Source organism: Salmo salar, chromosome 01 (genome assembly GCF_965601325.2).
Source record: "Salmo salar chromosome 01, fSalSal1, whole genome shotgun sequence".
Classification (NCBI taxonomy): Eukaryota; Metazoa; Chordata; class Actinopteri; order Salmoniformes; family Salmonidae; genus Salmo; species Salmo salar.
Genome location: NC_138291.1, coordinates 133996593 through 134068681, shown reverse-complemented (window position 1 = coordinate 134068681; position 72089 = coordinate 133996593). Strand labels below are relative to the sequence as shown.

The following is a 72089-nucleotide window of genomic DNA, read 5'->3' as shown; positions in this document are numbered from 1 at the left end:
TCGGATTTCCATGCGTTCATGTTGAGAGTGAGATGAAACTAAGGGCCTGTGCTGGGTGGAGCTAGTAGCTGGGGCAGAACGACACACTTTCGCAAAGTGATTGTATTTTGAACAGTTCTTGCATATTTTCCCACTGGCTGGGCAGTTTGAAGCCCTTGAATTGTGAGAGCTAGCCCCACAGTTGCCACAGCTGCTTCTGTTTGTTTGTCTGTGTGCCTGCTGCACAGGCATGCCGGTGTCTGTGTCCATGCAGCTATCAACATGGGAGGCCATGCGCAGCGCGTGATCGTTATAGTGCGCCTGCTCGGGCTGAAGCTGCTGTGTGAGAATGGCTGGGGGCCGAGTGTATGCTGCAGATCTGTCTGTTAGCATAGTAGAGCATTCCAACGCCGCTTCAACCTGGAGTGCTATTTTAATAGCTCCATCTAGTTGTAAATTATCCGATTCCAAAAGCAATTTCTCCCTTGTCTTTTCACATAACGTCCCCTCTATCAACTGATCCCTGATGATCTCGTCCTGAAGTGTCCCATAGTTACAAAAGCTAGCCAAATCCCTCAGATTAGCCACGTTGCTTTGAATGGACTCACCCGGCCGTTGGTGTCTCTTCCGTAGCCGGTAGCGTCGGAGGAGCACTCGCTCTTTCCCGGCGAAGTGGTTCCGTAGGAGGCTGACTGCAGCAGTGAATGTAGGAGCCGATCCAAGCGCTCTGAAAATCCTCTGTCCCTCTGTACCGAGGCAGTGACGGAGCAGTGCTGTCCTCCGCTTGTCGGAGATTGTAGAAAAGTCCATAGCTTCGATATAAGTGTTAAAGCTTTCGAGCCAGTTATTCCATGGGACTGGAGGTTCGCCAGGCACGGCGAGGAATGGTGCTGGCGGTGGTAAACTGAATTCAGCCATCTTCGTCGCCAATGTTATATCTAGCCTAGCTGTAGAAGAACGCACATCTGCACAGTTTCACATTGTACATTACTCTGTCGTTTAATGACATGTGCCACTCATTCTGACAACCCATTCGTCCGTAAAGCAGCACACTGTCGTAAACCATAACAACGTACAGTATGACGTACAGCACGTCGTACCATACATAACAGGTGTGTTCTAATAAAACACTATAGGAGTTGTCTACAGATGGTTATGCATATTCATGCTCGTAGCTTAGCATCTCTCTCTATTGAATACAGGCGGTTGACGTCAACAACCCTCATAGAATATAAACAATAGATTACAATAATAAGATGTATCCACCAATCCAAAGAAAGGATAGCCGGAGCTAGAGAACCCACAGTACCGCTTTGTGGACAACGACTCCCCTTTTCAGGGCAGAGAGACATCTTGTCAGTATATTCATAATCTTTGGTGTAGCCAACCCAACTCTCACATGGCACTATTGGGGGGCACGGTGTGTAGTAAAACATCACTACATGAAAATCACTACATGCCGTGCCCCCCAGTCTGCGGTCAACAGATAGACCCTTCTCAAATATATGTTAAGTCACTTTTTGGAAACGGAACAGAGAAAACAAGGGGAAGCTTGCTCTCTACGTCGTCTGATTCTAGACATATCAGTCATCATCCTAGGGCCCTCCGTTGAAGAGGTATTGAAGAGCCAACTCCGAATATCCAAAGTTAAAAACAAATTGAAGGCGGTACTTACTGGTGTTAATCAGATCTATCTCCACCTCTTCATCTTCCAATGTGACAGTAATCTCTCCTTCCTTCTTCACTCCAAAAATGACATCCTCTTCTTTCACAGTAACATTATCCTCCTCTTTCACTCTGAACGCGTCTTCCTCTTCTTTCACTGTAACAGCCTCAACTTCTACTTCTTGTTTTACTGTGACATCCTCCTCTTCCTTCTCCTCTTTCACGACAATGTTCAGCCCCAGAGCTTCTTTCTCCGTCCAGCAGACCTCCTCTTCTTTAACAGGAGGGGAGTAGTTTAGGGAGCTAATGGTCGGGGATGTTAGCTAGCTAGCTATCATTAGAGACTCGGCTAGTGCTAACTTAACCAGCCAGCTACTATAGCTGACTAATAATAAATAACGTAATATTAAATTAAATAGGTTAACTAGAAGATACGACAGAAGTGTGTCTAAAACACAGTAGCTAATATACACCGAAAGCGTATAAATAGCTTGACTCTTTCGGCTATGTTGGCTAGCAAGCTACCGAGGTGGTTGACAAGCTGTTTATGAAGAACAGTCCACTAGATTATACGTCACGCTGCAGCATCGCCTGAAAGATGCACATCGCCGTCTGCTGACTGGAGGGAAACGCAGTTGAGAGAAATATTTTATTTTCAGACAAAGTTAATTTTAAGTGTATTTTAATTAACTTTTTAAAACTTTGGTTCATAGCGTATTCAGAAAGTATTCAGACCCTTTACTTTTTCCAAATTTTGTTACGCTTTATTCTAAAATGGATTTAATAGAAAATGTTCCTCATCAATCTACACACAATACCCCATAATGACAAAGCAAAAGCAGGTTTTTAGAAATGATCAGAAATGTATTACAAATACAAAACAGAATTACCTTATTTACATAAGTATTCAGACCCTTTGCTATGACACATATTACGAACATATTCAATCTCTCCCTATCCACTGTCTCCACATGCTTCAAGGTGTCCACCATTGTTCCTATATATATATATATATATATATATATATATATATATATATATATATATATATATATATAAATATATATACTGCACTAAAATAACACATCCTAGATCTGAATGAATGAAATAATCTTATTAAATACTTTTTTCTTTACATAGTTGAATGTGCTGACAAGAAAATCACACAAAAATAATCAATGGAAATCCAATTTATCAACCCATGGAGGTCTGGATTTGGAGTCACACTCAAAATTAAAGTGGAAAACCACACTACAGGCTGATCCAACTTCGATGTAATGTCCTTAAAACTAGTCAAAATGAGGCTCAGTAGTGTGTGTGGCCTCCACGTGCCTGTATGACCTCCCTACAACGCCTCGTCATGCTCCTGATGAGGTGGCGGATGGTCTCCTGAGGGATCTCCTCCCAGACCTGGACTAAAGCATCGGCCAATTCCTGGACAGTCTGTGGTGCAACGTGGCGTTGGTGGATGGAGCGAGACATGATGTCCCAGATGTGCTCAATTGGATTCAGGTCTGGGGAACGGGCGGGCCAGTCTATAGCATCAATGCCTTCCTCTTGCAGGAACTGCTGACACACTCCAGCCACATGAGGTCTAGCATTGTTTGCATTAGGAAGAACCCAGGGCCAACTGCACCAGCATATGGTCTCACAAGGGGTCTGAGGATCTCATCTCGGTACCTAATGGCAGTCAGGCTACCTCTGGCGAGCACATGGAGGGCTGTGCGGCCCCCCAAAGAAATGCCACCCCACACCATGACTGACCCACCGCCAAACCGGTCATGCTGGAGGATGTTGCAGGCAGCAGAACGTTCTCCACGGCGTCTCCAGACTCTGTCACGTCTGTCACATGTGCTCAGTGTGAACCTGCTTCATCTGTGAAGAGCACAGGGCACCAGTGGCGAATTTGCCAATCTTGGTGTTCTCTGGCAAATGCCAAACGTCCTGCACGGTGTTGGGCTGTAAGCACAACCCCCACCTGTGGACGTCGGGCCCTCATACCACCCTCATGGAGTCTGTTTCTGACCGTTTGAGCAGACACATGCACATTTGTGGCCTGCTGGAGGTCATTTTGCAGGGCTCTGGCAGTGCTCCTCCTGCTCCTCCTTGCACAAAGGCAGAGGTAGCGGTCCTGCTGCTGGGTTGTTGCCCTCCTACGGCCTCCTCCACATCTCCTGATGTACTGGCCTGTCTCCTGGTAGCGCCTCCATGCTCTGGACACTACGCTGACAGACACAGCAAACCTTCTTGCCACAGCTCGCATTGATGTGCCATCCTGGATGAGCTGCACTACCTGAGCCACTTGTGTGGGTTGTAGACTCCGTCTCATGCTACCACTAGAGTGAAAGCACCGCCAGCATTCAAAAGTGACCAAAACATCAGCCAGAAAGCATAAGAACTGAGAAGTGGTCACCACCTGCCGAACCACTCCTTTATTGGGGGTGTCTTGCTAATTGCCTATAATTTCCACCTGTTGTCTATTCCATTTGCACAACAGCATGTGACATTTATTGTCAATCATTTTTGCTTCCTAAGTGGACAGTTTGATTTCACAGAAGTGTGATTGACTTGGAGTTACATTGTGTTGTTTAAGTGTTCCCTTTATTTTTTGGAGCAGTGTATATCTTTTTTTATTTAACTAGGCAAGTCAGTTAAGAACACATTCTTTATTTACAATGATGGCCTACCCTGGCCAAACCCAGACAACACAGTGACTCCCAATCACAGCCAGATGTGATTCAGCCTGGATTTGAACCCGGGACTGTAGTGACAAATCTTGCACTGAGATGCAGTGCTGTAAACCGTTGCGCCACTCGGGAGCCCGGAAAGCAAAGGTAACTGAACTAAATGACTATCGCCCCGTAGCACCCACTTCCATCATCATGAAGTGCTTTGAGAGACTAGTCAAGGATCATATCACCTCTACCTTACCTGATACCTTAGACCCACTTCAATTTGCTTACCGCCTCAATAGATCCACAGACGATACAATCACCATCGCACTGTCCTATCCCATCTGGACAAGAGGAATACCTATGTAAGAATGCTGTTCATTGACTTTAGCTTAGCATTCAACACCATAGTTCCCTCCAAGCTCTTCATTAAGCTTGAGGCCCTGGGTCTGAACCCCGCCCTGTGTAACTGGGTCCTGGACTTCCTGACGGGCCACCCCCAGGTGGTGAAGGTAGGAAAAAACACCTCCACTACACTGATACCCACAAGGATGGGTGCTCAGCCCCCTCCTGTACTTCCTATTCACCATGACTGCATGGCCACGCACGCCTCAATCATCAAGTTTGCAGATGACACAACAGTAGTAGGCCTGATTACCAGCAATGACGAGACAACCCACAGGGCGGAGGTGAGGGCCCTGGGAGTGTGGTGCCAGGAAAATAACCTCTCGCCCAACGTCAACAAAACAAAGGAGATGATCGTGGACTTCATGTAACAGCAGAGGGAGCACCCCCCTATCCACATCGATGGGACGCAGTGGAGAAGGTGGAAAGATTGAAGTTCATTGTTGTACACATCAATGACAAACTGAAATGGTCCACCCACACAGAAATGTGGTGAAGAAGGCGCAACAGCGACTCTTCAACCTCAGGAGGCTGAATAAATTTGGCTTGGCACCTAAAACCCTCACAAACTTTTACAGATGCACAATTGAGAGCATCCTGTCAGGCTGTATCACCGCCTGGTACGGCAACTGATAATGCCTTCAACTGCACCCCCCCGGTGATGGGGTCTGCCCAACGCATCACTGGGGGCAAACTACCTGCTCTCCAGGACATCTACAGCACCCGATTTCACAGGAAGGCCAAAAAGATCATCAAGGACAACAACCACCCGAGATGGTCGATGGTCACTATGAAAGCACTCCAGAGTTCCTCTGTGGAGATGGGAGAGCCTTCCAGGACACCATCTCTGCAGCACTCCACCAATCAGGCCTTGATGGTCCAGTGGCCAGATGGAAGCCACTCCTCAGTAAAAGGCACAACATTCTAATTAAAAAGGTACACCGTATTTAAAGGGATGGCTTTATATGTCCGAACTTAGAATCAAATAGACTTCCCCAAAAATAATATGGCATTTACTTTATTTCACCTTTATTTAATCAGATATGTCAATTGAGAACCAATTCGCATTTACAATGACAATCAAAAACATAAGTCAGAACACAGCCTCTCAATTCTCTCGTGTGATTTCAGGTCCTCTGACTGGGAAAAAGCCTTTTCACAATGAGAACAGTCTTCTCCTCCTGTGTATTAGTATGTTGGAAAGTCTTTTCTCCTGTGTCTGTTCTCTCATGCTTTTTCAAGCTCCCTAACTGGGTAAAACTCTTTTCACATCGGGAACATTGGTAAGGCTTTTCTCCTGAGTGTATTCTCTCATGCGCATTCAGGCTCCCTCGATGGGTAAAACTCTTTTCACAATTGGAACAGTGGTAAGGCTTTTCTCCTGTGTGTATTCTCTCATGCTCCTTCAGGCTCGCATACCACCTCAAATCCCTTCCACAGTTGGAACAGTGATAAGGCTTCTCTCCAGTGTGTCCCTTCTCATGTGTTTTCAGGCTCCCTAACTGAGTAAAACTCTTTACACAGTGAGAACAGTGATACGGCATCTCTCCAGAGTGTATTCTCGTATGTATTTACAGGTTCCCTAACCCAGTAAATATCTTTCCACACTGAGAGCAGTGGTAGGTCTTCCTATCTTCTGTGTGTATTTCTTCATGTTGTTTCAGGTACCGTAACTGGGTAAACCTCTTTCCACACTGTGAACATTGGAAATGCTTTTCTCTTGGGTGTGTGTCCTCTCATGCTCTTTTAGGTTCCCTAACTTGGTAAAACTCTTTCCACAGTGGGAGCAATCGTAAGGGTTTTCTCCTGTATGCGTTCTCTCATGTACTTTCAGGTTCCTTAACCACTTAAAACTCTTTCCACACTGGGAACAGTGGTGTTGTCTCGCTGGTTTTGGCGTCTCTGCGTCTGGTTCCCCTGAAGGAGTCTCCCCGCTGTCAGAGTGAGATTCTGGTCTCTCTCCTACCAAAGACAAACAGAGTATTTAATTAAATACTAAACAGAGAACTGAATTAAACCTCTATGAAATAAAACTGTCTTCCTGTGAGGCTAGATTCCTCAAAAACCTGAAGTCAGTTTTCAGAACATTCCATCATTTAATAAAAACTTGGTGGCCGCCCTAATAATAATAATAATGTAGAACATAAAATCTAATCTTGCTCTCATGTTTATAGGCTGAGCAGAGCTCTATAATAGGGAAAGGGAGATACCTAGGGAACTGAATGGATTCAACTGAAATGTGTGTCCCGCATTTAACCCAACCCCTCTGAATCAGAGAGGTGCGGGGGGCTGCCTTAATAGACATCCACGTCATCGGCAGCCAGGGAACAGTGGGTTAACTGACTTGATCAAGGATAGAATCAAATCAAATGTATTTATATAGCCCTTCTTACATCAGCTGATATCTCAAAGAATCACAGCGTTTTAACTTGTCAGCTTGGGGATTTAATCCAGCAACCGTTCGGTTACTGGCCCAACACTCCTACCTGCCAGGCTACATAATGTCATATTTTAGGCTGATCAGAGCTCTATAATAATAGATAATGTCATGTTTATAGACTGAGCAGAGCTATATAATAATAGATAATGTCATGTTTATAGGCTGAACAGAGCTCTATAATAATAGATAATGTCATGTTTATAGGCTGAACAGAGCTCTATAATAATAGATAATGTCATGTTTATAGGCTGATCAGAGCTCTATAATAATAGATAATGTCATGTTTATAGGCTGAACAGAGCTCTATAATAATAGATCATGTGTAACGATCGTCTGGAAGAGGGGACCAAGATGCAGCGTGGTAAGTGGTCATAATGATTTTTAATGAGACACTTCAAAAACAAACAGGGAAAACGAAAGCCAACAGTTCTGCCAGGTGAACACACACAAGACAGAAAACAACTACCCACAAAACCCCAAAGGAAAACAGGCTGCCTAAGTATGATTCCTAATCAGAGACAACGATAGACAGCTGCCTCTGATTAGGAACCCTACTCGGCCCAAAACAAAGAAATACAAAAACATAGAAAAAGGAACATAGAACGCCCACCCAATGTAACACCCTGGCCTAACCAAAATAAAGAACAAAAAAACCCTCTCTATGGCCAGGGCGTTACATCATGTCATGTTTATAGGCTGAACAGAGCTTTATAATAATAGATAATGTCACGATTATAGGCTGATCAGATCTCTATAATATATAATGTTTATAGGCTGAGGCCTTAAGTGTCCCAGGACCAGTGGAAGTAGAACAGAGCTCAATAATACATAATGTTTATAGGCTGAACAGAGCTCTATAATATATCATGTTTATAGGCTGAACAGAGCTCTATAATATATAATGTTTATAGGCTGAACAGAGCTCTATAATATATCATGTTTATAGGCTGAACAGAGCTCTATAATAGCCCCAGGGGGAAAATCCAGACTCTGAATTGAAAGAGTTACTATTTATGAGATTTAACAAAAAGTGACTAACAAAAAAGAGTTGTCTACTCCAAAATGTAGCTGACTGTCTTCTGCAGGTTGTCCTCTAACTAGTGAGGTAAAAGATATCTCACATTTCCATGTGTTTTTTAGTTTTGAAACTCGATATCAGTGATTTATTGCTACTTGTCAAAACAACAACGTTTTTGGTGCTTGTGCAATTTATTCAGTGTTTGTTTAAAAAATACAAGTAATATGATTATTGTGGCAGATGTTTGTGTATATAGCACATTTTATGTTTAGGTTTTCAATTTATCCCAAACTGTTTCTGCATAATGGTTATTGATTTGGACACTTTAAAACTGTGTTTTGACATTGGGGCTATTTCATATTTACATTTCATGTAACATTTAGTAATGATAATTATTCATGCAACCAACTGACCATTTTTTGGTACAATTATATTGACATTGTTGCCCTGCTTTTAGAATATCAGGGTTAATTCTCACACGTGCCAACCCAAATGTACTAGAGCATGACATTGGGGACTGGGCCCGATCCAACAACATGCATATCTAGTGAACCCTGAAAAGAGAGAGAAGCTCTGCAGTGAGGTGGAAAGTTACTACGGATATTGCAGGAGTTTCCTCTTGAAATCAGACATGTCCATGGTTAGGACAACTTGATTGTCTCAAGGGTGGGCAGTCAAAAAGATTTGTGTTTTGCGTTTAGCCAGTGAGTTGCCATGGATCCATTTATTTTGACTGCACGTTTTCCCGTATTGGAGATGAGTTTTGTTTGGGCTCATTACAAGGGGACGAGAGTTCTAGAAGCTAGTGAGTTTTAGGAAGACGAGAGTTCTAGAAGCAAGTGAGTTTTAGGAAGACGAGAGTTCTAGAAGCTAGTGAGTTTTAGGAAGACGAGAGTTCTAGAAGCTAGTGGGGAGAAAATAAGAGTTTCATTTTCTTCTTGTTTTTAATTGTATACAGCCAGTAGACACCATGTTTATATTGTAGAAGGTGAAGCATTGTAGTTGATTATAATGTGAAGTGGAAGTTGTTTTCTGTTGGTGGTAAACATCAGTCTTAATCTGAAGTTTGGATAGTAACGTATAGAAATATGCTTAATCAGATGAAACAAACGTATATTTTTGTTTTGGTTCCGCTGGGAGTTTGTTTGGAGAGCTGCTTCGTAGCTATGGAGAGTCCTTTAATTAGGGCTAGGGGGCAGTATTGACACGGCTGGATAAAAAACATACCCGATTTAATCTGGTTACCACTCCTACCCAGTAACTAGAATATGCATATACTTATTACATATGGATAGAAAACACCCTAAAGTTTCTAAAACAGTTTGAATGGTGTCTGTGAGTATAACAGAACTCAAATGGCAGGTCAAAACCTGAGAGATTTGTTTACAGGAAGTGGCCTGTCTGACCATTTCTTGAACTTCTTTTCCATCTCTATCTTTTACTAAGGATCTCTGCTCTAACGTGACACTTCCCACGTCTTCCATAGGCTCTCAGAGCCCGGGAAAAAACAGAATGTCGTCATTCCAGCCCCAGGCTGAAACACATTATCGCCTTTCTCAAGTGGCCGATCAAGGGACTCTGGGCTTATGCGCGTGACCCGACCGCCCCCGCCTTTGTGATTTTTTCCTCTGTTTGCCGAAAAGGAGATTCCCTGTCGGAATATTATCGCTTTTCTACGAGAAAAATGGCGTAAAAATAGATTTTAAACAGCAGTTGACATGCTTCGAAGTACGGTAATGGAATATTTAGAATTTTATTGTCACGAATTGCGCCATGCGCGCGACACTTCTTTACCATTTCGGATAGTGTCTGGAACGCACGAACAAAACGCCGCTATTCGGATATAACGATGGATTATTTTGGACCAAACCAACATTTGTTATTGAAGTAGACGTCCTGGGAGTGCATTCTGACGAAGACAACAAAAGGTAATCAAACTTTTATAATAGTAAATATGATTATGGTGAGTGCTAAACTTGCCGGGTGTCTAAATAGCGAGCCCGTGATGCCTGGGCTATGTATTTAGAATATTGCAAAATGTGCTTTCACCAAAAAGCTATTTTAAAATTGGACATATCGAGTGCATAGAGGAGGTCTGTATCTATAATTCTTAAAATAATTGTTATGCTTTTTGTGAACGTTTATCGTGAGTAATTTAGTAAAATGTTAGCGAATTCCCCGGAAGTTTGCGGGGGGTATGCTAGTTCTGAACGTCACATGCTAATGTAAAAAGCTGGTTTTTGATATAAATATGAACTTGATTGAACAAAACATGCATGTATTGTATAACATAATGTCCTAGGGTTGTCATCTGATGAAGATCATCAGCGTCCCACCTAGCCCATAGAGGTTAAAAAGCGAATGGAATGGTTGTCGTGAGTACCTAAGAATTTCTGACGTTTTATATGAATTCTGTGAATATATGATGAATTGTATGTGTGTATAATCGATTACTAGAGATTTGATAAAGTAATACTGGGAATATAATTAGATACAATTTAAACAACCCATATGTAGACGAACATAGGTTTTGAGTTGGTATCTTTAATGGATAATTTGATAAAGATGAGGTTTAAGCATTATTAAACAGTCTACAAAATCTGGCCAATTGTGCTCTTGAAACTGATTGGAGTGTGCGTCCACTTTAGGTTAAGTTACCCTAACGATGTAACTATAAAACGCTTACTGGATTTTCTCCGTCCGGTTACTACATTTGAAATAAAACTGCCCTTAAGGCCTGGGGGGGGGGGGGGGGGGGGGGTTCTTCCCAGTATGAGAGATGAGAGCAGTTGCTAGATCTATTGAATATACCTTTTGTCTATAAAGTTAGAACGAATTAAGATGGAATCTCGATGTAATTTATAACGTCTTACAAAGCCTAGAGTATCCATCAAACTAATTATCATTGCGGGATTAATGTGATGTAGTAAAGTAATTGAAATATATTGCATGACAGAAGGCAGATCATTAATGTACAGGCTGAACAGTATTGACCCTTGGGGCACGCCCACATCATAGCTAAGAGTGGGCGACAGTTAGTTTGGACTATTACGTTGATGAGACACCACCAACTTTTTAAAGGTTCTAGATTTGTTAAAAAACAAGTTTATATTTTTACTAAATTGATGTAACAGGTTGAAATGATTAGATTACTGGAAAGGGGTTATGGGTTTATTGTTTATTTTAGGTGTCAATTTCACTTAATGAAACACTGTATTATCTGATGTGTTTTGAGTAGAATTCTTCCTTCCGGGACTGATGGAAGTCCCCAACGGTATGTATGTTAAGGGAGACGTAGGAGATCACGTCTCAAACAACTTTTTATTAAATGCCTGGGATCAAATATCACTGATTCCTTACACTGAGAAACGTACTACATTTACGACAGAAAAAAGTATTACATTTAGAGGGGTAACAGGAATAATCTAAGGCGAAACAGCTATCACATATTTGTTGGACATTGGTCTAGTAACGATGCCAAGATCATTTTATATGGAAAAGAGAGACCAGTCATATAATATGAGAGTTAATCGTTAGACTCGGTGGAGAGATACATGTTGCTGTGACTAAGGGCTAGCACATGTTAAATTAAGCACGTATAAACATTGAGGTAGATTAAAACAAATTATTCATGATTTGAGGGAGTACAGTGGACTTATCATTATTATCAGGTTTTGTTTGTAGTTAACTTTTGGGTTGCTGAATCGGTGTAGTATAGTGAATGCTAACAACATGTTTTGTGTTTTTTGGGGGGGAAAATGGGGTTTCATTGTCTCTCTTTGAATTGTTTCCCGGGGCAATGGTTTTGGGAAGAGCAGTGAGTGTGATTAAGGCCGTAATCTACCAAATTAAATAAGGCCTGGACATTTTGGTTTGTTTTTACCTTTAGGTTTGCAAATAACCACAACACACTTGTTATGACTATTTGTTTGTGTTTTAAATACTATGTTTGATTTGTGTGTTCTGTTTCCTTTGTCTTAGTGCCACGGTATCTATAGAGAGGGATGTGATTTGTGTGTTCTGTTTCCTTTGTCTTAGTGCCACGGTATCTATAGAGAGGGATGTGATTTGTGTGTTCTGTTTCCTTTGTCTTAGTGCCACGGTATCTATAGAGAGGGATGTGATTTGTGTGTTCTGTTTCCTTTGTCTTAGTGCCACGGTATCTATAGAGAGGGATGTGATTTGTGTGTTCTGTTTCCTTTGTCTTAGTGCCACGGTATCTATAGAGAGGGATGTGATTTGTGTGTTCTATTTCCTTTGGGTTTAGTGAGTTTTCCATTTGTCTTAGTACCACGGTATCTTAAGAGAGGGATGTGATTTGAGAGGCTATAAGAGATAATTGTTTTCCATAATTTTACACAGTGAGTAATCAGGGAGCGTGCCAGCCTGCTGGAACCGCCCCTTTCGAGCAAATGATATAAATGATGGGTTACGAACTAACAGGTATAAATGATGGGTTATGAATTAACAGGTATAAATGATGGGTTATGAATTAACAGGTATAAATGATGGGTTATAAATTAACAGGTATAAATGATGGGTTACCGTGTGGCTCAGTTGGTAGAGCATGGTGTTTGCAACGCCAGGGTTGTGGATTCGATTCTCACAGGGGACCAGTACAAAAAATTAAAATGTATGAAATGTATGCATTCACTACTGTAAGTTGCTCTGGATAAGTGTGTCTGCTAAATGACTAAAATGTAAATGTAAATGATGGGTTACGAACTAACAGGTATAAATGATGGGTTATGAACTAACAGGTATAAATGATGGGTTATGCATTAACAGGTATAAATGATGGGTTATGCATTAACAGGTATAAATGATGGGTTATGACTTAACAGGTATAAATGACGGGTTATGAACTAAGGCACAGCACACCAACATCAAAACCACTTCCCAACTGTAAAGTATGGTGGAGGGAGCATCATGGTTTGGGGCTGCTTTGCTGCCTCAGAGCCTGGACAGCTTGCTATCATCAACAGAAAAATGTATTCCCAAGTTTATCAAGACATTTTGCAGGAGAATGTTAGGCCATCTGTCCGCCAGTTGAAGCTCAAGTTGGGTGATGCAACAGGACAACGACACATAACACAGAAGTAAATTAACAACAGAATAGCTTAAACAGAATAAAATACGCCTTCTGGAGTGGCCCAGTCAGAGTCCTGACCTGATTGAGATGCTGTGGCATGACCTCGAGAGCAGTTCACACAAGACATCCCAAGAATATTGCTCAACTGAAGCAGTTTTGTAAAGAGGAATGTCCAAAATTACTCCTGACCATTGTGCAGTCTGATCTGCAACTACAGAAAACGTTTGGTTGAGGTTATTGCTGCCAAAGGAGAGTCAACCAGTTATTAAATCCAAGGGTTCACATATTTTTTCCACCCTGCACTGTGAATGTTTACACGGTACGTTCAATAAAGACATGAAAACGTATAATTGTTTGTGTGTTATTAGTTTAAGCAGACTGTGTATGTCTATTGTTGTGACCTAGATGAAGATCAGATCAAATTTTATGACCAATTTATACAATAATCCAGGTATTTCCAAAGGGTTCACATACTTTTTCTTTCCACTGTAAGTAGCTGAATATGATTATGGACTAACAGTCTAACAGTTTGAAAGGCACAACTCATGTTATTCTGGTTACACAGTGAGAGACTAGTTGAGTTTCATATTGGGGCTAAATGGCTAATGCATTAACCCATGTATACAAATATATATATATATATATATATATATATATATATATATATATATATATATATACAGTGGGGAGAACAAGTATTTGATACACTGCCGATTTTGCAGGTTTTCCTACTTACAAAGCATGTAGAGGTCTGTCATTTTTATCATAGGTACACTTCAACTGTGAGAGACGGATTCTAAAACAAAAATCCAGAAAATCACATTGTATGATTTTTAAGTAAATAATTTGCATTTTATTGCATGACATAAGTATTTGATACATCAGAAAAGCAGAACTTAATATTTGGTACAGAAACCTTTGTTTGCAATTACAGAGATCATACGTTTCCTGTAGTTCTTGACCAGGTTTGCACACACTGCAGCAGGGATTTTGGCCCACTCCTCCATACAGACCTTCTCCGATCCTTCAGGTTCCGGGGCTGTCGCTGGGCTATACGGACTTTCAGCTCCCTCCAAAGATTTTCTATTGGGTTCAGGTCTGGAGACTGGCTAGGCCACTCCAGGACCTTGAGATGCTTCTTACGGAGCCACTCCTTAGTTGCCCTGGCTGTGTTTTTCTGGTCGTTGTCATGCTGAAAGACCCAGCCACGACCCATCTTCAATGCTCTTACTGAGGGAAGGGGTTGTTGGCCAAGATCTTGCGATACATGGCCCCATCCATCCTCCCCTCAATATGGTGCAGTTGTCCTGTCCCCTTTGCAGAAAAGCATCCCCAAAGAATGATGTTTCCACCTCAATGCTTCAAGGTTGGGATGGTGTTCTTGGGGTTGTACTCATCCTTCTTCTTCCTCCAAACACGGCGAGTGGAGTTTAGACCAAAAAGCTAATTTTTTGTCTCATCAGACCACATGACCTTCTCCCATTCCTCCTCTGGATCATCCAGATGGTCATTGGCAAACTTCAGATGGTACTTCTTCCATTTTCTAATAATTGCGCCAACAGTTGTTGCCTTCTCACCAAGCTGCTTGCCTATTGTCCTGTAGCCCATCCCAGCCTTGTGCAGGTCTACAATTTTATCCCTGATGTCCTTACACAGCTCTCTGGTCTTGGCCATTTTGGAGAGGTTGGAGTCTGTTTGATTGAGTGTGTGGAGAGGTGTCTTTTATACAGGTAACGAGTTCAAACAGGTGCAGTTAATACAGGTAATAAGTGGAGAACAGGAGGGCTTCTTAAAGAAAAACTAACAGATCTGTCTATCTCCTCATTTGAATTCCATGCTGTCACAGTTACCAGCCCTTTCAAGCTTAACATCTTTATCATTTATCGCCCTCCAGGTTCCCTTGGAGAGTTCATCAATGAGCTTGACGCCTTGATAAGTTCCTTTCCTGAGGATGGCTCACCTCTCACAGTTCTGGGTGACTTTAACCTCCCCACGTCTACCTTCGACTCATTCCTCTCTGCCTCCTTCTTTCCACTCCTCTCCTCTTTCGACCTCACCCTCTCACCTTCCCCCCCTACTCACAAGGCAGGCAATACGCTTGACCTCATCTTTACTAGATGCTGTTCTTCCACTAATCTCATTGCAACTCCCCTCCAAGTCTCCGACCACTACCTTGTATCCTTTTCCCTCTCGCTCTCATCCAACACTTCTCACTCTCCCCCTACTCGGATGGTATTGCGCCGTCCCAACCTTCGCTCTCTCTCTCCCGCTACTCTCTCCTCTTCCATCCTATCATCTCTTCCCTCTGCTGAAACCTTCTCCAACCTATCTCCTGATTCTGCCTCCTCAACCCTCCTCTCCTCCCTCTCTGCATCCTTTGATTTCCTCTGTCCCCTATCCTCCAGGCCGGCTCGGTCCTCCCCTCCTGCTCCGTGGCTCGATGACTCACTGCGAGCTCACAGAACAGGGCTCCGGGCAGCCGAGCGGAAATGGAGGAAAACTCGCCTCCCTGCGGACCTGGCATCCTTTCACTCCCTCCTCTCTACATTTTCCTCTTCTGTCTCTGCTGCTAAAGCCACTTTCTACCACTCTAAACTCCAAGCATCTGCCTCTAACCCTAGGAAGCTCTTTGCTACCTTCTCCTCCCTCCTGAATCCTCCTCCCCCCACCCCCCCCCCCCCTCCTCCCTCTCTGCGGATGACTTCGTCAACCATTTTGAAAAGAAGGTTGACGACATCCGATCCTCGTTTGCTAAGTCAAACGACACTGCTGGTCCTGCTCACACTGCCCTACCCTGTGCTTTGACCTCTTTCTCCCCTCTCTCTCCAGATGAAATCTCGCGTCTTGTGACGGCCGGCCGCCCAACAACCTGCCCACTTGACCCTATCCCCTCCTCTCTTCTCCAGACCATTTCCGGAGACCTTCTCCCCTACCTCACCTCGCTCATCAACGCATCCTTGACCGCTGGCTACGTCCCTTCCGTCTTCAAGAGAGCGAGAGTTGCACCCCTTCTGAAAAAACCTACACTCGATCCCTCCGATGTCAACAACTACAGACCAGTATCCCTTCTTTCCTTTCTCTCCAAAACTCTTGAACGCGCCGTCCTTGGCCAGCTCTCTTGCTATCTCTCTCAGAATGACCTTCTTGATCCTAATCAGTCAGGTTTCAAGACTGGGCATTCAACTGAGACTGCTCTTCTCTGTGTCACGGAGGCTCTCCGCACTGCTAAAGCTAACTCTCTCTCCTCTGCTCTCATCCTTCTAGACCTATCTGCTGCCTTTGATACCGTGAACCATCAGATCCTCCTCTCCACCCTCTCCGAGCTGGGCATCTCCGGCACCGCGCACGCTTGGATTGCGTCCTACCTGACAGGTCGCTCCTACCAGGTGGCGTGGCGAGAATCTGTCTCCGCACCACGTGCTCTCACCACTGGTGTCCCCCAGGGCTCTGTTCTTGGCCCACTCCTATTCTCGCTATACACCAAGTCACTTGGCTCTGTCATATCCTCACATGGTCTCTCATATCATTGCTATGCAGATGACACACAATTAATCTTCTCCTTTCCCCCTTCTGACAACCAGGTGGCGAATCGCATCTCTGCATGTCTGGCAGACATATCAGTGTGGATGACGGATCACCACCTCAAGCTGAACCTCGGCAAGACGGAGCTGCTCTTCCTCCCGGGGAAGGACTGCCCGTTCCATGATCTCGCCATCACGGTTGACAACTCCCTTGTGTCCTCCTCCCAGAGTGCTAAGAGCCTTGGCGTGACCCTGGACAACACCCTGTCGTTCTCCACCAACATCAAGGCGGTGACCCGATCCTGTAGGTTCATGCTCTACAACATTCGCAGAGTACGATCCTGCCTCACACAGGAAGCGGCGCAGGTCCTAATCCAGGCACTTGTCATCTCCCGTCTGGATTATTGCAACTCGCTGTTGGCTGGGCTCCCTGCCTGTGCCATTAAACCCCTACAACTCATCCAGAACGCCGCAGCCCGTCTGGTGTTCAACCTTCCCAAGTTCTCTCACGTCACCCCGCTCCTCCGCTCTCTCCACTGGCTTCCAGTCGAAGCTCGCATCCTCTACAAGACCATGGTGCTTGCCTACGGAGCTGTGAGGGGAACGGCACCTCCGTACCTTCAGGCTCTGATCAGGCCCTACACCCAAACAAGGGCACTCCGTTCATCCACCTCTGGCCTGCTCGCCTCCCTACCTCTGAGGAAGCACAGTTCCCACTCAGCCCAGTCAAAACTGTTCGCTGCTCTGGCACCCCAATGGTGGAACAAGCTCCCTCACGACGCCAGGACAGCGGAGTCAATCACCACCTTCCGGAGACACCTGAAACCCCACCTCTTCAAGGAATACCTGGGATAGGATAAAGTAATGGTCAACCACAATCTACAAGTAAGTCATGCAATGAAACCTAGTGGATTGTACAATCTGTGTGCGGTAGGGAGTCACATGGAAACTCAGATTTAGATGCACTATTGTAAAGTGGTTGTTCCACTGGATATTATAGGTGAATGCACCAATTTGTAAGTCGCTCTGGATAAGAGCGTCTGCTAAATGACTAAAATGTAATGTAAATGTAGGTCTGTGAGAGCCGGAATTCTTACTGGTTGGTAGGTGATCAAATACTTATGTCATGCAATAAAATGCAAATGAATTACTTAAAAATCATGCAATGTGATTTTCTGGATTTTTGTTTTAGATTCTGTCTCTCACAGTTGAAGTGTACCTATGATAAAAATTACAGACCGCTACATGCTTTGTTAGTAGGAAAGCCTGCAAAATCGGCAGTGTATCAAATACTTGTTCCAGTGGGGGAAAAAAGTACATTGACATTTTAGTCATTTAGCAGACGCTCTTATCCAGAGCTACTTACAGTAGTGAGTGCACACATTTCATTTCATGCATTTAAAAAAAAAAAAATTGTACTGGCCCCCCGTGGGAATCGAACCCACAACCCTGGCGTTGCACACACCATGCTGGCGTTGCAAACACCATACTCTACCAACTGAGCCACAGGGAAGGCGAAGTATTTGATCCCCTGCTGATTTTGTATGTTTGCCCACTGACAAAGAAATGATCGGTCTATAATTCTAATGTTAGGTTTATTTGAACAGTGAGAGACAGAATAACAATAAAAATATCGAGAAAACGCATGTCAAAAACGTTATAAATTGATTTGCATTTTAATGAGGGAAATAAGTATTTCACCCCCTCTCAATCAGAAAGATTTCTGGCTCCCATGTGTCTTTTATACAGGTAACGAGCTGAGATTAGGAGCACACTCTTAAAGGGAGTGCTCCTAACCGCAGCTTGATACCTGTATAAAAGACACCTGTCCACAGAAGCAATCAATCAATCAGACTCCAAACTCTCCACCATGGCCAAGACCAAAGAGCTCTCCAAGAATGTCAGGGACAAGATTGTAGACCTACACAAGGCTGGAATGGGCTACAAGACCATCGCCAAGCAGCTTGGTGAGAAAGTGACAACATTTGGTGCGATTATTCGCAAATGGAAGAAACACAAAAGAACTGTCAATCTCCCTCGGCCTGGGGCTCCATGCAAGATCTCACCTCATGGAGTTGCAATGATCATGAGAATGGTGAGGAATCAGCCCAGAACTACACGGGAGGATCTTGTCAATGATCTCAAGGCAGCTGGGACCATAGTCACCAAGAAAACAATTGGTAACACACTACGCCATGAAGGACTGAAATCCTGCAGCGCCCGCAAGGTCCCCCTGCTCAAGAATACATATACATGCCTGTCTGAAGTTTGCCAATGAACATCTGAATGATTCAGAGGACAACTGGTGAAAGTGTTATGGTCAGATGAGACCAAAATGGAGCTCTTTGGCATCAACTCAACTCGCCGTGTTTGGAGTAGGAGGAATGCTGCCTATGACCCCAAGAACACCATCTCCACCGTCAAACATGGAGGTGGAAACATTATGCTTTGGGGGTGTTTTTCTGCTAAGGGGACAGGACAACTTCACCTCATCATTTGACGGGGCCATGTACTGTCAAATCTTGGGTGAGAACCTCCTTCCCTCAGCAAGGGCATTGAAAATGGGTCTGGGATGGGTATTCCAGCATGACAATGACCCAAAACACACGGCCAAGGCAACAAAGGAGTGGCTCAAGAAGAAGCACATTAAGGTCCTGGAGTGGCCTAGCCAGTCTCCAAACCTTAATCCCATAGAAAATCTGTGGAGGGAGCTAAGGTTCGAGTTGCCAAACGTCAGCCTCAAAACCTTAATGACTTGGAGAAGATCTGCAAAGAGGAGTGAGACAAAATCCCTCCTGAGATGTGTGCAAACCTGGTGGCCAACTACAAGAAACGTCTGACCTCTGTGATGGCCAACAAGGGTTTTGCCACCAAGTACTAAGTCATGTTTTGCAGAGGGATCAAATATTTATTTCCCTCATTAAAACGCAAATCATTTTATAACATTTTTGACATGCGTTTTTCTGGATTTTTTTGTTTTGTTATTCCATCTCTCACTGTTCATATAAACCTACCGTTAAAATTATAGACTGATCATTTCTTTGTAAGTGGGCAAACGTACAAAATCAGCAGGGGATCAAATACTTTTTTCCCCCACTGTATATTGTACCAGTAAAACGTTTGGACACATCTACTCATTTAAGGGTTGTTCTTTATTTTACTATTTTCTACATTTGTAGAATAATAGTGAAGACATCAAAACTATGAAATAACACATGCAATCCTGAAGTAACCAAAAAAAGTGTTAAACAAATCAAAATGTATTGTATATTCTTCAAAACCCTTTGCCTTGATGACAGGTTTTCACGCTATTGGCAATCAAATCAAGAGATAAAAACAAATAAATTAATATTACAAAGTAAATCTGCTGAACGATACATCATATAGCCTCAGAAATAGTGACACATTATTGATACTCATTCATGGGTGTAAAGGCCTGTTGATTAAGAGTTCAGAAATGTCTGCTCCTGCTTTTTTCCAGAGAGGACACATCTGGTGTTGTGTCAGGCTTCTTAGGGAAGCAAAGCTCTTCCCACAGTCCGAGCAGTGGTAAGGTATGTCTCCTGTGTGTGTTCTCTGGTGTTGTGTCAGGTTTCTTAGGGAAGTAAAGCTCTTCCCACAGTCAGAGCAGTGGTAAGGTTTGTCTCCTGTGTGTGTTTGCTTATGTTCAGTCAGATAAGTTCTACCTAAGCTTTTCCCACATTAATCACAGCTATAAGATTTCTCTCCTGTGTGTGTTCTCTGGTGTCTATTCAGGCTGTTTGAGTAAAACTCTTCCCACAATGATAACAGCTAAAAGATTTCTCTCCTGTGTGTGTTCTCTGGTGTCCTTTATTAATAAGGAGTTCTACCTGAGAAAAGCTTTTCCCACATTGATCACAGCTATAAGGTTTCTCTCCTGTGTGTGTTCTCTGGTGTGATTTCAGGCTGTTTGACTGAGTAAAACTTTTGCCACACTGATTACAGCTATAAGATTTCTCTCCTGTGTGTACTCGCTGGTGTACTACCAGCTGGCTTGATGTAGTAAAACTATCCGCACATACATCACAGCTATAAGGCTTCTCTCCTGTGTGTGTTCTCTGGTGTCCTTTAAGGTGTTCTATCTGAGAAAAGCTTTTCCCACATTGCTCACAGCTATATGGCTGCTCTCCTGTGTGTGTTCTCTGGTGTGATTTCAGGCTGTTTGACTGAGTAAAACTCTTGCCACACTGATCACAGCTATAAGGTTTCTCTCCTGTGTGTACTCGCTGGTGTTTTTTAAGTTCTGATGAAGATTTGAAACGTTTCCCACAGTCAGAGCAGCAGTGCGGTTTCTTTCCTGTGGGTATCTGCTGGTGTTTCTTGAGGAGTTCTGATCTGGAGAGACTCTTCTCTGCCTCGTCAGCTTCATGATGTTGTTGAGGCTCCAGAGATGATCCACAATAGTCCCATCTCTCTCCTGTGTGAAGGTCAGTCAGACAGTCAATGTAGTGAATGTTTAAATGTTTTTACAAACTTTGACAAATGTCTTCTAAGTCTTGTTTTAGTTTGATTGTGGTCCACCAGCCACTGTAACAGGCAGATGATAGAATATACCAGCCACTGTAGCGGGCAGATGATAGAATATACCAGCCACTGTAGCGGGCAGATGATAGAATATACCAGCCACTGTAGCGGGCAGATGATAGAATATACCAGCCACTGTAGCGGGCAGATGATAGAATATACCAGCCACTGTAGCGGGCAGATGATAGAATATACCAGCCACTGTAGCGGGCAGATGATAGAATATACCAGCCACTGTAGCGGGCAGATGATAGAATATACCAGCCACTGTAGCAGGCAGATGAAAGAAAATACAAGCCATTCTGATTTTTTACCAGCCCAAATATTTTTTGCCGTGAATGGTTACACCAAAAATCACAACAAGAAAACGAATGAGCAGCTTGGCAATGTTTGTAAAACAAGAAATGTATGTAAGAAGTAATGTAGTATATTGCTCCATGTAATTACATTTTTGTGACAAGAGTTTTTTAACCATTGTGTTAAAATAATTCATTTAGATACAATAGTAATGATGAACAGTTGTACAAGTGAACATCAAGAATCACCAAAGTGCCTCCATAACACAACACATCACTACACACCACACTGTCCTGCCAGATAAACTGCTGATCACTACACACCACACTGTCCTGCCAGATAAACTGCTGCCTTGTTATTATAGTTCAGGGCTCTATGCTGACATGTGTTCCTAAGTTTATATACTGAACAAAAATATAAACGCAACATGGAAAGTGTTGGTCCCATGTTTCATGCGGAATCGTCTGAGAAGGGGGTGCTGAGGAGTATTTCTGTCTGTAATAAAGCCCTTTTGTGTGGAAAACTCATTCCGTTTGGCTGGGCCTTTCGCCCCAGTGGGTGGGCCTATGACAGCGCACCTGCCCAGTCGTGAAATCCATAGATTAGGGCCTAATGAATTTATTTCAATTGACTTATATGAACTGTAACTCAGTAAAATCTTTTAAATTGTTGCATGTTGCGTTTATATTTTTTGTTGAGTATAGTTAGGAGCTGGGCAATTCCACAGTAACGGAATTACACCAGACTCTGATTTTTCATTTAAAAATGTATGCAAAACAAAAACCATTGCTGCTTTAAAACCACGTTGGTGTACATCAGTTCAACAACTGCAGGGTTTGTGCCCCGTTATTAAATATGAGTATTTACTGGTGTTAATCTGACCTTCTGTCTCCTCCTCTCCTTCCTCTTTCACTTCAAAAACTCCATCCTCTTTCTCTTCCTCCTCTGCTTTCACTGAAACGTCTTTCTCTTCTTCTTTCATTGTAACAGCCTCACCCCCTACTTCTTTTTGAACTGTAACATCCTCCTCTTCCTTCTCCTCTTTCACGACAATGTTCAGCCCCAGAGCTTCTTTCTCCGTCCAGCAGACTTCCTCTTCTTTAACAGGAGGGGAGTAGTTTAGGGAGCTCATTTTCGGGGATGTTAGCTAGCTAGCTATCATTGGCGACGAGGCTAGTGCTAACTTAACCAGCCAGCTACTATAGCTGACTAATAAAAAATAACGTAATATTACATTAAATAGGTTAACAAGTAGATACCATAGAAGTGTGTCTAATACACAGTAGGTAATATACACCGAAAGCGTATAAATAGCTTGAATCTTTCGGCTATGTTGGCTAGCAAGCTACCGAGGTGGTTGACCAGCTGTTTATGAAGAACCTTCCACTAGATTATACGTCACGCTGCAGCATCGCCTGGAAGACGCACATCGCCGTCTGCTGACTGGAGGGAAACGCAGTTGAGGATCATATTTTATTTTCAGACCAAGATTATTTGACATGGATTTAATAAAATAATACTATTGAGACATACAAAGACCTGAATGTGTTGATTGATTAGTGCGAACAAAAAATGTTTACTACAGAACATTTAAGGCACTTTCATGAAGTCAAACAACATCTAAATAAGTAGCCAGCTACTGTAGGTCTATACTGCTCCTACATGGTTTAACAATACATCATGTAGATGTATATAATGAACAGACTAGGTCTATACTGCTCCTACATGGTGTAACAATACATCATGTAGATGTATATAATGAACAGACTAGGTCTATACTGTTCCTACATGGTGTAACAATACATCATGTAGATGTATATAATGAACAGACTAGGTCTATACTGCTCCTACATGGTGTAACAATACATACTGTAGATGTATATAATGAACAGACTAGGTCTATACTGCTCCTACATGGTGTAACAATACATCATGTAGATGTATATAATGAACAGACTAGGTCTATACTGCTCCTACATGGCGTAACAATACATAATGTAGATGTATATAATGAACAGACTAGGTCTATACTGTTCCTACATGGTGTAACAATATATCATGTAGATGTATACTACCGTTAAAAAGTTTGGGGTCACTTAGAAATGCCCTTGTTTTTGAAAGAAAAGCACATTTTTTGTAAAGAGTGTGACGGCCTTCTTGTTCTTTATCAAAGCTTTTGTAAACAGTGTTTTTGCATGCAGCAATTCAACCATGAAGGCCTGATTCATGCAGTCTCTGAACAGTTGATGTTGAGATGTGTCTGTTACTTGAACTCTATGAAGCATTTATTTGGACTGCAATCTGAGGTGCAGTTAATTCTAATGAATGTATCTTCTGCAGCAGAGGTAACTCTGGGTCTTCCTTTCCGGTGGCAATCCTCATGAGAGCCACCCATATCTTGTCACAACACAATTGATTGGCTCAAACGCATTAAGAAGGAAAGAAATTCCACAAATTAACATTTAACAAGGCACACCTGTTAATTGAAATGAATTCCAGGTGACTACCTCATGAAGCTGGTTGAGAAAATGCCAAGAGTGTGCAAAGCTGTCATCAAGGCAAAGGGTGACTGCTTTGAAGAATCTCAAATATAAAATCTATTTTGATTTGATTAAACCATTTTTTCTTACTAAATGATTCCATATGTGTTATTTCATAGTTTTGATGTCTTCATTATTGTACTACAATATAGAAAATAGTAAAAAATAAAAACCCTTGAATGAGTAGGTGTGTCCAAACTTTTGACTAGTACTGCATGTAAATGTGATATTTCAGTTGTTCTTTTTGTTACATTTGAAACATTTATAAAAACCTGTTTTTGCTTTGTTATTATGGGGTATTGTGATGTCATTATGGGGTATTGTGATGTCATTATGGGGTATTGTGATGTCATTATGTAGTATTGTGTGTAGATTGATGAGGATTTTTAAAAAATGTGATCCATTTTAGAATAACGTAACAAATTGTAGAAAAGGGAAGGGGTCTGAATACTTTCCAAATGCACTGTACATATAGGGGCAGTACCTAGTGACATCACTTCCTGAAACAGGAGGTACAAATATATAACATAGGTTATCAACATTCAATGTATCAAAATATATGACCAAGCTGTAAGTGTAAACGCCAGCCCAGCCACAATCCAGAGGTTCACTGATGATCAACCTCCTCTTTCACATCTGACTCCTGATGATCATCCTCCTCCTTCACATCTGACTCCTGATGATCAACCTCCTCCTTCACATCTGAATCTTGATCAACCTCCTCCTTCACATCTGACTCCTGATGATCAACCTCCTCCTTCACATCTGACTCCTGATGATCAACCTCCTCCTTCACATCTGACTCCTGATGATCAACCTCCTCCTTCACATCTGACTCCAGTGATCAATCCAGAGCGTCTTCTTTTTGGGGGAATCCTGATGGGTTCTAATGAATATCTTAGGACTAGTGACGTCCCTGATTCCTACCCTTTAACTTTTTGTCTGAAAATAAAATAAACATTTTACTCAATTGCGTTACCCACTCCAGTCAGCAGATGTCGGTGTGGGAATTTAAGGCAATGCTGTTAGTGTGATGTATAATCTAGTGGACGCAACGCTTCTTTCAACAGCAGCAACAGTTAGTCAGCCACCTCGGTAGCTTGCTAGACAAAATAGCCGAACCAATAAAGCTCTTTAGACGCTTTCGTGTATATTAGCCACTGTGTTTTAAAACCACTTCTGTCGTCTAGTTAGTTATCAGATTTTATTCCATATTTACGGTGTTGCTGTTATTAGTCAGCTAGCGGGCTGGTTAAGTTAGCATTAGCCTAGCTAGCTAACATCTCCGACTATGCGGTCACTGAGCTACTCTCCTGCTAAAGAAGAGGACTGCTGGACAGAGGAAGAGGAGGAGGATGTTACAGTAAAAGGAGAGGAGGATGCAGTTTATGGAGTGAAAGAGGAGGAGGGGGAGATGACTGTTACATCCAAAAAGGAGGAGGAAGAAGAGGAGGAAACTGGATATCTGGGCCCGGTTTCCCAAACGCATCTTAAAGCGTCCAATGGTTCTAACGATGAACTTAGCCGTAAGATGGTTTTGAGAAACCGTTCCCTGATTAACACTAGTAAGTACTGTCTTAACACAGGCACAAACTGCAGTTGTTGAACAGATGTTTGGTGTTAAAGCAGAAATCTGCAATTGCTACATCCATATTTTGACTTTTATATTAGTTATTTATAGCAATTGATTCTTGAAGAATATAACATGCCTCATGAACTTAGTTCAACTGTTGTACCCCATCAGAAACCCAAATAAGCTTTTTTCACTCCAATGTTTAGAAACAATGTAAATCAACACTGTATAGTCTCAACATGGTTAAAACTATAATGTTGATATCATGGATGCTCAGTCCTTGCATCCATAGGTCTGTCTGTCTGTAATTACATTTCTCCAACCCCATCATCATCTTATTACCAAAACAGTGGTGGAATGACAGATTTGTTATTGTTTGAACTGCAGATTGCTGGGTTGTGTGGGTTTTTTAAACAGCAACAAAATGTCTGCCCAGAGGCTTGGTTTGGTAAACAGCTGAGGGATGGGGGAAGGAGAAAGCTATTGAAGAAATCGTAACCCAACACCTAGTGACCTCGTCAAGAAGTTCAGACATCTTGGTGTAACAGTTATAAGGTTTTGGCTTGACAGTCAGTGGACACAGGTTTGAGTTCAGCTCAGGGCTACCCCCTGAATTCCCTAAACTATGAATACAAAGACTGGCCATCCATGAGGTCATAATGATAGTTTAACCAGGTTTCTAGGCTATATAGTATATTCTAGAATTCATCCATGATGTCATAATGATAGTTTAACCAGGTTTCTAGGATATATAGTATATTCTAGAATTGATCCATGATGTCATAATGATAGTTTAACCAGGTTTGTAGGATATATAGTATATTCTAGAATTGCCAGTGTAGAATTCCTGTGGTGGCAAATTATTAGAGCTGTTGATAAGTCATTGTATAATATTCAGCCAATTTTTTTATGCCATTACGTTAAAGGTGAAACATACCTAGATTCAATTACATTCATGAATTGGTTTGAAACCTTTGTTTTAAAACCTTCTCAAAGTTGTTCCCTTGACAAATTTGCAGAAAACAGTTTGTCATAAAACACTTTATTTATTTATTTAAACGTAAACTTTATTTAACTAGGCAAGTCAGTTAAGAACAAATTCTTATTTACAATGACTGCCTACGTTATGGGCCAATTTGTTAAACACTTAATGTACAAACCCTCAGTTTCAGGCTGATGGCAAAGCTAGCCAAAGAGCATTTTTCTAGTTGAAATGTTTAAGTATAAAGCAGTTGATTTGCGACAATAACACAAACATATTAACCAGGACATTCAAGCAAGCCTTACAATTGTAATCCAAAAGTAATGTGAAATGCACTCATAAGCAACCTGGAAATGGAGGCTATTTTTTGCTGTCAGCCTATGAGAACTCCCCTGAGTTTTCCCCCACAGTGGTGAGTTAGTATATAGACACAGAGCTTAATGTGAGTTTCCTTGAGTAGCACTCCCGATCTTGCGCTGATAGTGAATATTCAGAATACATTGTGAAAAACTAAAATCTTCGCTCACCATTTTTGCTCCAAGCAGATATACTACATTTTAACTAGCGGTTTCCTCATTAGCAGGGAGGTGTTTCTGCAATGAAATTGTATGTGCATTGCCCTCGTCCTGCAATTTTAGCAAACACAGAAAGGGGCCTTTTTTGGAGACCAAAAGTCGTCTGGCACACTGCTTAGGATGTCAATAACTTGAATAACTTATTTATAGTTACCACTAATGTGAAAACAAGACTAAATATGACATGTCGCTAACTTGACTATCTTAATTGTCAAATAATTTAAACAACTTCTTAGGGATAGGGGGCAGTATTTTCACGTCCGGATTAAAAGCGTGCCCAAAGTAAACTGCCTGCTACTCAGGCCCAGAAGCTAGGATATGCATATTATTAGTAGATCTGGATAGAAAACACTCTGAAGTTTCTAAAGCTGTTTGAATAATGTCTGTGAGTATAACAGAACTGATTTTGCAGGCGAAACCCCGAGCACAATCCATCCAGGGAAATTATTTTTTGAGGTCAATCTGTTTTCCATTAGGTTTCCATGGTATGCCCTTTTTAATAGGAATATGGTTGCAGTTCCTGTGGCTTCCACTAGATATCAACAGTCTTTAGAAATTGGTTGATGTTTTTCTTTTGAGAAATGAAGAAGAGGCCCTGTTCTTTCCATGTGTCACTCCAGGTGGACTCTAGTCTTTTGGTGCGTGCGACCTGGAACGCGCTTCACTTTGTTTTCGTCCGGTATTGAATACAGTTTATCCCGTCTTAAATTGTATCTATTATTTACGTTTTACGATACCTAGATTGGGATTAGGAACGTTGTTTGAAATGTTTGGACCAAGTTTACAGGTAACTTATTAGATACTTTGTAGTCATGTTGGGCGAGTTGGAACCGGTGTATTTTCTGATTCAAACGTGCCAAATAAATGGACATTTTGGGGATATAAAGAAGGAATTTATCAAACAAAAGGACCATTTGTGATGTTTCTGGGACATTTTGGAGTGCCAACAGAAGAAGATCTTCAAAGTTAAGGCATGAATTATATTGTTATTTCTGAGTTTTGTGTCGCACCTGGCTGGTTGAAATATGATTTTCATGTGTTTGTATGCGGGGTGCTGTCCTCAGATAATTGCATGGTCTGTTTTCACCGTAAAGCCTTTTTGAAATTGAACACTGTGGCTTGGTTAACATGAAGTTAAGCTTTATTTTGATGTGTTATACATGTATATTTTGTGAATTTTTATTCTGGGTTTTTCTGTTTTCGAATTTGGCGCGCTGCAATTTCACTGGATGTTGTCAAATCAATCCCGTCACCGGGATCTGAGCGGATCACTAAGAAGTTAACAGACGTCAATTGTTGTACAACTTCATGGGTATGCTCTGGGCATCACCTTTTACCTCAAATATACAGTGGATTTCTGATGTTTTGGGTTAACCGTCTGACTTTGTTGTTCACACAGGAGAGAGACAGGACTATCGTGGATCCTCTGGGGAGCCTCAACAACACCATGATGCTGACGAGGCAGAGAAGAGTCTCTCCAGATCAGAACTCCTCAAGAAACACCAGCAGAGACCCACAGGGAAGAAATGTAACTGCTGCTCTGACTATGGGATACTTGCAAATATTCATCAGACCTTAAAATACACCCGAGAATACACACAGGAGAGAAATCTTATAGCTGTGATCAATGTGGGAAGAGTTTTACTTGGCTAAACAGCCTGGTATCACACCAGATAACACACACAGGAGAGAAATCTTATAGATGTGATCAATGTGGGAAGAGGTACTCTGATAAAAGATCTCTGATTAAACATCAGAAAATACATGAAGGAGTTTCATGATATCAAGGAAATCATGTCACAATGTAGAATGTTTTTAATATTGTGGAAGTTTTTTAATATTGTCACAATAGAATGTTTTAACATTGTAGTAGGAGTATTTTAAATAATGTCAGAATATAAAACCCTTAACGTTTGCCCCCGTTCAATGATTTTAGCCTCGGGAAAGATCCAAGCTCTGAATTGGAAGAGTTACTATTTATTTGATTTAACAAAAAGTGACTAACAAAAAAAGAGTTGTTACACTTACTGCGTTGGTGACCCACTGGAATCAAAATGCAGCACTTCAAAATGTAGCTCGCTGTTTTCTACAAGTTGTCCTCTAACCAGTGATGTACACATTATTCCCAGATTCCTTGTGGTTTTTGAGCTGTTAGTTTTAACAGGACGTGCAACCTCATCTCCCTCCTCTCGCACAATTGATTTCAACATGATATCGATGAGTGATGACAATTAAGTGTTGCGTTCCTTTGTTTAGCGACCCCTAAATTTAAATGCATCACTCCAAAATGTAGCTAACTGTCTTCTGCAGGTTTCCTCTAACCAGTGAGGTGAAAGATATCTCCCATTTCCATGTGTTTTTTTTTTTGTGTTAATTTCAACAGCATGTAGAACTAATTTCCCTCCTAATTGATATCAGTGATTTATTGCTACTTGTCAAAACAACAGCGTTTTTGGTGCTTGTGCGGTTTATAAACTGCTTGTTTTAAAAAATACAATTAATATGATTATTGTGGCAGATGTTTGTGTAAATAGTACATTTTATGTTTAGGTTTTCAATATATCACAAACGGTTTCTGCATATTTGTTATTGATTTGGACATGTTAAAACTGTGTTTTGACAGTGGGGCTATCCCACCTTGCAAAATGTAATAGAAAATAATAATATGTTTCCTCTTGAAGTCAGACATGTCTGTGGTAAGGACAACTTGGTTGCTGATTGTCTCAAGGGTGGGCAGTCAAAAAGTTTAGTGTTTTGCATTTAGCCAGTGCGTTGCCATGGATCACAATTTATTTTGACTGGACGTTTTTCGTATTGGAGATGAATTTTGTTTGACTTCTAGAGTTCTGATTCTTAGGAAGACGAGTTTTATATTGTAGAAGGTGAAGCATTGTAGTTGATTATAATGTGGAGTGGAAGTTGTTTTCTGTTGGTGGTAAGCAAACTCGTCCAACAAAAAATATAGGATATATTTGTTGTCTTAAGGGGGAAGGTGTTACAGGCTTTGGAGTTTTCCATTTATGTTTTGAGGTTGGACTTTAGCACGTCTAGCTCGTTAGCACGTAGGGGTCGTTAGCACGTCTAGCTCGTTAGCACGTAGGGCGCACTGATTGGTGTCGCCTCGTTAGTCAGTATGTGTTACACCTGTGCTGGCTTGTCCATCTCGTTAGTGGGAAGGTGTTTCACCTGAGCTGGTCCAGGTTCTATTTACGAGTGTCTGGCCCAGTGCTCCAGTTGTCTTGATAGATGTGGAGAGTCAACACCTTTAGTTGCTCCACCTTTTTGGTTTGCTTCCTGTCTTTAAGATTGGTGTGGGTTTTTATTTTGTTTGCCTCTTCTTGGGCAGATTTAGTGGGACTCATGGTGGGTGTCTTTTAGGTCCCAGTTGTTGTTACTAGTCAACTTTCAGTGGACACTGTGAGAGCAAAATTGCAACATTATGTTATAATACTTTTATAGCATCAAATGGTTGTTTTATGCAACAGAATAGAGGGTTCTGTTAAAGTTGCGACAGTTCGTTTCTGGTATCAGAACAAAATAGTCAGCACATAGTAACTTCTGATTTATCTGTACTTTAATTAATGCAAACACGTGTATGGTAAATATGTCGTTCGTATACGGTCTCTCTGTTATACCTCGCAGGGCAAACAGAGAAGAGGACGTCACATTCTATTGTTCTCTCTTTTATACTCTGACAGAGATAGTTCCCGCTCAATGCTGGCCTGTCCGAGGGAGGAGGAGCGTGGTTTAAACTTGCTCCTCCTAACGTCGGCGTGCAGGCAGGTCCCAGCGTCGTGACGCACTTCCTGTTGCCGGTTGAAGTTCTTCTTGTCTTCCTTCAACAGTTGATTTACCCGTAGTTTATATACTTCATATTGTAGCATAGCTTCCCCGGTATATTATAAAGGTTATGCATACAAATAGCCTGTTCAACCCTAACAGTTCTTAGAACTATTGTGTCTGTGTGTTCTACTGAGGATGGGCATCTGGGAGATAACACTGACAGGAGATTTACAATGTCTTTTGGGTGATAAAACCTAAAGAGACCGCATTCCAGAGCATGAGTTAATGTTTCTGTTCTATATGGTACCAGGGAGAGATGACCCCAGGGCCAGACCCTGGTCTCTACACAAAATACTGTTTCTACAGCAGATACTGTCTGCTGAGAATTATAAGTATCTTTCATACAAATCTTAACCTTGTGACCCATTCTATATATCTGTTGTTGGTCATGTAGGTTGAAAGGGGTGTATCTTGGCTATAAAAGACCTTTGTACTTTTGTCTCGGGGCTCTCTGGGGGTGATTCGTCGACCAGCCATCATTATCGTAGGGCACTCAATTGATTCGCTTTATATGTGTACGTTGTATTGACCTGCTCCCGTATAAGTGAATAAAGATTTAGTTTAAGAATAACTCTGACTTGTGTGATAAGTTTGTCTCTCCGCATTTGATATTAAAGAAAATAACCACATTTGGCGATTGGGATGTGAATCTTCACTTGGTGACCGCTCCTGATGACCTGGGTAAATGGTGCACGAGGGATCCCTCAAACTTGGGATCTCAGGGAGACCACACTTTGGGAACGGAGCAGATGGACCCACCTTTGATCTGAGAGGCAGCGAGCCGAGTGGATACCACATCTCCAACGTAGTTTAAAAAAAGAAAGAGGTGAGCGAAACACGCAATGTGGAGTTTTTAGAAAAGCCTCGTAGGCTCTGAGTGTGTATTCCTGTGTGGAGGTGTAAACAGGGCCCAGTCAGTAGGCCCTGAGTGTGTATTCCTATGTGGGGGGGGGCACCTTGGAGGTGTAAACAGGGCCGAGTCAGTGGAGGATGATCTGAGAGTCAGTCGACTCAGACACCTATCATTGGTCGGTTGCGGGCGACCTAGAGCCATCCTGACACTGAATTGATCACAGTGGGGATTGGTCTGTAGGGGTGAGGGGCCAGGGTGACTGTGGGTTCTGTGTGAAACACGGTACCTGGTGAAACTCTATTGGAAGAAGGACCTCATTCTGAAAAGTGTCTGTGTGACCCTCAGAAGTGGTGAATTCCAATGATTTTAAATGTGCTGGCCAGGTATGCCCTGGGTTTGGTCATTTAGCGTTAAATATCTAGAATCTTTGTGAACTAGATGACAACTAGAATCTGTGTGAACTAGTTTTGGCCATTTAACGTTAAACATCCGGAATCTGCAAACTGTGTTTACTAGTTATGACCATTTATGATATAGTATAAGCTAGTAAGGTGCACCTGTAATTGTTTTAAACCTGTAATTGTTTTAAACCTGTAATTGTTTTAAAAGTATTGAAAGTTGTAAATGTATGAGTTGCATTATCCTAGGAACTAACCTTGAGATAGAAATTAGAAAATACTCCTGCAGGTTAAAATATTGTTGAAAAACAACTGTTACGGATACAGGTATCCTGTGCGTGTATTTAATTTCCTTCTGCCCTATTCACAGGTGTCGCCAATCAGAAGACACCTGCTCCTTTTCTCTTACCCAATCACATCCCCTTTCCCTTGGTTTAAAAGTATCCCAATCAGTTCTCTCTTTTGTTTCTGCAACTAACTGTCCCTTTGTCCGTTATCCTGTGCGTATTGTTTTGTTATGGTGTTTGACTGTTTGTTTGTTGGTGGGAAAAGGGGGCAGTATTGAGAAATTTTGAAAAAAATATGTGCCCATTTTTAACTGCCTCCTACACCAACTCAGAAGCTAGGATATGCATATTATTAACACATTCGGATAGAAAACACTCTGAATTTTCTAAAACAGTTTGAATGGTGTCTGTAAGTATAACAAAACTCATATTGCAGGCAAAAACCTGTGAAAAATAGATTTAAAAAAACGTGAATTTTGTGACTGTACTATTTAGTGTCATTGTTTTATAGATACCATAGTGAGAAAGGATTCATTTCGCAACTCCTACGGCTTCCACTAGATGTCAACGATCTTTATAAAGTTGTTTGAAGCGTCTATGATAAACAGAGAGCAAATTAGAATGCAGGGAAGTTGACATGTCGTCACTTCATTTTTTGCGCCTGCGCATAAATCTGAGAAGAGTGAGTTTGTCATAATTGTTTATCTAGACATAGGATAGGTTGTGTGAAAATATTACTGATGTTTACTGATGTTTCACGTTAAAAATGGACCAAAAGATTAATGCTAAACAACGTTTGACATGTTTGAACGAACGTAAATAGATTATTTACTAGGTTTTTTTTAGCTTTTCGGCGTGATTTTACACCCCCCCCCACCACGTTTTGTGGGAGCATACTGAACGCTAACTACTTGGTGTTATTTGGACATAAATTATGAACTTTGTCAAAAGAAACCACATTTGTTCTGGACCTGGGATTCCTGGCAGTGCCTTCTGATGGAGATAATCAAAGGTAAGGGGATATTTACAATGTTATTATCGATATTAGATGATGCTAACTGTATAGCATAGCCTATTGTTCTTAGCATAGCACCCCATTTATTGCAAAATGTGATTTCCCAGTAAAGTTATTTTGAGATCTGGCCATTCGGTAGGAATTACGAGATGATAATATATTATTCTTTGAATGACAATATTATAATTTACCAATGTTTTCGAATAGTAATTTTGTTATGTTCACCGGAAGCATTTCAGAGAAGAAAAAAATCTGAATTTCACCGCTACTGTAGAATGCTGTTTTTGGATATAAATATGAACTTGATGGAACAAAAAATGCATGTATTGTATAACATAATGTCCTAGGAGTGTCATCTGATGGAGATTGTCAAAGGTTGTTGCATAATTTTAGCTGGTTTCTGCTTTTGGTGACGCCTGACCTTGAATTGAAACTGGATGTTTGTACTTTTGTGGCTATGTACTGTCCTAACATAATCTAACTTTATGCTTTTGCCGTAAAGCCTCTTTGAAAATCGAACAATGTGGTTAGATTAAGGAGATGTTTATCTTTTAAATGGTGTAAAATAGTTGATTGTTTGAGAAATTGAAATTATTAGATTTTTGATGTTTTGAATTTCCAGCCTTGTTAGCAATCCCGTCTCGGGGTTCATTGCTAACCTGTAGCCCCAACAGGTTAAAAGTATCCCAATCAGTTCTCTCTTTTGTTTCTGCAACTAACTGTCCCTTTGTCCGTTATCCTGTGCGTATTGTTTTGTTATGGTGTTTGACTGTTTGTTTGTTGGTGGGAAAAGGGGGTACCAAGACAAGTCGCCCATGGGCATACACTTCCCGTAGGTAAATATTGTCTAAAGCACACTAGTTAGAACTGGGCGGACCACCCACTGTATTTTATTGGTTAGTGAGCTAGCTGTTGTTGAAGCTTATTGAATACTTATGTATTTCCTTGGGTCCAGCTCAGCCCCTTTTCCCACCCCCCTTTACCGTGTGTTTAAAAATAAACCTGAAGTGTTTGATGGTAAATTTAAGTTGTCTGTGGTTTTTGTTCTCACTGTTCCTTTTCACTGTTATAATTTGCATGAGATATGTTACTGGTCTCGTTTCCATCCCCCCTAGACAGCAGGGCAAAAGGGATTCGTAACAACAACTAATTGATTAGTTATGTTTGGGAATAGCATTGTGTGACTGCGATATGAGAGTTGTGTGACTGCGATATGGGAGTTGTGTGACTGCGATATGGGAGTTGTGACTGCGTATTAATCTGAAGTTTGGATAGTAACATAGAGATCTGTAGTTCCTCACAGAGATCTGGACAGTCAAAATAGCAAATAGTAAAGTAAAGCAATGATCTTACTACACTTGCTAAATTTATTCCAAAATACATTAGAGATGGGGAAGGAATAAGAGAATATCCCTTTTCTGTATTGTCCTTCAGGAACTGTCAAAATAGCAGGATGATGTCCTCACCCCGCCTCGCCTCTCTACCTCTGCTAGTCCTTGGATTATCTTGTTGTCTATATCCATTCCATGGGCTTGATTCATTTCTGAGAAGATAATTTGCACACATATGTATGCTAATAGATTTCAGTTTGTATTGACTGCTATGTAGGTAAAATGTACACTTCAAATGCAGCTGTCCTGCAACATATCTGTACCTTCTTCTTGATACCAATTGCATTGTGTCCATGTTCTGTCCTATAAGAATTTCAAAGGAAGAGAAAATGTGTCAAAGAATAGTCTTACAAGCATTAATATATGAAAGATAAATGGCATCGACGTACAATGTAAAATAGAAGAACATATTGAAGAAAGCACTAGCCAATACAGTACTGCCATACAGTAACAGTACTGTCATACAGGCCTAATATCACATTTCAAGATATCTTTGTACACAAATTGTTCAATATTTTATCAGGCTGACTTGAAAGATTATACGCAACATTTTGCTGCGTGGCAAAACTGTGTTTGGATTCTGAAGGGCATTTATACAAAAGAGGTAGTCTAGACACTGTATTAATACCATTATGCATTTGAATCCCATCTACAGCTACCATCTAAGATATTAATTTCCCTCCACAAGGGGGCAGACATGTAACGTTTCCAAAATGGGATAGTATTGTACATGTAACGTTTCCAAAATGGGATAGTATTGTCCATGTAATGTGTCCAAAATGGGATAGTATTGTCCATGTAACGTTTCCAAAATGGGATAGTATTGTACATGTAACGTTATGCCCCCTTGTGAGTTAATAGTATTGCATGCTGTAGCAGACTATATAAAGAGGAAGACCTCCATTGGCGATTCAGTTCGTTGTAACATCTCGTCTGGACAGGTCACCGTCCTTAGTTAGTTAGTTAGTTAGTTAACGAAGCTAACGTTAGCTAGTTCATTATCCCAAAAGTGAAAACTGCTCTAGATTGGAAACTTACATTAATGAGAGTGTAAAGCCATGTTTGCTTTATGGAAACGATTTACAATATATGGGAAAGAATATAGTTGAGGAAATAATCCAAACCTAGTTGTGCCTAGTTAGGACATAACGTTAGCTAGCTAGCTAACGGTACTGTACTGTAGCTCATACAACGCCGACGGTCAAACCCGGCTTTCTAATATTTACGTTAATTAGCAATAGTAACGTTATGGAAGATATTCACAGAAATCCATCATTGTCTTCGTCATTCATCATTAGTATGTTTTATTATCTAAATTATTTCGAGACATATTCAGAGCCAAACATCAACCCAACTTAACCTTTTTAACTGTTGTCGCATCCAAAGTTGTCACCATCGTTTTCAGTTGTAATTGTGAAGTTCCCGGAAGAAGTCCAGCAACAACGGAGGTTCCTCGATGAACCCACCTTCTAACAAGTTCTTTGAAGAACCTTTTGGGGCTGTTTTTCATTGACCAAGAACCCTACGGTTCTTAGGGGATCTGAGAACAACTCCAGTTGAACCCTTCATTTTTAGAGTGTAGTCGGCTCTATTTACTCTCAGATTCAAACATGATGATTAGTATCAATGATCAAGTCAGCTGCTGCTGCTCCAATACAGTATGAGGTGAGACGGTGAACTGGTGTTGAACTGGGCAGTCAGCTGCTGCTGCTCCAATACAGTATGAGGTGAGACGGTGAACTGATGTTGAACTGGGCAGTCAGCTGCTGCTGCTCCAACACAGTATGAGGTGAGAAGGTGAACTGATGTTGAACTGGGCAGTCAGCTGCTGCTGCTCCAATACAGTATGAGGTGAGACGGTGAACTGGTGTTGAACTGGGAAGTCAGCTGCTGCTGCTCCAATACAGTATGAGGTGAGAAGGTGAACTGATGTTGAACTGGGCAGTCAGCTGCTGCTGCTCCAATACAGTATGAGGTGAGACGGTGAACTGACGTTGAATCATAATGATTAAGTTAATTAAAATGAATTAGTTGAACTGTTAAAAAATAGTATATGGCATATTAAATATATGACTATTGTTATCATAAAGAAACATCATGAAATATTGTACATCATATTAGCATCAACATACATTATTGTTTCATTCAATTTCACATAATAAGGATATTTCATATTTTCAAGTTCAGAAGTCAGAACCCATCACCTGCTATGTAAAAGAGACAGAAGAATGCACAATGTTCAATGCTATCTGGGATCCGTGGGACATCCCTACCCTAAACCCTACCTTAACCATTTTAAATGTCAACTTCAACGGGCTAGGGACGTCCCAAGGATGTATCTCTACCTGAAAATACATGATCTAAGTGATTGATAGTTGGTATTCAGCAGTCATAAAGCCTAAATTTACTTTAATGAACTACTAAAATAGTGATTTTGTCAGACAGCATAGACAGCAGCTCTATATTTTATTGACTGACTGATCCATTCATCCTTCCATCCCTCCTCAGCCTTCCTCTCCTCTGAAGACCTAGTGAGGGTGGAGCTCAGTCAGAGAGCTGTTGAGGGACTGGTAAGGAAGAACGCTTCTACAGCCAGAGAGGTGAGAGGTCACACATGGTTTAGATGGTAAATATTTATGTCCCCTTAGCGGTTCATCACGTCAGCAAAAGGGAATATGTTCCATCATCTATGTTTTTTTACATTAGTGCAAACTGTCCACTGATATTTAATTTCTCAACCCTTCTGGCTGTATGAAAGTAAATTTCCCCTCAGGCACACATATTTGTTCTTTGTTATTACCCGAGCCACTGCCTGTTCACCCGCTATCATTCAGAAGGCGAGGTCAGTACAGGTGCATCAAAGCTGGGACCGAAAGACTGAAAAATAGCTTCTATCTCAAGGCCATCAGACTGTTAAACAGGCATCATGAAATCATTGGCCATTTTAATAATGTTTACATATCTTGCATTTCTCATCTCATATGTATAAACTGTATCTCAGTCTATGCTGCTCTGACATTGTTTATCCATATGTTTATACATTCCTAATTCCATTCCTTTACTTAGATTTGTGTGTATTAGGTATTTGTTGTGAAATTGTTAGATATTGCTGCACTGTGGGAACTAGAAGGACAAGCATTTCGCTACACCTGCAATAACATCTGCTGAACACGTATGTGACCAACAACATTTGATTTATTATGAAGGTAATTTTTGTAGAATGTATTTTTCCCCACTCATTCACCCCACCTCTTTACATTGCTTATTTATCTTCATTGGCCTGACTGCATCCAGACTATCACAGGCCCATCCTGGTAGATCTGAACCTAATGCAGCTTGGAGTGATCAGATGACAGAAGTCATATTCAGGTGCCAGGTGTAACTGGGGCCATAGATGCTCCATATCCATTACTTTGAGTGTTTTATATAATATGACTAAATGTGTTTCTGTGCTGCAGGGGCAGTCAAGAAATGGAACGGCAAGGCCACAGAACATGACATAAGCAGAGCTGTGGGAGACCACCTCAAGCCCCTGGTAGAGCCGGGGGTGGTGTTTACCACTCCTTCAGCAGGCTGGAAAAGTGGTATTGATACTGTTTTTCATACTAAGATGGGCCAAGAGTTTGTTGATTGGTCAGTCATTGGGTTATTTATACAGCACATTTCAGACATGGATGCAACACAATGGCTTCACAGGAAAAAAAGAATATTTAGTACACAACATACATAAGATGATAAAAAAACAGAAGACTAACAACTGAAAGACGAATGAGCATTCTAAGGAAATGCCATTGATTAAAATATTAATTAGATGCAACAATATCCAACCCAAAATATAAGCTTGTTTTTTTGACATGCACACCATGTTATGTTCCCCATCAAGAAAACCAGAAATGTCCCTAACATAGAAGAAGGAACTAACAATGAGTCACTGACAACAACCACAACTAAACAGGTGGGGTTTTAGGAGGTGTTCTGAAAGACACTATGGGAGTGTCCACCGAAAGTTGACTAGTAACAACAACTGGGACATAAGACACCCACCATGAGACACACTAAACCTGCCCAAGAAGAGGCAAACAAAAGAAAAACCCACACCAAACATAAAGATGGGAAGCAAACCAAAAAGATAGTGCAACTAAAGGTGTTGACTCTTCACATCTATCAAAACAAATGGAGCACTGGGCCAGACACTCTTAAATAGAACCTGGACCAGCTCAGGTGAAACACCTTCCCACTAACGAGATGGACAAGCCAGCACAGGTGTAACACATACTGACTAACGAGGTGACACCAATCAGTGCGTCCTACGGGCTAACGAGCTATACGTGCTAACGAGCTATACGTGCTAACGTCCAAACATAAATGGAAAAACCAGACTAACACATTAAGAGAATGCGCACCACCAACAGAAAACAACTTCCATTTCACATTATAATCAACAACAATGCTTCACCTTCACCAATATAAACATGGTGTCTACTGGCTGTGAACAATTAAAAACAAGAAGAAAAAAATTAAAAATAATTTACCACTAGGTTCTAGAACTCTCGTCTTCCTAAAACTCACTAGCTTCTAGAACTCTCGTCCCCTTGGAATGAGCCCAAACAAAACTCATCTCCAATACGGAAAAACATGCAGTCAAAATAAATTGCAATCTATGGCAAAGCACTGGCTAAACACAAATCTTTTTGACTGCCCATCCCTGAGACGATCAGCAACCAAGGTGTCCTTACCACAGATATGTCTGATTTCAAGAGTAAACTCCTGCAATATCCATAGTAACTTTCCACCTGACTGCAGAGCTTCTCTCTCTTTTCCGGGTTCACTAGATAGGCATGTTGTTGGATCGGGGCCCAGTCCCCAATGTCATGCTCTAGTACAATTGGTTTGGCACATCTGAGAATTAACCCTGATATTATAAAAGCAGGGCAACAATGGCAATATAATTGTACCCAAAAATTGTCAGTTGGTTGCATAAATAATTATCATTACTAAATGTTACATGAATTGTAAATATAAAATATTTGATTGCATAGTCTTATTTTCAATGACACTTTGCTAGGTGGGATAGCCCCAATGTCAAAACACAGTTTTAACGTGTCTAAATCAATAACCAATATGCAGAAATAGTTTGGGATAAATTGAAAACCTAAACATAACATGTGCTATTGACACACAAACATCTGCCAAAAGAATCATATTACTTGTATTTTTTTAAACAAGCACCTTATAAACTGCACAAACACCAGAAACGCTGTTGTTTTGACAAGTAGCAATAAATCACTGATATCAATTAAGGGGGAAATCAGGTTGTACGTGCTGTTGTAACACAACTAAACAAAACACATGGAAATTGGAGATATCTTTTAACGATAAGCTTTAGATTAAGATTTAGCGATAAGTTTAACAAGTCTTTTGTTTGTCACTTTTTGTAGAAAAATAGTACTCTTTCAATTCAGAGCCTGGATTTTCCCCGAGACTAAAATCAATTGAACAGAGGGCAAACGTTTAGGGTTCTACATTCTGACATTCTTTCAAATACTCCTACTACAATGTTAAAACATTCTACATTGAGACATTATTTCATTGAAATCATAAAACAACTCCTTCATGTATTTTCTGATGTTTAATCAGAGATCTTTTATCAGAGTATCTCTTCCCACATTGATTACAGCTTAGAGATTTCTCTCCTGTGTGTGTTCTCTGGTGTGCATTCAGACAGCTAGATGTAGTAAAACTCTTCCCACATTGATCACAGCTATAACGTTTCTCTCCTGTGTGTATCCGCTGGTGTACTATCAGGCTGTTTAGCTGAGTAAAACTCTTCCCACATTGATTACACCTATATGGTTTCTCTCCTGTATGTGTTCTCTGGTGTATAGTTACATAGCTAGATGTAGAAAAACTCTTTCCACATTGATCACAGCTATAAGGTTTCTCTCCTGTGTGTGTCCGCTGGTGTACTATCAGGCTTTTGATGTGAGTAAAACACTTCCCACATTGACTACAGCTATATGGTTTCTCTCCTGTGTGTGTTCTCTGGTGTATAATTTGATAGCTAGATGTAGAAAAACTCTTCTCACAGTGATCACAGCCAAAAGGTTTCTCTCCAGTATGTATTCTATGGTGTGATTTCAGGGTTTGTAGCCGAATGAAACTCTTCCCACATTGATTACAGCTATATGGTTTCTCTCCTGTGTGTATTCTCTGGTGTATAGTTAGATAGCTAGATGTAGAAAAACTCTTCCCACAGTGATCACAGCTATAAGGTTTCTCTCCTGTGTGAATTCTTTGATGAATTTTAAGGTCTGATGAAGAGTTGAATCTTTTCCCACAGTCAGAGCAGCAGTGAGATTTCTTCCCTATAAATCTCGGCAGGTGTTTCTTGAGGAGTTCTGATCTGGAGAGACTCTCTGCCTCATCAGCATCATGATGTTGTTGAGGCTCCCCAGAGGATCCACGATAGTCACGTATCTCTCCTGTGTGAACAACAAAGTCAGACAGATGGTTAAAAGGCCCACAACAGCAGAAATCTATTGTTTATTTGAGGTACAAGGTGATGCACAGAGCATACCCATGAAGTTGTACAACAATTGACGTTTGTTAAATGATTTGACAAGACTGTCAAGATAACAACAATAGTTATATTTAGTCTTGTTTTCACAATAGTAGTAACCAGAAATAAGTTATTAAATTAATGATGAAACCACTAGTTATGGATGTAGTATATCTGCGTGGTACAAAAATGGTGAGTGAAGATTTTAGGTTTCACAATGTATTCTGAATATTACAGCGCACTATCAGGAGTGCTACTCAAGGAAACTCACATTAAGTTCTGTGTCTATTCACTAATTCACCACCGTGGGGGAAAACTCAGGGGAGTTCTCATAGGCTGACAGCAAAAATAGCCTCCATTTCCAGGTTGCTTATGAGTGCATTTCACATGACTTTTAGATTATAATTGTGAGGCTCGCTTGAATGTCCTGCTTAATATCTTTGTGTTATTGTCGCATATCAACTACTTCATACTTCTTGGTGACAGGGGGCAGTATTCAGAAATTCAGATTAATAACGTGCCCAAATTAAACTGCCTGCTACTCGGGCCCAGAAGGTTGGATATGCATATTATTAGTGGCTTCCACTAGATGTCAACAGTCTTTAGAACCTTGTTTCATGCTTCTACTGTTACTGGGCAGAGAATAAGAGCTGTCTCAAGCCTGGGACCAATGAGTTGTTTACTGCGCGCTCACGCAGGCGTGTCGCTCCTTCTTTTTTCTCTGTAATGAATACGCTATTGTCCGGTTGGAATATTATCGAACATTTATGTTAAAAAGATCCTAAGAATTGATTGTAAACATCGTTTGACATGTTTCTACGAACGGTAATGGAACTATTTGACTTTTCGTCTCTGGTTTTGCGCTCATGCATTATGCCTTTGGATTAGTGATCTGAACGCGCAAACAAAACGGAGGTATTTGGACATAAATATGTTTATCAAACATTTCTTGTGGAAGTGGGAGTCCTGGGAGTGCATTCCGACGAAGATCAGCAAAGGTAAGTGAAGATTTATAATACTATTTCTGAGTTTAGTTGACTCCAGAACTTGGCGGGTAACTGTATAGCTTGCTTTGATGGCTGAGCTCTGTATTCAGAATATTGAACAATGTGCTTTCGCCGTAAAGCTATTTTGAAATCTGACACAGCGGTTGCATTAAGGAGAAGTGTATCTATAATTCTTTCAATAACTTCACCAGCAGTTTTGGAGGCAATACATTTTCTGAACATCACGCGCCAATGTAAAATGGGGTTTATGAATATAAATAATAACTTTTTCGAACAAAACATACATGTATTGTGTAACATTGAGTCCCACATGTCCCAGAGAGGTTAAACACTTCAACCAGAAAATGCTCTTTGGCTAGCTTTGCCATCAGCCTGACAATAAGGGTTTGTACACTAAGTGTTTAACAAATTGGCCCATAACTTCACCTAACAATAACATAGACCTACTGTAAGACCCATAACTTCACCTAAAAACAACATAGACCTACTGTAGGACCCATAAATTCACCAAACAACAACATAGACCTACTGTAGGACCCATAACTTCACCTAACAACAACATAGACCTACTGTAGGACCCATAACTTCACCTAACAACAACATAGACCTACCGTAGGACCCATAACTTTACCTAACAACAACAACATAGACCTAGGACTATAAATCATTTCAGTTGAAACATGGTGTCACGTAGAGTAGGCCAGAAGGCTAAACTGGAAAACCTAACCTCTATAAAAAATAAAAAGATGGCGGAGCCGCAAAAGTTCTTCTGTGCAAAGGTGTTTATTTACGTAGTGATTCCGGAACAAAAACAACAGTACTGCCATCAAACATATACCTTATGGGACAGCTTAAAAACAAAGCTGCCCCACCCACAGCTCAATCCAAAATGCCTCTATGAACTGAAAGAGAGGCTCCTTTTGTAGGGGTAGCCCCTCCCCTCGGAACAATTAACACTAATTAATTAAGCAATTACCTATTCAACCTACAGTTTCCATTTATCTAAACATACCAAAATATACATTGCAACACGTTTATGAAACAACATCACAATATAACATTTACAAAATGACATCACTACTGACAGTGTCTTCCAATATCCCCATTTACATTAACCTGTTAGGGCTAGGGGGCAGTATTGACACGGCTGGATAAAAAACGTACCCGATTTAATCTGGTTACCACTCCTACCCAGTAACTAGAATATGCATATACTTATTACATATGGATAGAAAACACCCTAAAGTTTCTAAAACTGTTTGAATGGTGTCTGTGAGTATAACAGAACTCAAATGGCAGGTCAAAACCTGAGAGATTCCTTTACAGGAAGTGGCCTGTCTGACCATTTCTGGAACTTCTTTGCCATCTCTATCTTTTACTAAGGATCTCTGCTCTAACGTGACACTTCCTACGTCGTCCATAGGCGCTCAGAGCCCGGGAAAAACCTGAATGTCGTCATCCCAGCCCCAGGCTGAAACACATTATCGCCTTTCTCAAGTGGCCGATCAAGGGACTCTGGGCTTAGGCGCGTGACCTGACCGCCCCCGTCTTTGTGATTTTTTTCCTCTGTTTGCCGAAAAGGAGATTCCGGTCGGAATATTATCGCTTTTCTACGAGAAAAATGGCATAAAAATTGATTTTAAACAGCGGTTGACATGCTTCGAAGTACGGTAATGGAATATTTAGAATTTTTTGTCACGAATTGCGCCATGCGCGCGACCCTTCTTTACCATTTCGGATAGTGTCTGGAACGCACAAACAAAACGCCGCTATTCGGATATAACGATGGATTATTTTGGACCAAACCAACATTTGTTATTGAAGTAGCAGTCCTGGGAGTGCATTCTGACGAAGACAACAAAAGGTAATCAAACTTTTATAATAGTAAATATGATTATGGTGAGTGCTAAACTTGCCGGGTGTCTAAATAGCTAGCCCGTGATGCCTGGGCTATGTACTTAGAATATTGCAAAATGTGCTTTCACCAAAAAGCTATTTTAAAATCGGACATATCGAGTGCATAGAGGAGGTCTGTATCTATAATTCTTAAAATAATTGTTATGCTTTTTGTGAACGTTTATCGTGAGTAATTTAGTAAAATGTTAGCGAATTCCCCAGAAGTTTGCGGGGGGTATGCTAGTTCTGAACGTCACATGCTAATGTAAAAAGCTGGTTTTTGATATAAATATGAACTTGATTGAACAAAACATGCATGTATTGTATAACATAATGTCCTAGGGTTGTCATCTGATGAAGATCATCAAAGGTTAGTGTTGCATTTAGCTGTCTTCTGGGTTTTTGTGACATTATATGCTAGCTTGAAAAATGGGTGTCTGATTATTTCTGGCTTGGTACTCTGCTGACATAATCTAATGTTTTGCTTTCGTTGTAAAGCCTTTTTGAAATCGGACAGTGTGGTTAGATTAACGAGAGTCTTGTCTTTAAATAGCTGTAAAATAGTCATATGTTTGAGAAATTGAAGTAATAGGATTTTTAAGGTTTTGAAAATCGCGCCACGGGCTTCAAGTGGCTGTTACGTAGGTGGGCCGAATTCGTCCCGCCTAGCCCATAGAGGTTAATGAGCCATTCCGGACAGGCACTACAAAGTAAGCCCAATTCCCTTAGCTCGGGTCCTTATCCAGCATACCCGTAAGCTATAGAGATGGAGAGAGAGAGGAACAGAACAAACAACTGCGCTCATCCATAACATCGATAAGTATACTAAATATTGCTTATATTAAATATGAACACCTGTCTTTATTTCTTTATACCCTAATTGGTTACTGAAGTAAGTGTGAAATGTATGTACTAAGATAGAGAAGTTAACTTGTGTGTCGACCCACATTGTTAACTTATCTGATAATGAAGCAGGGAGGAGTGATGAATGTGTGCGTGCGTTAAAGTACCAAATGCTGCCCGTGGCCAGTGACGGACTTCTACGTCACATTACCTTCCTCCTCTCCTGAAGCGACCAGGTTCGGGAGCCTGGATAGGTAGTCTGCCGTGACATTCTCTTTTCCTGCCTTATGACGGACACAGAACCTGAAGGGCTGGAGCTCCAGATACCACCTGGTCACACGAGAATTCCGGTCCTTCATGGTCTGGATCCAGGTCAGTGCTCTGTGGTCTGTGTGGAGGTCAAATTCCCTCCCAAGAAGGTAGTAACGGAGGCTATCTAGGGCCCACTTTATAACCAGGCACTCCTTCTCGATTGTCGAATACCTGGTTTCCCTCGGTAACAGCTTCCGACTCAGGTACAGTACAGGAAGCTCTTCTCCTGGCTCCCCTTGGGCCAGTACAGCTCCAATTCCCACAGCCGAAGCGTCCACCTGCACAAGAAACCTCTTCTGAAAATCAGGGGTCTGGAGAACAGGGAATGAGCACAGTCGTTTTTTCAGTATCATGAAGGCTTCCTCACACTCCTCAGTCCACTTCACAGGGTTGCTGGCCACCTTTGAAGTGAGGTTGGTCAGAGGGACAGCGATGGTCGAAAACTGCGGAATGAATCTCCGGTACCATCCTGCCAGACCTAGGAAGGACTTCACCTGTGTCTTGGTTCTGGGTTGAGGGCTGTTCCTGATGGACTCCACTTTGTCCACCTGAGGTCGAACTTCACCCTTACCCAGCTGGTAACCCAGGTACTTTGTCTCCTGTTTTGCCCACTCACACTTCAGGAGGTTAAGCGTGAGGCCTGCATCATGGATCTTCCCCAGGACTCTGCTAAGATGCTGTATGTGCTCCTCCCAGGAGTGGCTGTAGATCACCACGTCATCCAAGTAAGCAGCACAGTAATCGTCACAGTCCTGGAGGACCTTGTCCATAAGCCTCTGGAAAGTCGCAGGGGCCCCATGAAGGCCAAACGGCATGACCTTGAACTGGAACAGGCCCATCGGTGTCCGGAACGCAGTGTAGGCCTTGGATTGTTCGTCCAGGGGCACCTGCCAGTACCCTTTGCAGAGATCCAATGTGGTGATGTAATGAGCTCTACCTATTCTCTCCAGTAAGTCGTCAATGCGGGGCATGGGGTAGGCATCAAACTGGGAGATGGCATTCACCTTACGGAAGTCCATGCAGACGCGCAAAGAGCCATCCTTCTTTGGGACAATGACAATAGGGCTGCTCCATTCACTTGACGATGGCTCGACAACATCCATCTCTATCATGGTGTGGACCTCCTCTTTGAGGGCTACCACCAGCCTCTCAGGCACACGGTAAGGATGCTGGCGGACAGGGTTCTGGCCAGGCATCAAACGAATGACGTGTTCCAGGACTTTGGTTCTTCCTGGCCTCTGACTGAAGAGGGCCGGATACTTGCCAAACAGCTGCTTCAGCTCATCTTGCTTGTCTTCTTCTAGGTGAGCCAGTATGACCTCTGCTCGTCCTTTCCATGCCTCTGTGACCCCATCTGACTCGTCCTCTTCTTCTACTCTGCGGACCAGAAAGGACTTTACCTTGGAGAGTTCCCCTTTCTCCTCCCAGGCCTTGAGGAGGTTCACATGGTAGGTTTGCTTCTCCTTACCCTTGTCCGGGTGCAGCACCTCGTAGGTCACCGGGCCCATCTTCCTCCCGATTAGGTACGGCCCTTGCCACTGCGCAAGGAGCTTGCTGGTAGACGAGGGAAGGAGGAGCAGGACTTTCTGTCCTGGCTCAAACGCTCTGTGGCGAGCGTGCTGGTCATACCCTCGCTTCTGGGCCTTCTGGGCTTGCTGAAGGTTTGCCCTAGCTTCCTCTCGGTACCGCTCCAGCCTGTCTCGCATCTGGAGAACGTACTGGACAATCCCCTGTCCTGAGGTAGCTACTGGGGAACCTTCCCAGCACTTCTTCAGCAGGTCCAGTGGTCCCTGCACTGGCCATCCATAGAGGAGTTCGAATGGCGAGAAACCTGTCGATGCCTGAGGCACCTCCCTGTAAGCAAAAAGCAGAAAGGGTAACCACTTATCCCAGTCTTTACCAGTGTCAGCCACAAACTTCCTCAGCATGTTCTTGAGCGTTTGATTGAATCTCTCTACGAGCCCATCCGTTTGGGGATGGTAGGGAGTGGTCCTCAAGCATTTAATGCCCAGCTGTCGGTGGAGTTGAACCATCAGTCGTGAAGTGAAGTTTGTGCCTTGGTCCGTCAGGATTTCATCAGGGATTCCTACACGAGAAAAGAGCTGAACAAGAGCACTGATTATTTTTGGAGTGGTTATGGAACAGAGTGGGAAGGCTTCTGGGAACCGTGTGGCATAGTCACAGATCACCAATATATATTGGTAACCTTCACTACTCTTCTCCAAGGGTCCAACAATGTCCATTGCAATTCTCTTGAATGGGGTAGAGATAACTGGCAGTGAACATAGAGGAGCCCGGTCAGACCTACGGACAGCACTGGTTTTCTGGCACATGGGGCATGTTTTGCAGTATGTTTGTACATCAGTATACATGGAGGGCCAAAAGAAACGGGAGCCTAGCCTAAGATAGGTCTTATGTTGCCCTAGATGGCCTGCCCATGGAACTGTATGTGCAAGGTTGAGAACAAGTGGTCTACATGTAGATGGCACCACTAACTTCCTGCTATCTGCTTCTGACCCAAGGTAGAGTATGTGGTTGTCTACTGTGTATATTCCCCCACATGAAGATTGGCTGTCCCCAGCTAAGGCCTTATCAAATAAACCTTTCAAGGTTGCATCAGACTTCTGCAGTGTAGCAAAATTTTGTGGAACATCCCCTTGCACTTCTAACCCAGACACATCAGCAACAGGCACAGGGGTTCTCACATACTTCTCAAGACGCCGCTGGCGGCGTGATTTTCTGGGCCCTTTGGTTCCCCCCTCACACAGACTATCACACAAGTCAGGCAGAGGTTGTAAACCAGCTTTGACCTGGGCACGAGTGACAACTGAACATGACACCTGAACATCAGACTGGCAAACTGACTGCTCATATAGCTGACCCCCCACACTTCCCAACAGATCAGAGAGTACAGGCACATCCCTCCCCAAAATCATCTCAAAAGGTAGCTTCTCCATTACCCCAACTTTGAGGAGGTATTTCTGACCCTGAATCTCCACTGTGAGTTCAGCTGTGGGCTGCTGTGACTGGTCACAATGGACACATTGGATCAGTGTCTGGTGACCGTAATCTATGTCATTAACAGGTACATTACATTTTCTGATCAACGACAGGGAACTGCCGGTGTCAATCATTGCAGTAAGACTTTTACCATTCACTTTTACAGGTACCAAGACTGACCCTTCCCCAGTCTGTCTATTTTGAACACCATCCCCCTCTCTGGGCACATAACAGTAACCTGAGAGCTTGGATTTACGTAGTGGACACATTGAAGCCTTGTGCCCCTGCTGTCGGCAGTAAAAACAGGTCAGACCCCTCCCATCAGAGCGAACTGCATGATCCCTTACCTCCCTCCTCCCAGACACATAACCCCCAGAGTTACCTCCACCGTCTCGGGTATCTCTGATGTCCCTTGTGTCTCGGAGACTCCTTGGAGCGGGTGCTGCAGGTCGTGGTGGGCCCCCTTTACGTGCATTAAGGTACTGCAGCGCAAGCTTGGCCGCCATAAGCCCGTCCTTGGGCTCGTGCTCTCGAACCCAGGTTCGAATGTCGTGTGGTAGAACTTGTAGAAGTTGCTCGAGGATGATGACCTCACCGATCTCGTCCTGTGTCTTCTCCTCTGGTCGAACCCATCGTCGGTAGAGACCCTTGAGGCGGTGGTACGTCTCTGTCGGTGACTCACCCGATGTAGTCGATGCAGCTCTAAAGCGTTGACGGTAGGTCTCCGGGGAGATGTCAAACTTCACCAGCAGCGCTTCCTTCAAGCCCTTGTAGACGTTGGACAGCCCCTCATCCATTGCTGTGTAAGCCTCTAAGGCCTTGCCCGTGAGCAATGGGACAAGCCTGCAGGCCCACTCTGCCTCCGGCCACTGCCACGTCTTGGCCATTCGCTCAAACCTCAGCAAGTAGTTTTCAATGTCCTCCCCCTGCTGGTATGAGGGCATCTTTGGCTCCTTCCTCAGGAATGCTGGAAGATGAACGTTAACACTGCTGAACTGGTCTCCCGGTGCTGGGGCTGGCCTCATTACTGCTTGGGGATCCTGCTGTGGAGTTGAAGTCCCTGCTGCGTCAAGCCTTTGTCGTCCTGGTGTTGGCAGACCCAATCTTGGGCTCTCACAGACGAGTTCCGCTTGGTGAGGAGCTGTGAGGATAGATTGGCATAGGACCCGGAACTCCTGCTTGAGGTCTTCGTCCCTCTTCTCAAGGCAGGTGAAAAGTTGCTGGAAAAGGGCTACCATGGTTGGGTGTGGTTCTGGTCCCCCAACTGCTCCTTCAGTCAGCTGGTCTCTTATTGCTGTATCTGCTGGTTCAACCGGTAGTTCAAACAGTTCTGGTTGTGTTTGGCCCCTTGGTCGGGCTCCTAGTTTCTCATAATTAACCTCTTCACCAGAAGATTCCATGGTATTCCACCCCGTTTCAACTTCAATTACCTTTTCTGACAGTTGATGCTGCTGCTGAGAACGCAATCCTGTACGCATTCCTTTACCTCTCTTGTTGGAATTCACTGATTTGCGGTGCGCCATCCCACTGCTGCCACCATATGTCACGTAGAGTAGGCCAGAAGGCTAAACTGGAAAACCTAACCTCTATAAAAAATAAAAAGATGGCGGAGCCGCAAAAGTTCTTCTGTGCAAAGGTGTTTATTTACATAGTGATTCCGGAACAAAAACAACAGTACTGCCATCAAACATATACCTTATGGGACAGCTTAAAAACAAAGCTGCCCCACCCACAGCTCAATCCAAAATGCCTCTCTATGAACTGAAAGAGAGGCTCCTTTTGTAGGGGTAGCCCCTCCCCTCAGAACAATTAACACTAATTAATTAAGCAATTACCTATTCAACCTACAGTTTCCATTTATCTAAACATACCAAAATATACATTGCAACACGTTTATGAAACAACATCACAATATAACATTTACAAAATGACATCACTACTGACAGTGTCTTCCAATATGCCCATTTACATTAATGAGCCATTCCGGACAGGCACTACAAAGTAAGCCCAATTCCCTTAGCTCGGGTCCTTATCCAGCATACCCGTAAGCTATAGAGATGGAGAGAGAGAGGAACAGAACAAACAACCGCGCTCATCCATAACATCGATAAGTATACTAAATATTGCTTATATTAAATATGAACACCTGTCTTTATTTCTTTATACCCTAACTGGTTACTGAAGTAAGTGTGAAATGTATGTACTAAGATAGAGAAGTTAACTTGTGTGTCGACCCACATTGTTAACTTATCTGATAATGAAGCAGGGAGGAGTGATGAATGTGTGCGTGCGTTAAAGTACCAAATGCTGCCCGTGGCCAGTGACGGACTTCTACGTCACACATGGAAACTAAAATGTCTTTGTCATTACATTTCATAACCAGGTAATTTTGTGAATAATCCCACTAGGCTACTCTGTAATGTGTTGTCATTCTAAATGTCCTGAATAAAGGAAAATAGCTCTGTGTACAATAGCCTATCCATCAAGGAACAGTTCTCTACACACTACTATAAATCAAGCAGACAATAACATTATAAACACCAATTTGTTAGGGATGTTGGATCCAACGTGGAGCACGGCATAACTGTCTTTACCAGAGTAATGAATGAAGAAGCACTTTGGTTGTTGTTGCATGTCGTGATGTTTGTCATGTGACTGTCATTCAGAAAATGATTTCCTGGATCAGCTGATGATAGTTGAACATGTGACTGTAACTAAACAGCTGCAGTATTAAGAATTATGCGTAATTATTGAAGAACCACATTAATGAGAGAATCCATTTGGGTGTTGTCAATAAAGTTAAGGTGACTCTCGATTAAAACCATTGGATTTAGCAAACACTGAAATTATTAAGGATTTCTGTGACCATAAACTGTTTTCCCAGCGTAATATATGGAGACACCAAATGTTACGTAGTTAGAGTGCATTTCAGAGATCTGAATACAAAAAATGTCTCGTTAAAATGAGAGGCTGCCTGGATCTTTAATTTAAAGACCCTTGCTCCCGTCGGTCTCAACGTAGCCATTATTGAAATATTGCTATTCATTGTAAATGTTTGTAGGTCTATGGAGCCAAATTGTATCTATGGCCGTATGCTATCCATTTATGTTTTTTATACGTTCTATTTATATCTGTAAATTGACCAATGATATCAGGCCACACTTGGCCATGATTACAGACATTCAACAAGCACTTACACAAATGACTGATGAGAAATTGATGATAAAAAGATTGTGGGGCTGTTTTGTTAGACTTCAGTGCGTCTTTTGACATTATTGATCATAGTCTGCTGCTGGAAAAACGTATGTGTTATGGCTTTACACCTCCTGCTATATTGTGGATAAAGAGTTACTTGTCTAACAGAACACAGAGGGTATTCTTTAATGGAAGCTTCAACATAATCCAGGTAGAAGCAGGAATCCCCCAGGGTAGTTGTTTAGGCCCCTTGCTCTTTGAGTAAAGCCAGTGTGTCTATGTATGCGGATGACTCAACACTATACACGTCAGCTACCACTGCAACTGAAATGACAGCAACACTTAACAAAGAGCTGCAGCTAGTTCCAGAATGGGTGGCAAGGAATAAGTTAGTCCTAAATATTAGAAAAACTAAAAGCATTGTACAAATCATTCACTAAACCGTAAAACTCAACTAAATCTTGTAATGAATAATGTGGAAATTGAGCAAGTTGAGGTGACTAAACTGTTTGGTGTAACCCTGGATTGTAAACTGTCAAGGGAGAAGTCAATAATAAAGTGCTGCTCAGCCTTAACAGCACTATCAACAAGGCAGGTCCTTGATGTTCATCAGTCCACGGTAAGACACATTGTCTATACATGGAGAAAGTTCAGCACTGTTGCTACTCTCCCTAGGAGTAGCCATACTGCGAAGATGACTGCAAGAGCACAGTGCAGAATGCTCAATGAGGTTAAGAAGAATCCTAGAGTGGCAGCTAAAGACTTACAGTAGTCTCTGGAACATGTTAACATCTCTGTTGACGAGTCTACGATATGTAAAACACTAAACAAGAATGATGTTCATAGGAGGAGACTACAGAAGAAGCCACTGTTGTCCTAAAAAAAAAAAAAAAAAAGTTTGCAAAAGTGCGCCTGGATTTTCCACAGCGCTACTGGCAAAATATTATGTGGACAGATGAAACTACAGTTCAGTTGTTTGCAAGGAACACAACCCCTATGTGTGGAGAAAAAAAATACATTAAAAACGTATCCCAACTGTAAAGTATGGTGGAGGGAGCATCATGGTTTGGAGCTGCTTTGCTGCCTCAGGACCTGGACAGCTTGCTATCATCGATGGAAAAACGAATGCCCAAGTTTATCAAGACATTTTGCAGGAGAATGTAAGGCTGTCTGTCCACCAATTGAAGCTCAACAGAAGTTGAGTGATGCAACAAGACAACGACCCAAAACACAGAAGTAAATCAACAACAGAATGGCTTCAACAGAAGTGGCCCAGTCAGAGTCCTGACCTCAACCCGACTGAGATGCAGTGGGATGACCTCAAGAGAGCGGTTCACACCAGACATCCCAATATTATTGCTGAACTGAAACAGTTTTGTAAAGAGGAATGGTCCAAAATTCTTCCTGACCGTTGTGCAGGTCTGATCCGCAACTACAGAAAACATTTGGTTGAGGTTATTGCTGCCAAAGGAGGGTCAACCAGTTATTAAATCCAAGGGTTCACATACTTTTCCCACCCTGCACTGTGAATGTTTACATGGTGTGTTTAATTAAGACATGAAAACGTATAATTGTTTGTGTGTTATTAGTTTAAACAGACTGTGTTTGTCTATTGTTGTGACTTAGATGAAGATCAGATCAAATTTTATGACTAATTTATGCAGAAATCTAGGTAATTCCAAAGGGTTCACATACTTTTTCTTGCCACTGTATGTATATTTGTAAACAACAGCTGGTGCACAAAATCTAAGGAAGTTTCAAGGTTTTGCTCGTCTGAGGTAGAGTACCTGTAAGCTGTAGACCACACTATCTACCAAGAGAGTTTTCATCTATATTTTTCGTAGCTGTCTATTTACCACCACAAACCGATGCTGGTACTAAGACCGCACTCAAAGAGCTGTATAAGGTCATAAGCAAACAGGAAAACGCTCATCTAGAGGCGGTGCTCCTAGTGGTCGGGGACTTTAATGCTGGGAAACTCAAATCCGTTTTTTTCTTCATTTCTACCAGCATGTCACAAAGCTCTAGACCACCTTCACTCCACACAGAGACACATTCAAAACCTCTCCCTCACCCTCCAATTGGCAAATTTGACTATAATTCTATCCTCCTGATTCCTGCTTACAAGCAAAAACTAAAGCACCAGTGACTAGATATATAAAAAAAGTTGTCAAGCTACAAGACTGTTTTGCTAGCACAGACTGGAAAATGTTCTGGGATTCTTCCGATACCATTGAGTACACCACATCAGTCACTGGCTTCATCAATAAGTGCATCGATGACGTTGTCCCCACACCCCAACCAGAAGCCATGGATTACAGGCAACATCTGCACTGAGCTAAAGGGTAGAGCTGCCGCTTTCAAGGAGTGGGACTCTAAACCAGGAAGCTTATAAGAAATCCCGCTATGCCCTCCGACAAACCATCAAACAGAGAAAGCATAAATACAGGACTAAGATCGAATCGTACTACACCGGCTCTGACGCTCGTCAGATGTAGCAAGGCTTGCAAACCATTAGACTGCAAAGGCAAGCACAGCCGACAGCTGCCCAGTGACACGAGCCTACCAGACGAGCTAAACTACTTCTATGCTCGCTTCGAGGCAAATAACACTAAAACATGCATGAAAGCACCAGCTGTTCCGGAAGACTGTGTGATCACACTCTCCGCAGCAGATGTGAGTAAGACTTTTAAACAGGTCAACATTCACAAGGCCGCAGTGCCAGACGGATTACCAGGATGTGTACTGCAAGCATGCGCTGACCAACTGGCAAGTGTCTTCACTGACATTTTCAACCTCTCCCTGTCCGAGTCTGTACTACCAACATATTTTAAGCAGACCACCATAATCCCTGTACCCAAAAACACTAAGGTAACCTGCCTAAATGACTACCGACCCGTAGCACTCACGTCTGTAGCCATGAAGTGCTTTGAAAGGCTGGTCATGGCTCACATCAACACCATCATCCCAGAAACCCTAGACACACTCCAATTTGCATACCGCCCTAACAGATCTACAGATGATACAATCTCTATTGCACTCCACACTGCCCTTTCCCATCTGGACAAAAGGAACACATATGTGAGAATGCTATTCATTGACTACAGCTCAGCGTTCAACACCATAGTGCCCTCAAAGCTCATCAATAAGTTAACTTCTCTAGGGTAGGTGGGACGCTACCGTCCCACCGGCGGGACACACTCAGCCAGTGAAATAGCAGGGTGGCAAATTCAAAACAACAAAAATCTCATAATTCAAATTTCTCAAACATACAACTATTATTTCCCATTTTAAAGATAATCTTCTCATTAATCCAACCACATTGTCCGATTTCAAAAAGGCTTTACGGCGAAAGCATAACATTAGATTATGTTAGGACAGCACCTAAACAAGAAAAACCACACAGCCATTATCCAAGTAAGGAGAGGCATCACAAAAACCAGAAATACAGCTAAAATTAATCACTAACCTTTGATGATCTTCATCAGATGACACTCCCAGGACTCAATGTTACACAATACATGTATGTTTTGTTTGATAAAGTTATTATTTATATCCATAAACCTCATTTTACATTGGCGTGTAATGTTCAGAAATGTATTGACTCCAAAAACTTCTGGTGAATGAGCACATCAATTTACAGAAATACTCATCATAAACGTTGATAAAATAAACAACTTTTATTTAAAGAATTACAGATAAAGTTCTCCTTAATGCAACCGCTGTGTCAGATTTCAAAAAAACTTTACGCCGAAAGCACACTTTGCAATAATCTGAGTACAGCGTTCAGACACGAAACCAAACCCGCCATTTCAATGAAACATGGTGAAGCCCCAAAATTGCCCTCGCTAGAAGCCTGTGTTTCAGACATAAAGAAGTGGATGGCTGCAAACCTTCTACTCTTAAACTCGGACAAAACAGAGATGCTTGTTCTAGGTCCCAAGAAACATAGAGATCTTCTGTTGAATCTGACAATTAATCTGGATGGTTGTACAGTCATCTCAAATAAAACTGTGAAGGACCTCGGCGTTACTCTGGACCCTGATCTCTCTTTTGAAGAACATATCAAGACTGTTTCAAGGACAGCTTTTTTCCATCTATGTAACATTGCAAAAATCAGAAACTTTCTGTCCAAAAATGACGCAGAAAAATTAATCCATGCCTTTGTTACTTCTAGGTTGGACTACTGCAATGCTCTACTTTCCGGCTACCCGGATAAAGCACTAAATAAACTTCAGTTACTGCTAAATACGGCTGCTAGAATCCTGACTAGAACCAAAAAATGTGATCATATTACTCCAGTGCTAGCCTCCCTACACTGGCTTCCTGTTAAGGCAAGGGCTGATTTCAAGGTTTTACTGCTAACCTACAAAGCATTACATGGGCTTGCTCCTACCTATCTTTCCGATTTGGTCCTGCCGTACATACCTATACGTACACTACGGTCACAAGACGCGGGCCTCCTAATTGTTCCTAGAATTTCTAAGCAAACAGCTGGAGGCAGGGCTTTCTCCTATAGAGCTCCATTTTTATGGAATAGTCTGCCTACCCATGTGAGAGACGCAGACTCAGTCTCAACCTTTAAGTCTTTACTGAAGACACATCTCTTCAGTAGGTCCTATGATTAAGTGTAGTCTGGCCCAGGGGTGTGAAGGTGAACGGAAAGGCTGGAGCAACAAACCGCCCTTGCTGTCTCTGCCTGGCCGGTTTCCCCTCTTTCCACTGGGATTCTCTGCCTCTACCCCTATTACGGGGGCTGAGTCACTGGCTTACTGGTGTTCTTCCATGCCGTCCCTGGGAGGGGTGCGTCACTTGAGTGGGTTGAGTCACTGACGTGGTCTTCCTGTCTGGGTTGGCGCCCCCCCCTTGGGCTGTGCCGTGGCGGAGATCTTTGTGGGCTATACTCGGCCTTGTTCCGGGATGGTATGTTGGTGGTTGGAGATATCCCTCCAGTGGTGTGGAGGCTGTGCTTTGGCAAAGTGGGTGGGGTTATATACTACCTGTTTGGCCCTGTCCGGGGGTTTCATCGGATGGGGCCACAGTGTCTCCTGACCCCTCCTGTCTCAGCCTCCAGTATTTATGCTGCAGTAGTTTATGTGTCGGGGGGCTAGGGTCAGTCTGTCACATCTGGAGTATTTCTCTTGTCTTTTCTGGTGTCCTGTGTGAATTTAAATATGCTCTCTCTAATTCTCTCTTTCTCTTTCTTTCTTTCTCTCTCTCGGAGGACCTGAGCCCTAGGACCATGCCTCAGGACTACCTGGCTTGATGACTCCTTGCTGTCCCCAGTTCACCTGGCCGTGCTGCTGCTCCAGTTCCAACTGTTCTGCCTGCAGCTATGGAACCCTGATCTGTTCACCGGACGTGCTACCTGTCCCAGACCTGCGGTCCCAGACTTGCTGGAACCCTGACCTATTCACCGGACATGCTACCTGTCCCAGACCTGCTGTTTTCAACTCTCTAGAGACAGCAGGAGCGGTAGAGATACTCTCAAAGATCGGCTATGAAAAAGCCAACTGACACTTACTCTTGTGTTACTGACTTGTTGCACCCTCGACAACTACTATGATTATTATTATTTGACCATGCTGGTCATTTATGAACATTTGAACATCTAGGCCATGTGCTGTTATAATCTCCACCCGGCACAGCAAGAAGAGGACTGGCCACCCCTCATAGCCTGGTTCCTCTCTAGGTTTCTTCCTAGGTTTTGGCCTTCCTAGGGAGTTTTTCCTAGCCACCGTGCTCCTACACCTGCATTGCTTGCTGTTTGGGGTTTTAGGCTGGGTTTCTGTACAGCACTTTGAGATATCAGCTGATGTAAGAAGGGCTATATAAATACATTTGATTTGATTTTGATTTTGTGGCGTCAACAAATCTCAGAAATACTATTATAAATATTCACTTACCTTTGATGATCTTCATCTGAAGGCACTCCCAGGAATCCCAGTTCCACAATAAATGTTGTTTTGTTCGATAAAGTCCATCATTTACGTCCAAATACCTCCTTTTTTTTGCGCGTTTTGTCTACTACTCCAAATGATGGAAGAGCGCGGAAAATGGCACGACGAAAAGTAAAAAAAAAGTTATATTTACATTCGTAGAAACATGTCAAACGATGTATAGCATCAAACTTTAGGGTGTTTTGAACATAAATCTTCCATAATATTCCAACCGGACGATAACAATGACTTCAAAAAACAAACGGAACGCAGCTACCTGTCACGTGAATGTGCGCCACTGAACTCATGTCTTAATTTCAGTCATGTACTTCCAGGTCCTGTTATTCTCTCTCTATAAACTGTAGAAGCATGAAACAACGTTCTAAAGACTGTTGACATCTAGTGGAAGCCATAGGAAGTGCAAAATGAACCCTAAGTCACTGTATGTTAGTTAGGGAACCACTTGAAAAAACTACAACCCTCAGATTTCCCACTTCCTGGTTGGATTTTTCTCAGGTTTTTGACCGGCCATACGAGTTCTGTTATACTCACAGACATCATTCAAACAGTTTTAGAAACGTCAGAGTGTTTTCTATTCAAATCTACTAATAATGTGCACATCCTACCTTCTGAGCCTGAGTAGCAGGCAGATTACTACGGGCACGCCATTCATCCGGACATCAAAATACTGCCCCCTACCCATAAGAAGTTAACCTGTTTAGGATAGGGGGCAGTATTTTCACGGCCGGATAAAAAACGTACCCGATTTAATCTGGTTATTACTCCTGCCCAGAAACTAGAATATGCATATAATTATTTGATTTGGATCGAAAACACCCTAAAGTTTCTAAAACTGTTTGAATGGTGTCTGTGAGTATAACAGAACTCATATGGCAGGCCAAAACCTGAGAAGATTCCATACAGGAAGTGCCCTGTCTGACCATTTGTTGTCCTTCTATAGCCTCTTTATCGAAAATAGAGAATCTCTGCTGTAACGTGACATTTTCTAAGGCTCCCATAGGCTCTCAGAAGGCGCCAGAACGGGGAATGATGACTCTGCAATCCCTGGGCGAAAAACAGTAGGGCTTTTGGAAAGTGGTCGTTCTGAGAACAATGACACGGGCGTGCGCATGCATGTGAAGACACCATTTTCTATTTTCAGTGTTTGGACGAAAACAAGGTCTCCCGGTCGGAATATTATCGCTATATTACGAGAAAAATCGCATAAAAATTGATTTTAAACAGCGTTTGACATGCTTCGAAGTACGGTAATGGAATATTTTGACATTTTTTGTCACGATACGCGCCGGCGCGTCACCCTTCGGATAGTGTCTTGAACGCAAGAACAAAACGCAGCTATTTGGATATAACTATGGATTATTTGGAACAAAAACAACATTGGGTGTTGAAGTAGAAGTCCTGGGAGTGCATTCTGACGAAGAACAGCAAAGGTAATGCAATTTTTCTTATAGTAAATCTGAGTTTGGTGAGTGCCAAACTTGGTGGGTGTCAAAATAGCTAGCCATGATGGCCGGGCTATCTACTCAGAATATTGCAAAATGTGCTTTCACCGAAAAGCTATTTTAAAATCGGACACCGCGATTGCATAAAGGAGTTCTGTATCTATAATTCTTAAAATAATTGTTATGTTTTTTGTGAACGTTTATCGTGAGTAATTTAGTTAATTCACCGGAAGTTTTCGGTGGGTATGCTAGTTCTGAACGTCACATGCTAATGTAAAAAGCTGGTTTTTGATATAAATATGAACTTGATTGAACAAAACATGCATGTATTGTATAACATAATGTCCTAGGAGTGTCATCTGATGAAGATCATCAAAGGTTAGTGCTGCATTTAGCCGTGGTTTTGGTTTTTGTGACATTATATTCTAGCTTGAAAAATGGGTGTGTGATTATTTCTGGCTGGGTACTCTCCTGACATAATCTAATGTTTTGCTTTCGTTGTAAAGCCTTTTTGAAATTGGACAATGTGGTTAGATAAAGGAGAGTCTTGTCTTTAAAATGGTGTAAAATAGTCATATGTTTGAAAACTTGAAGTTTTGGGATTTCTGAGGTGTTTGTAATTCGCGCCACGCTCTATCATTGGATATTGGCGAGGCGTTCCGCTAGCGGCACATCTAGATGTAAGAGGTTATTAAGGACCCTGGAACTAAACACCTCTCTCTGCAACAGGATCCTGGAATTCTTGACGGGCTGCCCCCAGGTGGTAAGGGTAGGTAACAACACATCCGCCACGCTGATCCTCAACACAGGGACCCCTCAGGGGTGCGTGCTCAGTCCCCTCCTGTGCTCCCTGTTCACTTATGACTGCACAGCCAGGCACGACTCCAACACCATCATTAAGTTTTCCGATGACACAACAGTGGTAGGCCTGACCACCGACAAGACAGCCTATAGGGAGGCCAGAGACCGGGCTGTGTATTTTAGCGCCTGGCAACGCAGACGCTAGTTGGCGAGCAAGCAGTGTGGGTGCAATGATTGAATAACATGTATGTGTAAATTGATTTGCAACGTTCGCACACGTGACACATCCGGTTTGGGCAGCGTGTAAATGTACGAGGGTGTCTCTTTTAAGTGTTAGGACCATGTAGCCGGCTAACCTAAGAGAAGAAGACATGGTAGGAACCAAAGTGTTGGTCAGTGTTTCCAGGTGACCCTAATTAGATTTTACATTACATGTTTTCTTACTTCATGTAGCCGGCTAGCTAGCCAACATATTCATACTTCTCTTATTCCTCTCTGATAAGATATCGCTACACAAACATGCTTATCTTATCTAGCCCTACGCCAGCACTAGTACCAGACAGTATTAGCTAGTGATTAGCATTAGCGAATAACACATTATTTTAGCAACACCTTGCTAAAAAAAAGACAAACTAGCAGAGAGTAGTTTACAGACAGTAAGATAGACAAACTAATAGTGTATAGAACGCTTGTGGAGAGCAGCATGTCACCAACATTGTAACATCCATCTGACCATGCAGAGTGAACAGCAAGAAAGGGCTCATGACTCAGAGTAACTGCTATCTCCTTGAGTGACAGGGGGCAGGGCTTGGTGTGGTTAGTGACATGCAGGACTAAACTATAAAAATGGACATTCGTGTTTAATGAGTTAGAATTTAAAACAAACTTTACACCCACTACATATTTTCATTGAACCATACTTATGAAATACCCTTAACAAACATTTAACAAACCAAACATTGAAATACCCTTATAGAAGGCAAAGTAAAAACTCAAACCGGTCCGTGCATCAATACTGGTATATAGTAAAATACGGTATACCGCCCAGCCCAAAGGCTAGGTTGAGCGTGGGCAGGCACCATACACACCACACTCAGGCAGACAAGACGTTTGATCTGACCAAAGACCCAATCCATCTCCGTGTCCCGCAACTCAGACTTAGCCGAGGTACGGGCACCAAGGAGAGGAAGTCACTATCAGAAACACTAAGCCTCCTAAAGAAAACAACATGATTGTCATGAGAACCTGAGGGTGGACTAGCAGGGAAACAGTGCCAGATATCCCCTGGTCTCGTACATGAACTGATTTGAGTGAGGGCAGCCTAATCATGCACCTAGATGCTGTAGTCAATGAATACAAGACAACAAATGTGAGAATCTCTTTATTCACTTGGGCATGGTTGCTTACCCGAATCAGGCTTAACCTTCATTGTCTAGGTCACATTTTTAGCCATCTTACTCATTGCTATAGCCAGGACAAGCAATCCGAAGAATAACTCATTGTTTGTGATTAGGAAAGTATGAGAACCACACAAAGTCCAGGGGGTGAGCATGCTCTACCACTAACATGCTGACCACAGTGCTCGCGTCGCGTGCGCAAGCATTGCAAAATAAATGTACACATACATGTTAATCAATCATTGCACCCACACTGCTTGTGCGCGTCAACGAGCTTCTGCGTAGCCAGGCGCCAAAATTGAGCTTGCTTCTATTTGTGACTTTCGATGCGCTGCAAGTCTGGCCTCTCCCATCTCCTCATTGGTTTTTAGGAGCATACAGTGGAGGGAAAAAAGTATTTGATCCCCTGCTGATTTTGTACGTTTGCCCACTGACAAAGAAATGATCAGTCTATAATTTTAATGGTAGGTTTATTTGAACAGTGAGAGACAGAATAACAACAAAAAAATCCAGAAAAACGCATGTCAAAAATGTTATAAAATGATTAACATTTTAATGAGGAAATAAGTATTTGACCCCTCTGCAAAACATGACTTAGTACTTGGTGGCAAAACCCTTGTTGGCAATCACAGAGGTCAGACGTTTCTTGTAGTTGGCCACCAGGTTTGCACACATCTCATGAGGGATTTTGTCCCACTCCTCTTTGCAGATCTTCTCCAAGTCATTAAGGTTTCGAGGCTGACGTTTGGCAACTCGAACCTTCAGCTCCCTCCACAGATTTTCTATGGGATTAAGGTCAGGAGACTGGTTAGGCCACTCCAGGACCTTAATGTACTTCTTCTTGAGCCACTCCTTTGTTGCCTTGGCCGTGTGTTTTGGGTCAAAGTCATGCTGGAATACCAATCCACGACCCATTTTCAATGCCCTGGCTGAGGGAAGGACGTTCTCACCCAAGATTTGACGGTACATGGCCCCGTCCATCGTCCCTATGATGCGGTGAAGTTGTCCTGTCCCCTTAGCACCCCCAAAGCATAACGTTTCCACCTCCATGTTTGACGGTGGGGATGGTGTTCTTGGGGTCATAGGCAGCATTCCTCCTCCTCCAAACACGGCGAGTTGAGTTGATGCCAAAGAGCTCCATTTTGGTCTCATCTGACCACAACACTTTCACCAGTTGTCCTCTGAATCATTCAGATGTTCATTGGCAAACTTCAGATGGGCATGTATATGTGCTTTCTTGAGCAGGGGGACCTTGCGGGCGCTGCAGGATTTCTGTCCTTCACGGCTTAGTGTGTTACCAATTGTTTTCTTGGTGACTATGGTCCCAGCTGCCTGGAGATTATTGACAAGATCCTCCCGTGTAGTTCTGGGCTGATTCCTCACCGTTCTCATGATCATTGCAACTCCACGAGGTGAGATTTTGTATGGAGCCCCAGGCTGAGGGAGATTGACAGTTCTTTTGTGTTTCTTCCATTTGCGAATAATAGCACCAACTGTTGTCACCTTCTCACCAAGCTGGTTGGCGATGGTCCTGTAGCCCATTCCAGCCTTTTGTAGGTCTACAATCTTGTCCCTGACATCCTTGGAGAGCTCTTTGGTCTTGGCCATGGTGGAGAGTTTGGAATCTGATTGATTGCTTCTGTGGACAGGTGTCTTTTATACAGGTAACAAGCTGAGATTAGGAGCACTCCCTTTAAGACTCCCTTTAAGAGTGTGCTCCTAATCTCAGCTCGTTACCTGCATAAAAGACACCTGGGAGCCAGAAATCTTTCTGATTGAGAGGGGGTCAAATACTTATTTCCCTCATTAAAATGCAAATCAATTTATAACATTTTTGACATACGTTTTTCTGGATTTTTTGTTGTTATTCTGTCTCTCACTGTTCAAATAAACCTACCATTAAAATTATAGACTGATAATTTCTTTGTCAGTGGGCAAACGTACGAAATCAGAAGGGGATAAAATACTTTTTTCCCTCACTGTATACCCACAAGGGTAATTGAAAGATGAACTGAGGTCCACACTCCAGTCCAGTTGGTGGTTGTAATGCATCTTAAAGTTGGTTACCAACCACCATATAAAGTCCAAAGAAGACTGAAGGAAACAGGATTGATGATGAGAAACTAATTTGGTTTGACCACTACTGCCATCTAGGACCGTTTGGGGCGTTGCTACTGGTTACCGATTTTGATGTGATATGCAAGTATTATGGGAAGTTATTTTGATGTGATATGCAAGTATTATGTGAAAGTATTTAAAATTATTTTGATGTGATATGCAAGTATTGTGTGAAATTATTTTGAAATGATAGTATGAAAGTATCATATCAGGATCCGCCCCTTTTTTTCCCTTCAATTTTTGCCTAAAATGACATTCCCAAATCTAACTGCCTGTAGCTTAGGCCCTGAATCAAGGGCATGCATATTCTTGGTACCATTTGAAAGGAAACAGTTTGAAGTTTGTGGAAATGTCAAAGGAATGTAGGAGAATATAACACATTAGATCTTGTAAAAGACACAAAGGAAAAAAACAACCGTTCTTTTGTATTTTTTTTAACCATCATCTTTGAAATGCAAGAGAAAGGCCATAATGCATTATTCCAGCCAAGGTGCAATTTAGATTTTGTCCACTAGAGAACAGCAGTATATGTGCAAAGTTTATTCTGATCCAATGAGCCATTGCATTTCTGTTCAAAATTGTCTATCAAGACTGCCCAAATGTGCCTAATTTGTTTATTAATAACTTTTCATTTTCATAACTGTGCACTCTCCTCAAACAATAGCATGGTATTATTTCACTGTAATATCTACTGTAAATTGGACAGTGCAGTTAGATTAACAAGAATTTAAGCTTTCTGCCAATATCAGATATGTCTATGTCCTGGAAAATGTTCTTGTTACTTACAACCTCATGCTAATAGCATTAGCATACATTAGCGAAACCATCCTGTGGACAGGACACAGATCCTGAAGAAGTTGTTTAAAGCAGCAATCAGCAGTAGAAACAATAACAAAGCGAACTCCCTGCCGGTTTCGGTAAAAAGCTGAGGGATGGGGCTGGAGAAATGCAACCATACATGATATCAACATTATAGTTTTAACCATGTTTTGAGGATATACGGTGTTTGTTTATATTTACTGACAAACATTGGAGTAAAAAAAGCTTATATTTTGGGTTCTGATGGGGTACGACATTTGAACTAAGCTCATGAGGCATTTATAAATTATTTCTTCAAGAAACAATGGGTACATATCATTAATATATAAGTCCCAAAATGGATGTAACAACTGCTGATTGCCTCTTTAACACTACATATTGGGCTAATCTAATAGGAGATATTGAGGACTACAGTATTTCAGGCATTGTCATTGGATGCATTTGATCAATTGTTAACGTTTTGTTGATGGTCCACTCTTGATGTTCTACACGGTACAGTGTAGCTTCAGCCATTCCTACAGAATAACAAAGTGTAGAACCCCTTTACTGCATATTGGTTCCAACGAATGCAGAGACGGTACTTACTGGTGTTAAACACATCTCCAACCTCCTCTTCTTCCTCCAATGTGACAGTAATCTCCCCCTCCTCTTTCACTCCAAAAACGGAATCCTCCTCTATCTCTTCCTCCTCTTCTTTTACAGTAACATCCTCCTCCTCTTTCACTCTAAACACGTCTTCCTCTTCTTTCACTGAAACGTCTTTCTCTTCTTCTTTCACTGTAACAGCTTCACCCTCTACTTGTTTTTGTATTGTAACATCCTTCTCTTCCTCCTCCTCTTTTACGAGAGCTTCTTTCTCCGTCCAGCAGAGCTCCTCTTCTTTAGCAGGAGAGTAGCTTAGTGAACTCATGGTCGGAGATGTTAGCTAGTTAGCATTAGCGACTAGCTTAGCAAACCAGCTAGCTGACAGACAACGTAAATATAGAATTAAATGGGCCAACAAGTACATACAACAGAAATGTGTTTAATACACAGCTACTAATATACACCAAAACAGTGTAAAGAGCGTGAATGTTGTAGCTATGTTTGCTAGAAAGCTACCGAGGTGTCTGACTAGCTGTTGTTGTTGAAGGAGCGTCCCGTCCACTAGATTATACGTCACACTGGCAGCATCGCCTGAACCTAAAAGACGCACATCGCCATCTGCTGACTGGAGTGGGCAACGCAGCTGATGAACCAAACGTTTATTTTTCATTTATTTCATAAAAGTTTAATATTATATTAAGTCGTTCAAAGAGAAGCATGTGTTGATTGTTTTAAATTCTCACTCATTAAAAACGAAGCAAACTTTACACCCACTACATATTGCATTGAACCATACTTTTGACATTATTTTGACACCAGAGGCATATCTTTTATCATAGCCAAAATGTGGTTTATTAAATTCTTCCAATTTTTCATGACTTTGTCAATCAACTTGCGGTAGAAAATTCTGCCAACACTCTGCCAGCGGTAGAAAACTCTGCAAGCGATAGAAAACTCTCCCAGCGGTAGGAAACTCTGCCAGCGGTAGAAAACTCTACCAGCGGTAGAACACTCTGGTAGAAAACTCTGCCAGCGGTAGAAAAGTCTACCAGGGGTATACAGTGCATTAGATGCTTTAGGGTGTAGGGTATTAGTATTAGCAATAGGGTGTAGGGTATTAGGTATAAGTATTAGCTATAGGGTGTGGGGTATTAGTATTAGTATTAGGGTTTAGGATATTAGTATTAGTATTAGCTATAGGGTGTAGGGTATTAGTATTAGCTATAGGGTGTAGGGTATTAGTATTAGCTATAGGGTGTAGGGTATTATTATTAGCTATAGGGTGTAGGGTATTATGTATTAGTATTAGCTATAGGGTGTAGGGTATTAGTATTAGCTATAGGGTGTAGGGTATTAGTATTAGCTATAGGGTGTAGAGTATTAGTATTAGCTATAGTGTGTAGGGTATTAGTATTAGTATTAGCTATAGGGTGTAGGGTATTAGTATTAGCTATAGGGTGTAGGGTATTAGTATTAGCTATAGGGTATTAGTATTAGCTATAGGGTGTATGGTATTAGTATTAGCTATAGGGTGTAGGGTATTAGTATTAGCTATAGGGTGTAGGGTATTAGGTATTAATTCAACTCTGCCTGCGGTATCCAGTGCATTCGTAATGTATTCAGACCCCTTCACCTTTTCCACATTTTGTTACATTACAGCCTTATTCTAAAATGGAAGATTTTTTCCCTCATCAATCTACACACAATACCCCATAATGACATCACAATACCCTGTAATGACATCACAATACCCCATAATGGCATCACAATACCTCATAATGACAAACTAAAACCTTTTTTTTTTTACTTTTTTTACATTTATTAATTTAAGTATTCAGACCCTTTACTATGACATTTTAAATTGAGCTCAGATGCATCCGGATTCAATTGATCATCCTTGAGATGTTTCTACACCTTGATTGGAGTCCACCTGTGGAAAATTCAATTGATTGGACATAATTTGGAAAGGCACACACCTGTCTATATAGGGTCACACAGTTGACAGTGCATGTCAGAGCAAAAACCAATCCCTGAGGTCAAAGGAATTGTCTGTAGAGCTCCGAGACAGGATTGTGTCGAGGTACAGATCTGGGGAAGGGTACCAAAACATTTCTGCAGCATTGAAGGTGCACAAGAATACAGTGGCCTCCATAATTCTTAAATGGAAGAAGTTTGGAACCACCAAGACACTTCCTAGAGCTGGCTGCCCGGCCAAACTGAGCAATCAGGGGAGAAGGGCCTTGGTCAGGGAGCTGACCAAGTACCCGATGGTCACTTTGACAGAGCTCCAGAGTTCCTCTGTAGAGATGGGAGAACCTTCCAGAAGGACAGCCATCTCTGCAGCACTCCACCAATCAGGCCAGATGGAGGCCACTCCTCAGTAAAAGGCACATGACAGCCCGCTTGGAGTTTGCCAAAAGGCACCTAAAGGACTCAAGACCATGAGAAACAAGATTCTTTGGCCTGAATGTCATGTGTCACGTCTGGAGGAAAATTGGTACCATCCCTACGGTGAAGCATGGTGGTGGCAACATCAGACTGTGGAGATGTTTTTCAGCAGCAGTGCAAATTGTCCCCTGATATTGGTGTAATTTATCACCCATTTTGTCTGTATGAAAGTTAATTTCCCCTCAGGCACACACATTTGTTCTTTGTTATTATGAAGGTCATTTGTGTCAAATGTACTTTTCTCCACTCATTCACCCCACCTCTTTACGTTGCTTATTTATATTCAGTGGCCTGGCTGCATCCAGACTGTCAAAGGCCCATCTTGGTAGATCTGAACCTAATGCAGCTTGGAGTGATCGGATGACAGAAGTTACATTTAGGTGCCAGGTGTAACTGAGGCCATAGATGCTCCATATCCATTACTTTGAGTGTTTTATATAATATGACTAAATGTCTTTCTGTGCTGCAGGGGCAGTCAAGAAATGGAATGGCAAGGCCACAGAACATGACATAAGCAGATCTGTGGGAGACCACCTCAAGCCCCTGTTAGAGCCGGAGGTGGTGTTTACCACTCCCCACGCTTTCAGCAGGCTGGATCCATCTGTTTGTTTCAGTTCTCAGTAGTTGAATCCTTTGATGTATTGTTGAAAAGTGATACTAAACTTACATACCATGCACTATTTTGACAGCGGAAGATATGTTTTTCATACTAAGATGGACTAATATTGTTGATTGGTCAATCATTGGGTTCATTTGTTTTGCAACATGTTCAAATCAAGCTTTATTTATACAGCACATTTCAGACATGGATGCAACACAATGGAAAAAACAATGAAACAATGAAACTGAAATATTTACTACACAAACATAAGAGTATTAAAAAAACAAGATTAACAACTGAAAGGCTAATGAGCATCCTAAGGAAATGTCATTGATTAAAATATTAACAATTGAATGCAACATCCAACCCAAAATATCAGCTTGTGTTACTCCATTGTTTGTTGTTACGTTCCCCAGCAAGAAAACCATATGACACTTAAATTGAAGAGGGAACTAACAATGAGTCACTGACAACAACTAAAACTAAACAGTAGGGGTTTTAGGAGGGGTTCTGAAAGACACTATGGGGGTATCCACTGGAAGTTGACAAGTAACAACAACTGGGACCTAAAAGACACCCACCATGAGACCCACTAAATCTGCCCAAGAAGAGGCAAAGAAAAGAAATCCCACACCAAACTGAAAGACAGGAAGCAAACCAAAAAGGTGGAGCAACTAAAGGTGTTGACTCTCCACATCTATCAAGACAACAGGAGCACTGGGCCAGACACTGTTAAATAGAACCTGGACCAGCTCAGGTGAAACACCTTCCCACTAACGAGATGGACAAGCCAGCACAGGTGTAACACATACTGACTAACAAGGTGACACCAATCAGTCCTAACGAGCTATACGTGCTAACGAGCTATACGTGCTAACGAGCTATACGTGCTAACGAGCTATACGTGCTAACGAGCTATACGTGCTAACGAGCTATACGTGCTAAAGTCAAAACATAAATGGAAAAACTAAAGCCTGTAACACCTACCCCCTTAAGACAACAAATATATCACATAAATCACATAAATAGTACTCTTCCATTTCAGAGCCTGGATTTTCCCCTGAGGATAATATCCAAATCATGCTGAAATCAATAGAACAGGGGACAAAGGTTTAGGATTCTACATTGTGACATCATTAAAATATTCCTACTACAATGTTAAAACATTCTACATTGTGACATTATTTCATTGATATCATGAAACAACTCCATGTATTTTCTGATGTTTGATCAGAGATCATTAATCAGAGTATCTCTTCACATTGATCACAACTAGAAGGTTATTTCTCTCCCATGTGTGTTCACTGGTGTACTTTCAGGCTGCTTGACTGAGAAACTTTTCCCACATTGAGTACAGCGATATGGTTTCTCTCCTGTGTGCAATTTCTGGTGTGCTTTTAAATTGCTTAAACAAAAAACTCTTCCCACATTGAGTACAGCTATGAGATTTCTCTCCTGTGTGTCTTCTCTGGTGCGCTATCAGGCTGTTTGAGTAAAACCCTTCCCACATTGAGTACAGAGATATGATTTCTCTCCTGTGTGTGTGTTCTCTGGTGTATCTTCAGATCGCCAGATATGATAAAACTCTTCCCACATTGATCACAGCTATAAGATTTCTCTCCAGTGTGTATTCTCTGGTGTGATTTCAGGTTGCCTGACTGAGTAAAACTCGTCCCACATTGAGCACAGCTACATGGTTTCTCTCCTGTGTGTGTTCTCTGGTGTATTTTAAGTTCTGATGAAAATTTGAAATGTTTCCCACAGTCAGAGCAGCAGTGAGATTTCTTCCCTGTGGATCTCTGCTGGTGTTTCTTGAGGTGTTCTGATCTGGAGAGACTCTTCTCTGCCTCATCAGCGTCATGATGTTGTTGAGGCTCTCCAGAGGATCCATGATAGTCCCGTCTCTCTCCTGTGTGAAAGACAAAGTCAGACAGATGGTTAAAGGCTCAGCAGAAATCCACTGTTTATTTAAGGTTAAAGGTGATGCCTGAAGTGGATTACATTGTTTTTATTTATAATTTATACATTAGCCTCTGGTTTCAATATATCCTCTCTCTTTCAATAATAAATATCCTACTATACAAATGATCCTGTTTTCTAAAGCAATATAGCGCTCTTAATCACAGCAGTAGTATGTAAATCTACAGATTAATTAAATGCAAGAAAGTGGTCAGCACATTTTCCTATAGTTGGAAGAAGCAGAAGGCCCTGACAAGTGCACAGGATAAACTGAGCCAACAAGGTCATCACAGAATACTTGACAAGGTGGAACTGCCCCTCAACAAGCTCATCACAGAATCCCTGACAAGGTGGACCTGCCCCTCAACAAGCTCATCACAGAATCCCTGACAAGGTGGACCTGCCCCTCAACAAGCTCATCACAGAATCCCTGACAAGGTGGACCTGCCCCTCAACAAGCTCATCACAGAATCCCTGACAAGGTGGACCTGCCCCTCAACAAGCTCATCACAGAATCCCTGACAAGGTGGACCTGCCCCAACAACAACACAGCACCTTGCACCCTCCTGGCAGCAGACAACAACAACACAGCACCTTGCACCCTCCTGGCAGCAGACAACAACAACACAGCACCTTACACCCTCCTGGCAAGACATTGAGGTCTTTGAATACAACGACTTATCAACAGCTTATCAACAGCTGTAACAATTTGACCCCCACAGGAAATCTACACTGGCAGTTCTTGAAAGACCCATTTACTATATAACCATTGATCCTTGAAGAATGTACACTACCGTTCAACAGGTTGGGCTCACTTAGAAATGTCCTTGTTTTTGAAAGAAAAGCAAATTTTTTGGTCCATTAAAATAACATCAAATTGATCAGCAATACAGTGTAGACACTGTTAATGTTGTAAATGACTATTGTAGCTGCAATATCTACATAGACATACAGAGGCCCATTATCAGCAACCATCACTCCTGTGTTCCAATGGCACGTTGTGTTAGCTAATCCAAGTTTATCATTTTGAAAGGTTAATTGATCATTAGAAAATCCTTTTGCAATTATGTTAGCACAGCTGAAAACTGTTGTTCTGGTTAAAGAAGCAATAAAACTGGCCTTCTTTAGACTAGTTGAGTATCTGAAACATCAGCATTTGTGAGTTCGATTACAGGCTCAAAATGGCCAGAAACAAAGAATTTTCTTCTGAAACTCGTCAGTCTATTCTTGTCCTGAGAAATTAAGGCTGTTCCATGGAGGAAATTAACAAAAAAATGAAGATCTCGTATAACGCTTTGTATTACTCCCTTCACAGAACAACACAAACTGGCTGTAACCAGTATTGGATTCGGGGTAAACTTTGAACATTGAGATATTAAAGACATGATAGATCAGACGCAGAGTATATAAAGGAGTGAGATCTGTAGAAAGAGAGTGGCTGTGGAATGTGCTGGGTGGACGGGAGGAGATCACAGGATTGCTTTAGGGGAAGCGGATGGAGGTCTGTGGATTAGGCGAAGGAGGGGTTGAGGTCAGGTCTTCCTGTCGAACCAGAAGATGTAAGGATTGGATAGAAGGAGTGTCCAAAGTGGGGTATATATACTTGTGATGGTGATAACATGTTTTTGTCTGAATTACAGCTGTAATGACCCTTTGGAAAGAATTAAACGGTTAAGCTTCTCTAGTGTCTGAATTACAGCTGAAATGACCCTTTGGAAAGAATTAAACTTGGTTAAGCTTCTCTAGTGTCTGAATTACAGCTGAAACGACCCTTTGGAAAGAATTAAACTTGGTTAAGCTTCTCTAGTGTCTGAATTACAGCTGTAATGACCCTTTGGAAAGAATTAAACGGTTAAGCTTCTCTAGTGTCTGAATTACAGCTGTAATGACCCTTTGGAAAGAATTAAACGGTTAAGCTTCTCTAGTGTCTGAATTACAGCTGAAATGACCCTTTGGAAAGAATTAAACGGTTAAGCTTCTCTAGTGTCTGAATTACAGCTGTAACGACCCTTTGGAAATAATTAAACTTGGTTAAGCTTCTCTAGTGTCTGAGTTA

At 42.0% G+C, this 72089-nt stretch overlaps 3 protein-coding genes across 3 annotated transcripts; 1 reads left to right on the top strand and 2 right to left on the bottom strand.

The window, feature by feature from the left end:
• The first annotated feature begins 15051 nt into the window (after positions 1–15051).
• LOC145878172 (uncharacterized) lies at positions 15052–20392 on the top strand. The gene is made up of 3 exons (XM_082973740.1): positions 15052–15246; positions 16853–17302; positions 20384–20392. Exons 1-3 carry the CDS (start codon positions 15223–15225, stop codon positions 20390–20392), a joined length of 483 nt encoding a protein of 160 aa, XP_082829866.1. The 5' UTR covers positions 15052–15222.
• On the bottom strand, positions 19927–23002 carry LOC106561199 (uncharacterized). Its single transcript, XM_045688085.2, has 2 exons — positions 22517–23002; positions 19927–21230 (listed from the first exon to the last, which is right to left on the bottom strand). Exons 1-2 carry the CDS (start codon positions 22764–22766, stop codon positions 20545–20547), a joined length of 936 nt encoding a protein of 311 aa, XP_045544041.1. The 5' UTR covers positions 22767–23002; the 3' UTR covers positions 19927–20544.
• Positions 23003–38713: 15711 nt separating this feature from the next.
• LOC123728215 (uncharacterized) lies at positions 38714–65576 on the bottom strand. The gene is made up of 2 exons (XM_045699686.2): positions 65026–65576; positions 38714–41573 (listed from the first exon to the last, which is right to left on the bottom strand). Exons 1-2 carry the CDS (start codon positions 65348–65350, stop codon positions 40687–40689), a joined length of 1212 nt encoding a protein of 403 aa, XP_045555642.2. The 5' UTR covers positions 65351–65576; the 3' UTR covers positions 38714–40686.
• Positions 65577–72089: the final 6513 nt, after the last annotated feature.

What these genes read in the sequence shown, in the direction of transcription:
- LOC106561199 (XM_045688085.2), bottom strand. Translation starts at nt 22,766, where the DNA reads ATGAGCTCCCTAAACTACTCCCCTCCTGTTAAAGAAGAGGAAGTCTGC. An exon ending in AGGAGAGGAGGAGACAGAAG is followed by an intron (nt 21,231 to 22,516) that starts GTCAGATTAACA and finishes ACCTTCACACAG; the next exon opens with GAGAGAGATGGGACTATTGT.
- LOC123728215 (XM_045699686.2), bottom strand. Translation starts at nt 65,350, where the DNA reads ATGAGTTCACTAAGCTACTCTCCTGCTAAAGAAGAGGAGCTCTGCTGG. An exon ending in TGGAGATGTGTTTAACACCA is followed by an intron (nt 41,574 to 65,025) that starts GTAAGTACCGTC and finishes TTGTTCACACAG; the next exon opens with GAGAGATACGTGACTATCGT.
- LOC145878172 (XM_082973740.1), top strand. Translation starts at nt 15,223, where the DNA reads ATGGCTCACCTCTCACAGTTCTGG. An exon ending in CTCACCTCTCACAGTTCTGG is followed by an intron (nt 15,247 to 16,852) that starts GTGACTTTAACC and finishes TCTGACAACCAG; the next exon opens with GTGGCGAATCGCATCTCTGC.